The sequence below is a fragment of the Temnothorax curvispinosus genome, unplaced genomic scaffold, assembly GCF_003070985.1.
Source record: "Temnothorax curvispinosus isolate PA1 unplaced genomic scaffold, ASM307098v1 QBEX01014781.1, whole genome shotgun sequence".
Lineage (NCBI taxonomy): Eukaryota > Metazoa > Arthropoda > Insecta > Hymenoptera > Formicidae > Temnothorax > Temnothorax curvispinosus.
The window spans coordinates 442,102-514,190 of NW_020224561.1; the positions used below are offsets into that span (position 1 = coordinate 442,102).

At 40.3% G+C, this 72,089-nt stretch overlaps 2 protein-coding genes across 3 annotated transcripts; both read left to right on the forward strand.

Moving 5' to 3' along the window:
* Positions 1-6,941: 6,941 nt before the first annotated feature.
* On the forward strand, positions 6,942-10,799 carry LOC112464964 (histone-lysine N-methyltransferase, H3 lysine-79 specific-like). The gene is made up of 6 exons (XM_025032278.1): positions 6,942-7,380; positions 8,030-8,191; positions 8,887-9,519; positions 9,718-9,771; positions 9,889-10,183; positions 10,474-10,799. The coding sequence occupies exons 1-6, from the start codon at positions 6,942-6,944 to the stop codon at positions 10,772-10,774; spliced, it is 1,884 nt and encodes a 627-aa protein (XP_024888046.1). The 3' UTR covers positions 10,775-10,799.
* Positions 10,800-17,026: 6,227 nt separating this feature from the next.
* On the forward strand, positions 17,027-51,833 carry LOC112464963 (homeobox protein six1-like). 2 transcript variants are annotated; one of them, XM_025032275.1, is made up of 5 exons: positions 17,027-19,715; positions 25,799-26,081; positions 27,240-27,474; positions 46,699-47,158; positions 47,546-51,833. In XM_025032275.1, exons 1-5 carry the CDS (start codon positions 19,398-19,400, stop codon positions 47,828-47,830), a joined length of 1,581 nt encoding a protein of 526 aa, XP_024888043.1. In that variant the 5' UTR covers positions 17,027-19,397; the 3' UTR covers positions 47,831-51,833. The 2 variants fall into 2 exon arrangements, with proteins under 2 accessions (XP_024888043.1, XP_024888044.1); XM_025032276.1 differs by having other exon boundaries at positions 25,820-26,081.
* Positions 51,834-72,089: the final 20,256 nt, after the last annotated feature.

Sequence of the window (72,089 nt, forward strand, 5' to 3'; positions counted from 1 at the left end):
CCAACGAGTGGAAAAGAGGCACGTAGAGCCAACGTGTATACGACATGCCTACCGACAATAAACGTAGTCGGGTGATATGGGCGAACACGTGAGGATGCACCACGCGCGTGTTTCGTAGGGCGAGACATAAAATAGGTGGATATCGCTGTCCCGGTGCGTGCAGGCACCTCGTAGATAAGCAATTACGATGGAATCCGCAGATAAGACGACAAATTCGAATTCCGAGATTCGGGCCCCCCGATACCATCGACACGAAGCGTGCGTCCTTCACTCCTCTCTTTCTCCCCCTTTCATCGGATTCCCCGGGGACTCTCGACTGGTTGCGTTTCGCAAACGCGCAATTTACTAAACGATAAATTGAACAATAAACGGCTAATATCCCTTGAATCAAAGAAGATCTGAATGTGCATGATTGTCAAAAATTTCAACTATGAAATATACGGAATTCGAAGACTAGAAATATAGAAGAGACCCAAAGAATCGAACAGATTTATAATATACACTGAGAAAAAAAGCTGTTATTGCTTCAATTAAAGTGCTATCACGCATTGTACTTCCTATAGTTTTTATTATTGAATATATATTTTTTCTCAATATATAACAGTTTCTTTTTATTTCTTCGTTGAGAGTAAAAAATAACAATAAAAAGTAAATAAAAATTTGGCTTTTTACCGAATTTATACAAAAAGAAACGAAAGGACCGTAAAAGCGCAACAATTTGTCCTGAAAGCTGATGGCTTTTTACGCTTTTTACCGAATTTATACTAAAAAAAGAAAGGACCGTGAAACCGCAGCAATTTGCTCCGAAAAGTGACGGCTGCGCGGAAAATCGGTCTGCGTGATTTTCTGATCACACCGGGCACACGCGACGTTTATTTTCTAGCGTAAATCGAGTTGTTTCCGGTGATGCGATTTTCGTAAACTACGCAATGCGGCGCAGCGCGATGCGACGCGACATCCGGATGTCAATCACGTACACGCGGCGCGCGGGCGTTTGTCGTATTGCGCTGGTGCGTGTCAGTCGATTTCGCGTGCACGCTCTCTGCCATCCGAAACTGATAATGGGCGTTGCTCCGCGAGTAATGCGATACGTTTGTGCGTCGCGAGTACAATACGCAAATGCGTGTGCACACGTACACGCGCGCGCGTTGCACGTCAGTGCACGGCCTGCCGCGCATATTTAGCCGTAAGATCAAACTCAAACGACTTTGCCATTATTTTAACTCCAAACGATGCAAGCATCGTTTGTCCCGCGCGCGGACCACGAAAAACACGATGTTTTATCGCGTGCGACACGTATACGTATATATGTATACATATATGTGCGGTACGTAACGAGGATAATGATTGAGATGACAATAATTTATATGCCAAAATTATAATTGCACGCTATAAAGCGCAAAGGCATAGCGTGCATTATGTAATATTGCGATTTTACATAAAAAGCACTATATTAAAAGTTACAATCTTAATCTATACGTTTCTACAAACTCTATTGTATACTATAATGATATTTTATTTGTTGCACAAAAATAAGTTTCTGTTTAATTCTTTATATTACATTTATCGTTTCATTTATTATATGTAAAATTACATAAAATTACCGCGTGCTAAAAATGTACAAATTTATGTAAATTTTATGCAAACGTCAATGCGTTTGAAATCAGACAAGCTCGCTGAAATAGAATCGCGTTTTCAATTGGGCAAGGGTTAACTGTCGTTTCTTCCATCGATAAGCCCTCGAGGACAGGAAAGCCGGAAGTCATATCGAAAGATTTATACGCTTCCGAGTGTGGCTCTGGCTCTGGCTCTTGCTCCGATACTCACGCCCACGAGCGGCAGTAGATTACGTGGCATTTTTGCTCTGCAATCCGTGCCTATGCTTCATCTGGATTTATGAGTTATGCAAACAACAAGGAAGTCTCGTCGGGGCTAAGGGTGCGAGAAGTGGCTCCGCCCTCTTCCCTTTTTTCTACGCGTAAACTGGTTTAATATGGTCTGGTTTATCTCTCTTTTCAATTCTATTACGACGTAACATAATTTAACTTACGTGATGCAGTTTATATTTTAATAATTAATGTTGTTTATTAATTAATGTGTGGAAATTAATGTTATTAACTAATTGACGATAATAATTTTGCATGTTTTATGTAAAATATATATGTATATATGTATATGTATTACATATTATATATGTTTATAAGGTAGATATATATGTAGATATATAAATATATTTATTTATTGTTCTTTTAAATTTATCGCTTAACTGATATTTGACGAAACTAATATTTGAGAGATTATGTTTAATGAAATTCTGTTATTCAAATGCACTTTATAATATAAAACAACAATTAAATCAGAATAAAACAATAAAATAATAAAATGAAAGATATGTGATATTATGCAAAAGGTATAATCAAATTAAAGTAAAGCATATTTGGCACATTGGAAAAGTTACAGATAAATGAATAAATAAATAAATTATGATAGCATGGTCAGATCCGCGTGGGTGGAAAAGGCAGATGCGCCTGTCCAAAAAGGAGAATAGTCTCTTCGCATTGGTCCAACCGTGGTTTCCATGGACGCGAATAATCGATCTGTTCGCCGCTGACGTTTGTCTCTTCTACAGAGCATGCTCCAATGAAACCCGGCTCTTCTCGGCCGAGGCATTGCGTAATAATACATTATTATATGCATTATACAAGATATAAGACAAAGGATAATTTAAGCAACTTAAATTTTAAGTTACTTTAAAATTACCACTGGAACCAGCAAAATTATAAATTAAGATTCCAATCATTAAATATGAGGAGAAATATGTGTCGCGATTGATCGACAATATAATTCTTCATAACAACTAATAATATTTCTCCGTAATCCAGAATACGCTGGCGCAATTAATGCTATTTATAAAATTTTGTTAATTATAATTTCTCTTAATATATATGTAACAAAATATTAATTTACTGTCATATTATTTACGTTAATTAGTAATTTCGTTATTGATATACTCGTCCCAATAGTTTAATTGTGCGGGTGCGGGTGCTCTCTTGTGCATACCAGATTACATTATTATTCTTCAACCATATTTGTGTAACGCTTCGGCTCGGTGTGTTATGTGAAATTTATTCGTAATTTAATGTTGCCTCGTAAAACCCAGCTGTGCCGGACGATCGGATGCGCCGACCGATTTTATTCCGAGCTGTCAGATCGCTCAGGTAGTCTGACTCCGTATTACGTTACCCGGCTGCACTCGCTCGATTGCGCTCGCTCGCGCTGCCGGCTGGACGTCACCTGACTTTAACTTTGTTCCGAATTAATCGAACTCGAGGCGTCCGTGGAGAAATGCACTCGTTTCACGCGGGCGAGTGTTCATTAAGTAAAGTTGATTGCCGTCGTATCGCGAGCGCTGAATCAGTCGGACGTCGAAATACACTCAAATCGAGTAAATTCCGTTGGATGTTCCTGATAGGGCGATGTAATGTGTGTAAAGAGCATAATTTCGGTGATAAATTCTTCAATTAATTCGCCAGAGACTAATTCATCCAATTTGGACAAATTAATACCGATTATTATCAATATTACGAATCCTGTTAGTATAATGAATTCTGTTGTCTATTTCAATTTTACCGATTAATTTTGAAACGTCAATTTGAAAGGAATTTGGCTTTTAACGATCATATAATGACAACATTAACCCTTAAATGCCATCCGGGGTCCAGCGGACCCCAGACCCTTTACAATGATATATTTTCAAATGTTCCCCCCAAAAATGGAGCTCATGCCATGCTCCCATTGATGATAGTTGAGAGATTGACCTACCCGGTTGTACACTTAGCAGTACTCAGTTTACTTAATTTTTTATACTATGTTGAAATTGAAATTTTAACAATATAAGCATTTTATTCTCTTTTCTAAGCCTTGAACAACATTGAAAATAATTTTCATAACTAAATATCAAAAAATCAATGAGTAAGGAGACATTTTTCATGCTGGGGTCTTTTATAGACCCCATGTGTCATTTACGAGATTCTTGAGAGGTGTGGCATTTAAGGCATTTAATGAGGTATTGCAGAATACGTGTGAGCACGGCTAATTTTTTTTTTTTTTTTTTCAATTAGTCGCTGCTGCTTTTGATATGTACATAACTTGTCCGTGCAACTTCGTGCTTTCGTTCTAATGCTTTGGCGAACTGCTTCGCCGATTCTACTCATTAACTATGTTGCACCGCCTGCAACGAAGTGCGCGATTAAATTACTCCCTCGCGAGTATCAGCCGTCAACAACGGGAACTTGGCTCGTTAATGCGGTCGGAAACGACGTAGACCAAGTTCCAAGTTCTGCAACACTCTTATACGGATTAAGTAACGCTTCGTAGATCCACTCGACTTTGGACGGACGGTATTGTGCAACGCGATGATTATGACGCTCTTCATAAACGGCAGAAACATGCACGCGATGAATGCATAACGCGATATTTAATAAGGACGAATAGAAAACGCGGATAATTACAAGGAAATGATGTATTAAATCTTTCTGTCTTCTTTGCGTTTGAGGAATTGCGACTACGCTTTTATGGCACTTTCACGAATGCAAATATGCCTGCATATTCATGTTGTATTTTGCATTGGAAAGCGAATATAAATAATGAGTAATGACTTACGTCCCGGAATACCGATCGTAATCTGTTTCGTAATGTGAAACGTGATGACAAAATATCTTTTTGGTTACGAAAAACAGAAATTTCTCCGAGGAAATAATTCTTATGCAAATCATATATATTTAAAGTTGGCATGAACAAAAATGAACAGAATCTGCACTTCACAAAGATTACTTTCTGCTGTTAAGAGCTCAATAAGATCGCTTTCTACGTTCAAAAACGCTATTGCGGTAAGAACAATACTAATTCTACACTGCGCGTTAATAAATTTATTTAAATCGTGTTAAAAGTACAAAGAATCGAATAACTTTTATATATGCATCTCGAAGGTGCATGTCTGCGATAATAACGAAACAAAGTTGTGGGATCCGTTTCGCTCGATTCTCAATCAATGGAGAACGGCAAGGAGCGAATTTTGTTGGATAGAAGTTCGCGTACCGCGCAACCATCAAAACAGGATCCGAATCAATCAACTTCCACCTCTCAATGCCATCAGGTAAACATGAATACGCAAAGAGTAACCTTTTCTTACCGAGGTAAAAGAAAAGTTCTCCTACGATAATATATTATAGTAAATTTGTGAATACAAATTATAAATTGCAATTGTAATTTTTTAATTACAAGTTGTAATTAAAATTAAATGTTACTAATAAAAGTCATAATTCATTACAAATAAATTATAACTGCGTGTATCACACAGAGTGAATTTTGGAGTTCGTTGCAACAGACCGCGTCCGACGATAGCGCGAGAGACGGTGATGAGCTTTCAAAAGAGGAACCTAGTGAACATCTCGAGGCTTTGAAATTCGCGTTTCCGAAGAAGGTCAAGGCTCGTGGAAGAAGAAAAGCGAACGGCAGCGAGCGTAGAGTCACGTTCGCTGATCATTAAACTCGTTCGCGCGACGAGCGTTGCGTTACATTACATTAAAAACTGCAGCAAATGCAAATATTGTATTACATTCATTCTACCGACGTCCGATCAGATTTTTCTGCGTAATAAGATTTTTCGATTTCAAAGGCGCGAGTGTACGGATGATGCGGTTTTATCGTCAAAAAATTCTGTAACCGATATTTGTTAACGATACTCTGACTGCAGTAGATCATTAAAGAAACGATACGAAATCGTCACGCGCACACATCGTTCTTATTTATCATAATAATAATGTTTTTCTTTCTATTATTTATATTGGGTGTGTCCCAATGATGTCGTTAGAAAATACAATTTTACTTTCGATTTGCGATATTTTATCAGATGTTTTAATATTCACATATAGAGACTATCGATTGTCGATTTTAGTGCTGAAACTTCAGACCATTCTTGACATCTATAACTAAATTTTCTAATATATTCCGAACCCTCAAAATTCTAAGTAGATCAAATTTTATACTATTTTAATTAAATATTATACGAATAAGAACAAGCATGAATGTATTCAGGATATTGGCGTTGCAAGATTTATCGCATATTCTGCCTGCTAAATCTGTGCAGGTACTGCCACAAAACCAACCCAAGTAGATCAAATTTTAAATATTATTTTAATTAAATATTATATGAATATGAACAAGCATGAATGGATTCAGGATATGCGCGTTGCAAGATTTATCATATATTCTGCTTGCTAAATCTTTGCAGGTACTCCTCCACAAAATCAACTTCTTCCCAATTAGTAAAAAAAAATCAATATTTGTTGGTTATAAATACTATGATAGAATGTTAAGTCTTGCAATAATAACATCCCCAAAAAGAGAGAATTTTGATAATTTGTATTTATTTGTATTTCTTAAAATTATATTTTTTTATAAATTATATGTATTAAAAACAATACATAAAAATGATACATATGTCAAATTTAATATCAAAAGACTAACCTGTAGATAGGAATGTACGCAAATATAACAATTATATATAATATATAATATAATATATAACAATTATATGTAATATATGTAAATATACAAGAACTAAAAATATTTTAAATTAGATAAAAGTATTCAGTAAATGTGTTTATAGATTGGATAATATTTTTCTTTATTACGATGAATCACAGCATGAAACGCACGTGCCCATGATCGTATTTAAGCGTTGCCTTTCGAACTTCCTCAATTCCTCACGCAAACAAAAGCATGCCCACGAGAGTATAAGAAGAATTAATTTATCAACAGTCTCCATAAATTTGGAACCTATCTTCACCACATGGATGGCCTCACCTGAAATCACAACGACAACCTTCAATTCTCGATTTTCCGCATATTTTTTGTCTTTCAAAACAAATACGGAGAAAATGCATTTAGAGACATTAAAACCTCTCATTAAGTACGATGAGTTATTGGATGGAAATCCAGTATCTAGAAGCAAGTGCTGCAAAACGCTTCCAAATATCCAGGCTGGTGATTTCGGTTTTGTATATAATGACAGCACTGTAATAAAGTCTGATAAAGTCTACTACGATGACTGCGCTTCAAAAATAATTTTCGCACTTCAAGAAGATCAGCAACCCAGAATTGATCGCACAATCGAACAAGTATCAACTGATGATTTATCGACTTGCACCACTGTAAAAAATGTGGATTCTCCGTTTCTGGTGAAACCGGAATTAAAAACACCAGAACTCCAACATCAACAATCAGGAGATTTATTCGAAACATTGCAACAATTGAATACGATGACGAAACCGCGAGGAACGACAGATACAGCGAAACAACCCGCGTTTTCGAAAATAGGTAGAGAAATTCCACAAATTTGTACATAAATTGAAACACACTCGAACTCTTTACAAAACACTACGTCAGATTTACGTCTTGTAGAAATCCTGCGCAATATTCCGTTAAAATGGTCCTCTATGGAGCGGTCATATCCTCGTAGAGAGCATCACACATGGAAGTCTTCTAAGATCGAGAACGATGCAATAAGATGTGATGACCATCGTTTCTTCGCGTCTGACATTCGGACAATGCGACAAAAACAAAGTGCAGGCTACGAATCGTCTCGATTTCATCATTTAGCTTACTCCGGAAGTTTGGAGAATCAAAGCTTTCGAAAGTCTTCGTTGTGTCTACCTTCTGTACCACGTCGCGTCTTCTCCTCAAGAAGTTGCACCGTGATGCAGCAATCTATCCGAGAAATTAAAACCTTGAGAAAGGATCTGAGCGCGAATACATCAATCGTTCGTTTGAGAAGCACGCGATCACACCCAGGTGTTTTGAAATCCTAGATAATCATTTGTTTTTAACTTATAGTTTAAATAAGCCTCAATTTGAAATTATATGTATGTGCGTACAGTAATTTAATAAAAATAAGCGTTTTATATCTAGTCCGCAACTAATATTAGTGCATTAAACGATCGACATTTAATGAGATTGTCAATCGCAGATCGCGTTTCTTTGGCGAAACTGCAGTCATTTTCCTGTGACGCTTCGAAGTCGAAGAGATCCGCCGATTGCGAGGATGATAAGTCGCAACGATCGAAACGCAAAGACGAGACCAAAGACACGTGTTCTCAGGAGGTTGCGAAGAGTCGCTGCCGGATCGAGAGTAAAAAGATTTGCGGAAAAACGCGACGGAAAGACACTCGCGCCTCGTCCCAAGATGATACGTGTGAAAAACGACAACAGAAAAAATCCAAGTCGTGCAAAAATTACATGTGTCCCGAATTGAAACGACAAAAGCCATGCAGTTGGGACGCGGACCGATGTCCTGAGGCTCGTCGAAAATGCGATGCGAAAGGACGAGTCTCGTCGAGGGATCGCGCGCGACAATCGAGAGATTCTGATTGTTCGCAGGAACGGGGTATTGATACAAGATGTATAATAAGAGTAATATGGAGCGGCATAATCATTATTACAATAACATATAAAAATATAATTCTTATTAAGAAATATTCATATTTAATTTAATATTCATGCGATATCTCATGAAACATCTGAAACTGATTATCTCGAATGTTCAGAATTTTACAGATTAATAGAGACAGAAATTATTGCTGCTTTATTATCTTATAATAATTTAAAATTAGCTGTCATCATTATAATAATTTAGCATTTATTATTGTATATCTTGCTGGAATTCTATGTGTATCAATTTGTCCATTCTTCACGCTTCTAATTCATATTTTACCTATTGTGTGTTTTTATATCTTTTCTCCATTATTCTTTTAATTTGTTTACTTGTTACACTTGTTTTCTTTCATTTTTTATTATATACTTTTCTTTAACATCTTCATATGTTAGGACGGCAATCAAAGTCATATAAACGACGCGAAGATTGCGAGAAATCCGATGAGCCCCGTGCAGTTTGTAAAGATACAATAAAAGAAAGGAATGATTGTAAACCAAAATGCGAGAAACGACGCAAGAAACGTGACATCAGCGAGAAAGAGCGGCAAAAGTGCACTGGAAGCAGTCGAAAGCGATCCAACAGCTGTCGCAGAAGAAATTCTTCCCGAGCCGGTGATAAAAGCTGCAACAAAGTAGACGGAAAACGACGTTACTCGCAACAATCAATTTTCTCCGTCTCGCAAGATCGTAAATCTTTCTCCACTTTGATTCCCGATATCGCTCTCGGCACGAATATAAGCAAGACAACGCAGAGATTTTATGCTAGCTGCAGCAAAGATGAGAAAGATCGAAAACAGAGTCCGTCTTGCGAGAAACGAAGGAGAAAATGCGAGACTAAGGAAAAAGATGAAATCAAGAAAAGGTGCGTGAAAGGTCCAGCTAAATGTATATCGAGAAAGAAAACTATTCACAAGATGCGAACCTGTCAGTCTACACAAAAAGATAAACACAAGAAATCATGCAAATCCACGAAAAAATCCAATCGTGAAGAATTTTGTACTAGTAGAAAGAAAGAATTTATGAAAAGTAAGTTATATTTAATATTACTATATATACATGTGTATATATAAAATAATATGATAATAATAATAAATATATACATATAAAGATCAACAAGGTGTCTTTAATCTTTTCTTTGCATCTTGTCATTTTCTTTACGCAGAAATTCCTGTTTTATTATCATCTTTACTGAACTTTTAATTAATTTTTATTTTCTCGTTGCAGACGAGAAACTCAAAACAGACTCAGTGAAACCATGTACATCATCTATCATGAAAGGTGAGTTTTACGAATTCTTGAGCCCTTAATCTTTTTTTATGTTATGATTTATGCGGAAGAGGAACATTATTATATTAAATTTTTAATTAATTATATTTCTTTAATTGTTTGTTGAAGATAAAAAGCCCAAGGAACAATCAATGAAGGGACAAATAGGTCGCGAATACAAAGAGATAGATGAATGCAAGAAGGGCTTCAAGAAAGAGAAAGGGGGCAATAAAGCCAAAATGGTTTCCATAGAACACAAGCCGTCGGGCTTGGGCCGCATAATCAGTTCATATAAAGAACAGAAGAAGGATAGCGAAAAGTTTGCAAGTACGCCTAACGAATCAATCACTTCTACGGATACCATATTCAAGTGGTTCATCATTCAATCTCGGGTTATTAATAGCAAGATTCCAATTGTCGCCAAGTTAGTACTCTCCCTTGGATTTTACTTATGTCGTGTTAACTGCGTTCTCAAATCTTAAGAACTAAGTAGCTCAGAGAAAGAATAATATTCTTTAAAAATTCAATGTTTCTCAATATTTTTTATTTTGATCAGTGATTTATCTGGTTTTTCGTAATTTATATTATTATTTGGATCATTCATGGATTATTCACAATAATCGTTTCCATTTTATCGTAACTACATCACGTACTTGTGATCAATAATCATTTATTTGCTGCAACAACGAGTTATTTGATGCGATATAATTACAGGGATGTCAGACTGTTCAATGTAATGTTTGATCGATCATTTTCTACCGCGAAACTGGATTATCAGGATGATTTTGCTATCGAACGAACTATGAGCAATGGTGAAATGGCTCAGAATTATTCTGCCAATAGCGACGATTTTATTCACGATGATGAATTGCCGAATTATGTCGAAATAGAGTATGAGGACGAAGAGGATGACGTTTACGACATTCGGCCACTAGTCGATCGGTCTCCGGAATCGATTGAATCTTACGCAAAACTCGCAAAAGCCACAGTAAATAATAATTTATTATGCAAATAGTAAAAAACCAACTTTATTATAATTGTTTTACCACTTGGTCGCAATATGACGTGTATTTTTGAAGAATGCAATGGTGATCCAATAAAAAATGAACATAACTTGTAACGTGACCGCATTTGTGCTTTGCTTCTTTTCAAAGAATTCACTTAAAAATTAGCATTTGTTTCGTTCAAATATAGCGACGCCCGTATAAGTATGCAATTCTCTTATGATGATATATAAACTTTCCCCGCATATATGAACATACAACGTTAGTAAATATACGAACGTATTTCCTTTTCGTCCAAGAATATTACGATCCTTCTAGTTGTACGGTAATCAATTACTTCACGACATTGCTTCGCCATGGATGGATAGTCGATCATTCCCCGATATTACTTAACTAGGTTCTGTAGACTGTAAGATAAAATTACTCTCCGACATGACTTGGACGATCGTCGATTACTCCCCGAGGGACCGGATGCGACTCGTCCTACGAGTGAAACGCGAATGCGCGGGGCCTTACGGGGATTCCGCTCTCCTTCACGAGACGTCTTTGTAGCGCGACGGAGGCGTGAATGGCGGTGGGCCAGGAGGCCCAATTACGAGTTATTCAGTCCTCGCCACGGGGCACCGCGGTGCCGCTGCTCTACCGTCGGTGTATTCACCTACCTGGCGCCTTCCCCCTTCATCTCGCGTAAGAGCGAGAAGGAGCGCGCGCGAGCTGGGGACGCGAGGCGGAACGAGGGAGTTGAAACGCGCGGGACGTGGGGTAGAGGAACGTGAGGACGTCTCTGCGGGATTCCCCGCCGCCACTTATGGGAATGCGATACGAGCTTTTCGTCGGATGCTCTCTTGCGTTTTCGCATTGTTACGCAACCGTCCTTCTCGCGTCCGCGTCACCCTCGTGCACCCCGACAAAGGGAATCAATGTCAATGCGCACTGCGGTGCCGTGCCGTGTACACGACCAGGAGAGAACGCGGAGAGCGAGAACACTGGAATAATGATTGAGAGTACATAAACGCGAATGCGGATCAAAATCGTTATATTATGCTCCTCTGTAACTGATTGCACAACATATCTGAACCGAGCGGTCCTTTAAATTTGTCACTGGCAAAATTCCTTCGAATTTTTATTGTTTTGTTGTTTTATTACGCTAGTTTTTTGCGATTACTACAATATATTTGTTATTATCCTTCTAATAATTTAAAATTATTGGCTTTATTTTATCCTAATTATTTATTAATGAAGACTGTACCACTAATCTACTGCTTTTATCATAAGATATAGGTACTTAAAATAAGTGAAGAAAAATGTGCATACAAATCAGAGTTACATGATGCTTTTATGTTTTAATAAATATTATCATATGTTGTGTTAGCCTTCTTCCGATCTCCTAAGTTACCAGCACTAATAATACCATTAAACTCATTTAAAAAATCTAAAGTTACCTTTACTCTTCAATCTTCATTTCAATCTCAATTTCATTCATTTTAGCGAAACTGTTTACATCGTACTCGATCAGAGACACGCGAAGTAAAGTGACGGTAAGGGCATCGCGACGAATGCGGATCGGCGCGACTTGTCCCATCAGCAAGATCGAGCGGTCGATTTCGCGGCTCTTTAGGATGAACCTGGGAGGGTTTCTTGAACGTCATATTATGGTGTCAACGACTTCATCGTGGACCACAAACCGCTGGCATCCGCGTACACCGAGGATGAATGGCGACGCCACGGGTGGCAGGGAGGCGCATACAACTCGAATAAAATGTGTCAATTCCGTCTTCGTAACGCCGGGGTTCCTTTCCCCGAGGATCGATTGTGCGCACCGCGAAAGGAAGGAAGTTCCGCACAACGGACAACTATTATTACGCGATATTATTGAATTATACAAGTCACTCGACGGAACAGAGAGTTAACAAATACTGTGTATTGCATAACGCGCGAGTTTTGTTAAACGCTGCACGGAGAGAATTTTCTCTCAAAATTTACCCTGAAATCATGGTAGTTGTGGGACAACATGTACCACCAAGAATTTTATGCGAGCTATTCTGATTACTATCTACCATAATAAAAAATATTAATATCTATTACATTAAAATATAAAATATGTCTGATTAATTTTACTAAAATATATCTAGGAAATTTCAATAATTTTGGTTGGTGGCAATCAATGCTTGGTAATTTTTATTACGTTGTTTGTAAAATGTCTTTTGTATATTTTAAAAATTCCTTGGTTGCCAAGTTGTCCCAAGTTTGTAGTGAATTTAAGGGTAAAATATAACAAAAAAATCTCTCCGTATGTCTAAATAATATATATTTTTTACTAATTCTCTAAGTAATAGATTTATTTAAAATCTTTTATATATACTTATTAATAGTATTAATATATACACAGATGTAATACATACGCAGAAGGACGTAATTATGAAGATTATACTCGCCCATTTGATATTGCATCCGTCGGCGCCGCATTGCCGTCGGTACATCCAGACGGATGCGAAATTCTGAACATCATACGGTGCATTCGACCCTTCAATAACTCCAAGTTTTACTATTAGCTGCGCATCATCCAATGCGTCGTCACATAAGGTAACTCGATAGAGACGCATGAAAAAGATAGATCAATGCGTCTTCGAAACGCAACGCATGATTCATCCGCAACGGGAAATGTCAGAATTGGTGGACACAATTCAAAACGTAGAATCCTTCGTCCTTTTCTCAAGTTCTCCAATATCGTTCGGTAGAGCAGGAACCGTGTAAAGGGCAGAAGGGTTCCATACGCAGTTGCCGAACAGTTGAAGAACGTCAGTCCCACGTCAGTCAGATGCCCTCGCAGGCAGATCAATGCAAGCCACACGGAATCTTTCTCTCACGTACTCTGTTGGGATATAAGACGCATTATTTTAGGCAATATTTGTTCAAAACCCGTATTGAGAGAAACATTTGAAAAAACAACGTGTTGCAACGTTTTCCTGCTTGTGCACGCATGCTTGCGCATTATGTTAATTGTAATTTACACACGGGAAAAAAGGATTAGCTACTATAGCAAATCTAGTCGTAGAATATGGATAACTAACATTTTTTGCAGCGAGAGCTATAATTTAACAATAGTAGCAAAACTTTAACAAAAGGATTTGCTATTATTGCTAAATTATAACTCTTGCCGCAAAAATGTTAGTTACCCATATTTTACGATTTGCTATAGTAGCTAATCTAGTCTTCTAATCTTTTTTTCCGTGCACAGGTTCACAGTTTCAATAGATAAAGAACGATGGATAAAGTAATCTGATTTTTATCAAACCGATGGAATCTTTCTTATGCATGTTTTCTTATATTTTTTATGTGAATTATTATCAAACATTTATTTCAAGCTGATCTGATGGGAAAATAGCGAAAATCGCATTCAAAGTAGCAGATTTGTAGAAATCTGAATAGAGAGAAGGAAAAAGAAAGGATGGAAAGGGGAGGGGAAAGAGGAAAGGAAGTAAGAGAGAGAGGAGAGCAGATTAGTTTGGGGCAGTTTTGGGTTTTGGGTAGGTTTGGTTGTGTTGAGTTAGGTTAGGTTGGGTTGTTTTTTTTTTTATAGAATGGGTAATCTTTAGATTAAGGGTGCGATTTACTTGGCGCTCCAAACGCTCTTGGAAACATTTCATCCTTGTTGTTTATCAAATGTTAAACAAGGACAAAATGATGCTTTGAAGCGTCTAGTGGATCATACCCTAAGTGTAAGAGTAGAGGGGGTGAGGTGAGGAGGAAGAGAAAGAAAGGTTAAGAAAATATATATTCTTAATAAGTTTTTGTTCAGATACAATAAGATTATTTCTACTACTTTGAATGCGATTTTCGCTATTTTCCCATTAGATCAGCTTGAAATAAATATTTGACAATGAATGATTGACAGCACATCAAAAAATATATAAGAAAACATTCATGAGAAAGATTTCATCGCCTCGGCCAAAATCCAGGTTACTTCACTTATTGTCCTGTGCTGCAGTTTTAGATATACTTATTTCACGATTACTAGAGCCAAGATTCGCAAGCAAATCTATGTGAATAACGGCATCTTTCTATCATATGCTCCATTGGGATGCATATGTATACACCAGCAGAAATGGTGTCCCTTGGCGGCAAGGTTGTGTATGTAAGCACAAACATACCTAGCCGTCGCGCGGGATACCATTTATGCCGGTGCATGCATGTACCTATTATTTTAGACACATTTTTACAAAGCGCCCACATTAAAAAGAATATATTACGAAAACAACTTATTGCGATGTTTTCCTACTTGCGCATATATGAGTTTGTGCTTCGTGTCATATAATTTGCCCAGTTCTATTTTTAATAGAAAAGCTGCAAGCTTTGCAGTTTTATATACCTTGTACTTCATGATTACTATAGACCAATAATATATAATCCGAGTACCTTGATCTTTCAGAAAATTTCGTTATAATCCCACTTTACAGAAAATATTTATCTTAACATTTCTCTAGGAATTATTTTTATTTATTTCTATTTTCTTATTTTTAAGCTTATTTTTGTAAGCCATATATCACAATCTCTTCCTTTCTCTCTTACAAAGGAAATAATAAAGATAGTGTCAAGGGAATATAAAACACGTATATTTTGAAGTTAGAATAATAATGCAGAAAATGAAGAATACCTCAATCGAGAGAAACTCTCGTAGTTCATTTCGGCAAATCAGTTTATTTTTTAGAAAATTCGGGAATTATCATATATAGTGGTCTATCTCGCGTTTCGCATTTTCTTTGGCTCCTTCTCAAAAGACTCCGGCGATATCGCGAATTCTCAACATATAGCAACTCACCGTGCCGCCGACTTCGCCATCGCTGCTTTCTTTCGCTGTTAAATCGGACGGTCTGTCGGGGATTTCGCTATATAGCGGCAGACCGTGCGCGACGTGTGTTATTCTATATAGCCCGAGCGCGCGACGCGCGACGACGAAAGCGCGCGGTGCCTTAAGTAACGCAAAAAACGCGGGCGAACGCTCTATCCGTGAAACTTTATCCAACTTCTGTTGTAAGTAGCTTCTGAGCGACGTTACCTTTCTTCCGCGGGGGCGTTCATAAAACCCCGCGAGTACTATAAATCGATTTTTCCCCGGGGAAGAACAAGCCGTCGTTCCGCGCGCACGTCCCTCCCTCCCACCTCTTTTCGCCCACCTTTGCCGACCCCGCGAGCACCGCTAATAAGTCGACGCTAATAACGAGATCTTTAGTGCTTCCTTCATTTATTTTCCTACGCGTCGCTTTTCCTCGTAACTCACCCTCGCATAATGAATAATAATGCCACAGTGGCTCGTGGCTCGTTCGATTCTAACGCTTCATGGTAGCGCGATAGCGTTGCGACGCTAATCTCACAAGCGACTGCTTTATCGCGCCCCGACGCTGTTAACCTCACGAGCGGATATCGCGTAATTTCGCCAAACGGCGAATCTGAATTTTGAACGTGATGGACTCTCGCTCTGCCTTCCTCTAAGAATAAATCGCTGGTCTACGAAATGTTACCACTCTACATCCACGATGCTTTGCGTTTAATCTCAACTCTATGACAAATCTATAATAATAATCTCCAACCCCGACGCGAAGAATTTAACCGTCAACCTGCAGCGATAACAGCAATATGTGTCTTCTCATCCTTCTTTCGTCCTTCAATCGGGTACATTTTTAGCGTCCTTTTTATAGTCCGTCCGAGAACCGTCTGACAAAAAAGCAAATAATTGACGAAGGACTGTTCTATAAATGCGTGATTTCGAGATTTATATGTATACAGATAAACGTTCCACATGCATCGACGTAAAAATCGCGTCGCCCCGCTGTGCGTGCGTCATTAAGAGAACAGACATCCAGAAAAGGCCGGAATTTAACGAGCTCCTCGGAAGGATCCGTGGTCTGGATGCAATTCGCTCGCGTGTCTCATCTCTATCTCTCTTTTCTCTCTCTCGCTCTCTCGCTCTCTTCTCTCTTTTCTCTCTCTCTCTCTCTCTCTCTCTCTCGCTCTCTCGCTCTCTTCTCTCCTTCTCTCTTTCTGTTTCTCTCCGCTCGTGCCGGACGTTCGTAACGAGGCTCATTTGGTGGCGCGCACGCGACCAATGGCGCGGCGGTATGGTGGCTGCGGCCATGCCCAGCGGCCAATAGCGCCGCGCGTCACGCAGCTGTCAGCTTGGCCACGCCCCTCGCCAATCCGCACCGCGTCGCGCATGACGCACTCGGCTCGCCTGGCCGACACGCCGCGTCGCCAGTCTTTTCTGGTGCGCGCGTGAGGAGAGTGTATCTCTCTCGCGCGGCAGCGAGAGAGACAGAACGGCCCATTGATCCGTCACCTCGCGAGGCCCGCGCTCGTCCAGCCGTGGATCTAGATCACGATCGCCGAATCGGAATCACTCTGGGAGACTCCGGATCCGGAACGCGTGCGGGTGCGATCGCGCGTTCGTTCCCGAGTTCTCGCCGCGCCGGAGAGTCACGGTGCCCCTGGCTCTCCCGAGCGCAGTCGGTGTTGTTTCTTCGGTGATGAGTATCGGGGACGTATGCCTCTCGGAACGACGACGCGTTAACACAGTGAATTGACCAAAAAGATCAGCCGAGTGGAATTTTCCGAGCACACCCGTTCTACCCGAAGACGTGACACCGAAAGACTACGATCGTCGAACGTTCCTCGAGGATCAGATTCTTAGCTTGCATCGCACCAGCGATCATTTAAGTGAATCAGTGACGATTGTCATCTCTCTTGGACGCACAGTGTTTGGAATGAGAATGTGAAAATGCAACGACCAAGGAGGATTATCTCTATTGCCCTATTACTTCGTTAAGAAGAGCGAAGAGAGGCGTCGCGTTTATTATCCGTACAGATAGGCGTCGTTAAAATTGTCAAGTGGCGTTCGAGACGGTGGGGAATTCGAAGGTGGAAGCGGTTTGGTGGCATTTTCGTGAAGAGAGAGCATCCGCGACGAGAGGAGGCATCGATGGGGTTCAAGGAGAGCGAGGGAGACGCTCGTTAAGGCGCCTCTAATAATAGCGGCGCGCTCGCGAGTGTACCAAGCGGTCTATAAATACGATCGCTGGCCCCGTGGAAATACGAGCCCGTGGATTTCACGGTGCAACCTGTGTGTGCCGGCGCGGCAGTGAGAACGAGACGGGAAGAAAGAGCGGCGAGTCGGAAGAAACGGTGCGCGGGGAACGACTGCTCGGCGCGGATGGATGGACGGATCTCTCTTGATCGCGGATCAATTTGGCAGAAGTGTTCTCAACGGGAATGATGATCTAACGACTGTGCGAGTTCCACAAGTATTTCCAGGAATGGACGCGAGCCAAGACGGTAGGCGAGACTCGACGGAAGCGAATTGAGGATTATCGCCCGGTGTGTTGATTTGACTCTTTCCGCTTGAAATTATATTTTTACTTGCCAAGCAACGTCCTAGTGAAAACCCCCGAGAAAGACATCCAGCAACGTTGGAATCGCATTTTTTTTTGCCGATTTTTGAAGCGTGAATACACCAAATTGCAGAGATCAGCGAGCATGATCCAAAAAGAAGTAAGAATCCGTGAATCCGCTAACCGTCGGCTCGAAGCTGCTCACAAGACTGATTCTGGAGAGGATCTCATTGTTTCGTAGAATTTTTTCGACTGCGACATTTGCCGGTCAGCTGGCAATCCAAAAATATCGCTCGCTGATCGTCCGAATTTTCGCACAATCCTCGATCGAACGAGATCGATCTGTCGCGCGAACATTTCGAGCGCAACCGGTTGGTGGACCGATGAATACCGATGCCTTGGAGAGACGTACGATCATCCCGACACGATCATCGACGGTTCGTCAAACGGAATGTAAAAGAACTTCACAGTGCTTGCTTCGAAGCTTCATAGCATAGTGCAACATCTATGAATTCACACGTTCAATTGTTCAAATTAGTTGATTATGATTTAACCAATGATTATGACAAGTAACGTTACGCAAGTGTTTGAGGAACGTCGAGTGTACATAAAAGAGAAAAGATACATTTGAGGCGGTAACGGTAATTAAAAGCCAGCTCGTTAAACTGCAGGTGATCAGTTTTGACAAGCAGCGCAAGTGTGCCATCGGAGCACTATCAATTGTTAGATCAATTAGCGGCTCTAATTATTTGTCAGATTTCGTTGCTCGCCATCTTTCAACACGGTATACAAAAATCGCTATTTATAATAGGACTAACCTGAACTGGTCCAGTCTGAGTTGTGACGACTCGCCGCGTCTTTTTAAACAGTAGCTGTAGACCGTTTTTTTAAAAGGATTTAGTCAATTTAAGTTTGTGATAATCCACATCGAGTCAAGACATCGTTTCCCGTAAAAAATCTTGGATCGTCGATCGGCTCGTCGCGCGATGCCCTCGTTCGGACGTCCCAAGGACCCGCAGTGATCCCCGCGAAGGGTTCACCCCGCGGAAGATGAGCGGCGAGTGAAGGGGAGGGGGGCTCCCTTTCGCGCGTAGCGTCGGATCGGGGAACCCGTGAGCGGCGAACCCGACGCGGTCCGTCGCGGTCGCGGACGCGGTCGCGAACGCGAAGCGGGGAGGACGATCGCGTCACAACGGTGGAGGGCGGCGGTGCCGTGCGAGGGGTCGTCGTGGACCCCGGAGATGACGCAGCCATGATGGCCTACGGGGGCACCGCTGGTAACGGGGGCGCGATGGGCCCGTCAGCTGGCGGCGGCGGCGGCAGCGGCGGTGGCAGCGGCGCGGATGTCCTGGGTACCGCCGCCGGCGACTACAGCCCTCAGAGCACGCCCACTCCCTTGACCGGGCACTCGACGACGGGCAGCACGGTGGAGAACGCTTACACGCCCGGCGCGACCGGGGCGGCCAGCTACAGCCCGCAGGACAGCCCGGCGAGTTCCGCCGGGGGCAGCGGTAACGGCCAGCTGCCGAGTTTCGGCTTCACGCAGGAGCAAGTCGCGTGTGTCTGCGAGGTAAGTCGTGTGATTGCCCGTTTCGTGGCGCTCCTCCGACAAGAGACACGAAAATGTACCGAGTAACACCGAGCAAGTCCGGAAAGTCCGGGTCTGCTAGAAGATTGCCACGAAAAAGGTAATTAAGTAAATGAGTAGACAGAAGAGAGGACAGTTGAAAGGAGAAAAAGTGGAGAGGAGGAAGCGAAGAGCCGATTCCTTCGACATTGATAACCCTTTAGGTTCTGGGATTTGTAAGTGAGCGCCTATCTTTTATGCTCGGAATTTTGCTCAAATACTCAGGTAGTTCATTCCCAAATTGTCAACAGTACAGCCAACAGTCTATAACAATCTAAAATATAAATACATTGTAAATATAGTGCATTTATAGTTGAGGCTGTGCAAAAAAATTTCGGTGATAGAAGTGCTTTAATGATTGAATTGTAATTTAATTATTTGTTCCTATGTAACAATTAGATCACATTAAGATTCAAATTAATTTACATGGCGAAGGAATCGGTCTTCAAAAAAAAACCATTCAAAGAATCAAAGAACATCTGATAAATCAGGATGATTTCTAAGCATCATTCAAATGTCATTCGTCTTGTTTGATACTTACAATCTAAATTTGACGTTGTTTCGTGACTCTTATTAGAGGATCTTTAGCTGCATAACCCGCGCCTGCTGCTGCTCAATGCTGTGCGTCGCGTTTATAGAAAGCAGTCTATTCACATTCCAATTAAAAGTATAGATATAAACGTCCTTCACAATAACGTTGCGAGGTGAACGCTGATGTTACATCTAGATAATTATGTGGTACAATTGATCCTTAAGCCGGTTCTACAATACGTCGCAAACAATGGCAACTGCTAGTTGAAAAGTGTTATTTCCATGTTGTGCTTGTCAAAAGAGAGTTGGCGAACTTTTAACTTTTTTGGCGACAGTAACCGGCAATCAGCAATAAGAAATAACACTTTTCAATTAGCAGTTGCCATCGTTTGCTAAGTATTGTAGAACCGGCTTTGTGCGACTAGACAATTTATAAATGTTTTGCACCAAACTCTTTCGCGTTCCAAGAAAGAGAAAACAACTATTGCTCTCTTAACGTTATTGTGTGTGCGAACAAAAACAACGTACAAGGACTGCCAGAAATCTGCGCGCGATACTCGCGACGCACAGCTGACAATGAGCCGCTGATGGCGAGTTTGGCTAGCATTCGCGCTGCACTTTCCTCGGCGAATAATACCGGTCGATTTGCCGGCCTTTCGCTTTATTGAAACGCGACATCATTAAATTCCATCATTAATCGCGATAAACGTCATGAAAATCTCCATTTCGCGTATGCAAGTTGCTTTTTTAATGTTGCAAATTGGAATGAATTGCTTCTCCTCGATATGTTGAGTGCACACGCAAATCCCGCCGTCGTGTTGATTGCCGCTTTGAAGTGTGGAAACGGCGTGGATCTACGTCCCGATGATGAAATTGCCGCCGCGATGGTGCGGTCGTTACGTCGCCGACAATGTGCAGCGTTATGCGCCAAGATTCGCTTGCATGTCACACGCTTAATGGAATCTGCACGATTTTACTGTAACCGTAAATTGTTTTGCGCGCGACGTTTACGTCTCTCATATCGAACGTCCCACATGTTAACTCGTCCTGTTCGAGAGAAATATAGAGGGGAAGGAGAGAAAGAGAGAGAGAAAGGCGATTTCTTTCACGCTTGGCAAAATTTTCACCGATTCTTTACTGCACGCACTCGTCAAGCTACATCGGGATGCAAACAACGAACGATATATTTATTTGATTTATCATCAGGTTTATCAATAAAATTAAACATTTAAATACACACAAATCTTTACTAAAATAAATCTAGTAAATTAACTCTTAAATATATTTGAATTTTTCAAATCAAGAAATATAAGTTTGGATTGTAGATGAAAAAAAATAGATAAACTAATTATGAAAATGTGACATTGCAACAAAAGATTTATTGCGATATGCTTTTGAATCCAAGCGATATATAAACGCCCACATGTGTTTCAAATGTATCTTAATCTTTCGAATATTCCTTGGATATGCCTTTTAGATTTTTGTGTTGTTGCGTCGTCTATTTAATTTTCGACTTTTTTACTTATGCCGCGTAGGCGTACTCGCCACGTGAATATTAAGAGTTAATTTCTATTCTTCGTACACTATAGAAGATGAAAATATTCACGAACGATTGAAACGTGCGGCGATCATAGCACACACGTGAGATAACGAGCGTGCGAAGAGATGGGTTTTGCCAAACGCGGAAGTGATCGGCCGCAGATTGCATCGCTGCACGACGCGTTCTTGCACGTGCATATCCCTGTACTAGCGCTATAATTATGCGGCTAGACTTTAACTCCTTGCCCACGTCGCACAGATAATTATGGCGCTCAAATTCTGCGATTGGAACTTTTGAGAAATGCGAGGGCCCTTCGAGAAGGCCCGTGCATGAATCCTGACCCGTGATATTGGGGTCGCTATCGCGTATCGATTCGTTCAAAAATATTGCGATTGTTGCCATACGCTGTGACACGTGGGCGCTAGTTGTCTTGTATCATTCGAGGTGCCCATTCGATAGTTCCCTTTTCAAAGCATAAATGAAATCGAAACGTTTCACCGGGTGTCGGCCGATCCAATTCTTGTCGAATATCAACGGAATTGATTTTGCACATGAGAAAAAGAGAAATGATAGGACTGAATGATTCCCTCCCGAATCTGGAGGATAAATTATTCTAAGAACATCGACTTTCAATCCCAGTTTAGCAGCTTAATCCGATATATTGAATTATTATAATATCTAATTCAGGTTCAATCTTTTTTGATCCCAATAATTTTAATGTCTATATGCAGCAAGTATTATCGAATAAAAATTAGATAGTGTAATTATTTGTATATATTGCATTCAATCATATTCAAAATTCAGCGAGAAGATTTAAATATTTGTTCATCTATTAAATGAAAATAAAGCGGAAAGATTCTTTATTTCGGATTATTTTTTTTTTATACATTCAATTTTTAATGTATTATTTTCGCTCATAAAAAAGCCGTGTAAGAAATTTTATTGTTGACATTTTTCCACGATGCCGATTGGTTCTCTCGTTGCGCTGACTACGTGAGCATCTGTCATCGCATATTTTGACAGTTTTATGTATCAAGGGTTAATAGTGTAACAGTAATAGTATAATGTTAATCCTTCGTAGACACTTCTCTAGAATTCCGCGGTAGTCACACTGGGTCGTATTGACCCAGGCGATTTTTAATGGTTGCTATTTTAATGGTATCGGTCCGATCGGGTTCAAATAATTTTGGAACATACCTTGAACATTCTAGAATATAAAACAATTGCGGTTTTGTGAGAAATCAAGTGGCAAAAAAAAAATCGTGAACGAGTACCTACATGAGATTAACAGTCTCTACCTATAGAGGATACTTCAAACTATCACTCTTGTAGATGGTGGACCAAGTCTCATTTTAAGCTAGGCATTTAGCTGATATTTAGATTCAAATGAGTGTGGGTCATATTGACCCAAGAGTGACTACGAAGGGTTAAAGCTAAATAGCGCGCGCGTCTGTGATGTCTAGTACATAAAAAATTGTTATGCGTTACACAATTGTTTGCGTTGTCCAGTTCTAAAAGAGAGGGGGGGGGAATAAACTCGCGTAACAGCGGTTCTTCTAATCAGCATCAGCATCGTTGACAGTTAATCCAATCTTAAGATCTATGTCGTACATTTCTCTTCGTTCGGGTGACGTGATACTCATTCCTCATTATGCGCCACGCGGTGAGATTAATCGGCCGTATCGTGGAAAATTCGGCGACATCCGGCGACGACAGCGAGCAGACAAAGATGACAGGTGTACATAGAGCTCATATTGCTAATTGAGCGATCATAAGACACTCGTCTGCATAGGATCGATAACGTCTTAATTTCGTGACGGATTCTCGGCAATTAATTTCGTGCGCTGGAAGGAAATCTCGAGATTCTCGCGATATCAATTTTCTTCTCAAGAGATATTTATTAATTTGATTTAATATATGAAATTAAACTTAATGTTAATATATGATTATTCAAAAATATAGGGGAAAAAATATAAATGGATACAATGTGAAATTTTTGTGTTCGTGTCACTGAAAGAACCAATTATAGAGTCGAATGACTATTTACACGTGCATAGATTTTGTATTGCAATAAAGTTTACACGTACCAGTAACGTATCGATTTTATGATAATATCGCGCTTTTAACAAAGTTGTATAAATTAAAGATACGTAATACGGTGATATCTAGATTGGTAATATATAGTGCGCGCGTGATATCGAATAAACGTCATTGACGCAAAGCAGACATATATGCGGATACTGGCAAATAGATAGCTCATTTCTCAAACGGAATCCTCGGTGGTTAATTATGTCAACGGGAGAACGCGCGAAAGGGATAACATGATTCGTACCGATAAAACGAACTGAAGTATACGACGAAATAAAATTGATGTATAGTTCCACTTAGGATCGTGTTACGCGATCGTTTAAGTTCATTAATAGTCGTTTCGAGAAATTATACTGATGTTAAACGTCAAAGATATGTCGGGTGTAATTTTACACATAATTAGATTTTCTCTCTGTCAAATTATATTATTTTATTCAAACTATAGTTGTATGGCTTTCCGTGCTTCATAATTTTATTATTAAAGTTCCCGTCATTCCATAACTTCGCATTATTGTATTGCGTGATATATTTATATTTCTAATGGAAATATACGAACTAAATATACAGAATTTTTGCTTATGATTATATGAATTCTAACATCTTGACATAAGGAACCACCGACTATCCGAAAATATTTCATATATTCTGAAAATATCTAAGACTATTTTAATCGCTCCGAAACACGAAGACTCATTTCTGCTTGCTCGCAAAAATTTTATTAATTGAAAATCAACCGTTAATATATCGGCATAGAAGGTAGACATCCTGATTCAATTCTCCTCGAACTTCTGAAACCTTATCCCGATATTATATTGAAGTTCATTCAATTTTTTACAAAATTTATTTTATAATCCCAAAATTCTTCTAAATTGATCTTTTTGAGGAAGATTTAATAACTGTTTTAAGAAAGTGCTTTCAAGTCCTTTATTAGACCAATTTTTCAGCCTCTTTATTGATGCGCGCGATGATTTTAAACAGACACTAGTTTTGTTGAGAGAAAAAAAATAATCGGGCATGTAACAAATCTATCTTAGATCTCCAGATCTAACTAGTTTTTTTATCAAAAGTGCTATATCAATACATAAAACTATACCTAAGATAATCTGAATAGTCGTTATAATATCTTTGTTTCAAGGAAAAGATTAAAAATTCCAAATATACCAAATCAGTTCCATCTGAAGCTACGTCAGCTTTTTCTTTTTAAAGAAAGAGGAGTTTTAATAAAATAATTAACCAAGGCATTCTTGTACCCGTTCAAACTGGTTTTTGTTAAAATTGACGTTTACTTCAGTTTACAAATTGTATTTAATCAGGATTAATTCAAATTATTATTTAAATTTGTAAAGGCTTTAAAGTCTTTGTGTAATTTTACATTATTTTATAGTATTCCGATTTATGCCTCAGTTTTTATAATTTTTTAACTTGTATTGTGTAAATACGGTGAATAATTAAATTAAATATAACAATGACTTGTATACACTACTTTGTTCAAAACTAAAGAAATTAAATTTAAGTTAATTTTCTCGGCTTGAAAATTCTATGATATAAGAGGATTGATCTGAGTTTAATTCTCTCGTTTAAAGGTTAATTTTTCCTGGGATTAAAAATATATATAGATGTATAAACGTTTCAATTGCCAATTGCTGTAATCTTCCATTCTCATCCTAGTTCTCACCGTTCCCCTTTACACGAAATTGTCCCGACTGACCTGTTAGTCACCGGTAGTTGTCCGACTCATCTTCCTTGAACGAAACGATCAGTTGAAAGAGGTGAATATGAGACATATACAAGATACACTAGAATAAGAGGAGACCCGGGATGAGTTTTGCCGACTAACAGTGTGCCCCCCCTGTCTATCGTCTTCAAGGCGATGGTGTCGAATGTCCAGGTTCTTCAGCAGGCGGGCTCCGTGGAGAGGCTCAGCCGATTCCTATGGTCTCTGCCGGCGTGCACCAGGTTGCACCGGCACGAGAGCGTACTCAAGGCCAAGGCGATCGTCGCCTTCCATCGGGGCCAATTCAAGGAGCTCTACAGGATCCTGGAGAGCCACACCTTCAGCCCGAACAATCATCCGAAGCTGCAGGCTCTCTGGCTCAAGGCCCACTACATCGAAGCCGAGAGGCTGCGCGGAAGGCCCCTCGGCGCAGTTGGTTAGTAAGAATTTTTCAACGATTTTTTTCTTGCGTATATAAGTAGTAAGATCGGTAAAAATTATTCCGAGCAAATTCGACAATGTAACATTTTTCCTAGTAATTGTCAATTGCTAATTTCTCATCTTGATCATTTTTTAAAATAAGTATTTCCCGTTTTTATCAACGATTATTCGGGTTTAGCGAAATATCTTTATAGATCTTGAAAAAATATAACTTCAGTGACCACCCAATCTTCACTTGAAATGTTAGTAACGCCGATTAATGATTAAGTTTTTTTGTTAAAGATTAGAAAATACCTATATGTACGTCACATTTCTCATTAAATTAATGATTTTTAATTATTCTTATTATTTCTCGAAATATGTTACTATGTTACTATTAATGTAAATATGTTACTATTATTGTATAAATACTGCTAACATTTTATTATTGGTATATCCCATAAAGAAATGTCTGTAATTTTTAATACGCTGTGTGTGATAATTTATAAGCAGTTTATCCAACCTCTCGACATAAAATATTCCGCGGATAATACGATGCGTGCGCATCGCATTAATTTTCGCGCCTATAGGACATTGCGTGCCGGAATGCACGCCGCACGATTTCATCATCATTAACAGCCAAACGGACGAACAAAACGAACAAAGTTATTACCGTACGCACCAAGTACGAGCTCTAATGAGCGGTATAGACTTGGCCCTATTTTACCCGCTCGATCCTATTCGCAAACGTCGCGCGTCTCGCGCGCGTGAAGCTGACGACGTCGTTGCACTCGGCCCAGAAACCAAATCCGTCCCCCAAAAAAGAGAAGCTAGAAACAAAGCGTGCCTCTGTGAGCACGCTGAGAGAATCGGAGTGCATAACGCACTCCGCCGCTTCCTCTTCCGTTTTTCCCGGCGCGGCGTCGCGAATCCGCGTTCGCGATGAGAATTTCACTCGCCAGGCTTCACCCAAGAATATTTATCTTGGAGGCCTCAAAATGTGTATATTTAAAGATACAGGTATAGACTTGCGCGACGGTATTCTGACGGCACTGCAATCTTAAGACTAGCGTACCAGCGACGCTTTTAAAATTGCACTTCTATTCAATGTTTTCTCTGAAAGAGAGAATATAGTAGTCCTGACTTACAAAAGGATTCATCTTTCACTTTGCAGGAAAGTACCGGGTGCGCCGTAAGTTTCCCTTACCGCGCACGATCTGGGACGGCGAGGAGACGTCTTACTGCTTCAAGGAAAAGTCCAGGAGCGTCCTGAGGGATTGGTACGCCACCAATCCGTATCCGTCGCCGCGCGAGAAGCGAGAATTGGCGGAGAGCACCGGCCTTACCACCACGCAAGTCAGTAATTGGTTCAAAAACAGGAGACAGAGAGACCGTGCCGCCGAGCATAGGTGAGTTTTTGACGCCGGAGGCGACTCTTTCCGCTTAGTTAATTACGTAAATTGAATTGTCATTGGGATATCAGACACGCGCCTCGCTAGAACCGAAAGATGGAAAGGAATGCATTTTATTATAAAAAAAAAGTTCTCTGAAATAGACACAAGTATGCAAAAATCTAATTATCTAGAAATATAAATAAAGAAAAGTAAGGATTGTAATGCGCTAGAAAACGAATACTCTAAGAGAAAATATTGCGGCTGTCAAATTGGGTCAATGGGAGTTCCAGAGTTCTCTTTTTATTTAAACTAAAAAAATATTAAACTGTTACTGTTGAAGTATCTTATTAAACAGATTAAATAGAAATATGTTAAGCCCCATGTGTAATAGGAGATATTAACAGGGATGGCTCAAGGTAGCCACACGAAGATAACGCAATTAGTAAAATATATTAATAAATACGACGGATTGGAAGATCGCTTAACAAACCATCGTTTTATTAAATATTTTGTCAAGTAAATGATATCCGGCAATATATATTTTTACGCGTCCGACGGTACGCAGATGTACAATTGACGGACGCGCTAGCGTGGAATTTTCGTCTCTCGCGGATAGAAGCGCGCGGCCCGTAGGAGTCCCGTGTTGTTTGGAAGGTCGTTGCTCTACATCCGATTTTAGAAACGAGCGGAGGCCCCATAACTATGTACGTAACGCGATGCCTTCCACCGCGAGAGCATCGTGTCGCATGCATGCATGCATGCTCGTGCGCGCGGCCGTCCTTTTCTTCGCCGAGCGAGCGAGCGAGGGAATAATAAATAAATAAGTACCAGCTGGGCCATCTGGGCCACTGACAGAGCCAATCTCCTGCGAATTCTTCCGCGAAATTTAGCACTTTGACGGCTAGTCATCGATAATCGAAAGTATATGCCAGGCTTGTCAATCGGTTCATTAGCGGTTTTAGACCGAATATAAGTTTATTGCAAGAGAAACTCTTGAATATTGTATGTCGAACTACACACACACAGAGACACTTTTCTCTTAGAATTTACCTTGAAAATCATGGTACTTGTGGGATGACATGTATTTACGAAGAATTTTATGCGAGCTATTCTGATTAATATTTACCATAATAAAAAATGTATCTATTACAATAAAATAAAAAATGTTTGATTAATTTTACTAAAATATATAGTAAAATTTCAATAATTTTTTAAAAATTACCAATTTTCTTGGTAATTTTTATTACGTTATAAAATGTCTTTTGTATATTTTAAAAATTCCTTGGTTGCCAAGTTGTCCCAAGTGTAGTGAATTTAAACGGTAAAATATAACGAAAAATTATCTCTGTGTATACATTCAATCTTGTCTCAAAATGTAAAATTTTTTTGTTTATTAGCGTTCGCTTTCCGTTCTAATTAAAATTAAATTGTAAACTAAACAAATTATAATTATTGTAATGAATTAAGTTGAAGTATGATATTAAAACAATTATTAGTTGCCAAAAATTCTTTTGAGCTAAAGATGGATTTTTAAAGTACATGGATTTTTAAAGTAATTCTGACGAGTAAATGTTCGCGAAATCACGCGGATGGGAATAATTAAACGGATATTTATGCGATATTAAAGTGATTCAGGAGCATAGGTGCTTTGCGGGATTTCCTGTAATTAATATGCGGCAAATATGATGCCATACGCGCGTATCCGGAAAGCCATCAGATAGGTCTGTAAGACCTAACGTCATGAGTATGCCTAGGGTGACCATAAATTCTTGGATACGAACTTTACTCTGGAAATAATCAGTCTCGAACGATCAATTCGATCTGCGCAAACTTTTCGCGAGTTACACATACACACGTTTCTCTTATAGATTATATTTCCGCGAATCATTCGCGTTCAACAAAAATGATTTAATAAAATACGTCTCTTGTGTGAACTCGAGTTTGAAACTAAAAGAATCTTCATTTAATTCAAGTTTTCGTGATATACATAGATGCAAAGATGAATTTTACATTTTCTTGTAACGTTAAAAATTAAAATTGAACTCGACGAACGTTATGTAGGTACCGATGGTTCATCATTCTGCCATGATCCTTGAACGCTTTGGGACGGGTGCGTTAATTCGCGAACACTTCGTAGAACGTGCACGCATCTCTGACCCCCTGCCGTTGTCCATGGGAATACACAGAAGCCATAAGAAATTCGATACGTTCCCCGTGGCATGACGTGTGTACTGGTCCTGCCACGGTGGTGCTTCCCACTTCCTCCCTCGCGAGAAAACACCGTAACCACGATTCGCATGGATCGGCCGGATCCATATATCCTTCGATGAAGGCACTCCTCGCTGACACTTCTACTAATGTGCAGTCAGCAGAAAATATATTTTGTTTAAGGATGGATTTTATTTCCACGTTAGCCGGGAACAGTGATAACGACAGTTTTTGAAACATTAAGGAGATGTGAGACCTGTAAGCACGAAAAAATTATGGTGCGGTAAATTGCTTGCAAATTATACAATAAATATAATCGAAATTATTTTTATAATAGCTTTTTTATACATTTAGGAAGAAAATATGATGTCGATTATTGCAAGCGTTTATTTATTTAAAAATACAGTATGAAAAAAGTGACTTTTCTTGTTTTATCACAGTTTGACAAAATATTGAAACGTGACAAGCAGAATTTTTTTCTCGGTAAAATTTTTATTGATTTTTATGGATTAAACAAAAATTTTTTTACTCTGCTTTACAATTGTTTAAGAAAATTAACCATTTTTCTAACAATATTTGGGTTTAATTTGTAGAGAATTCAATTTACAAAATTTAAAAAAGAAACATTCTAATATTTATCTTATCCTTTTAGAGAAATAATGGTAAAACTACAGAAAAATATCGTTTCAAGAAAAACGCGTTTAACAATAGATTTTCAACGTAATAAAATGTTTTTACTCGGCTAAAAATTATTCTGGATGATAGAATATAAGGTGGAGAAGCTTTTTAATAACGAACAGACCTTTTTATCTGAAAACATAGAAGAGTAAATTTTGTTCCGGATTAACGCGCGCGCACGCTGTTCTTCGCGCACCGTATCTCATTTAATATCTTGCACATATGGCTCTTTCACCGGAATCAATATTTAAATTGTTTACTATGTTAAATATCAAAGCGATTAAAAATGTATTTATAAATAGATTTAGTAGAAGACAGATTTTACCAATTAATTTATTTTTTCAATTAATATAATTAGGTAAATAAGATTTATATAAAAGGGAATAAAAAGCCAGTCTCTTGAAATTATTAACATTTCAAATCTTTATACTTTAATCCGACGTTATACTATATAATATAACAATAAGATGAAGTACGATAAACTTCAGGTACTATGTATATTATTTTTTCACAACTACACTGTTTGTCATAATAAACAATTTTGTAATAATTTTGAATCATACCAATTTTATTGGTATAATTTAAGTCCAAGGACCAAGTAATAATTTAAAATATTTTAAAAAACTTATCTTAATGCGACTTAACTCTTTATAGATTAGCTTAAGTCTCATTTTAGTAATCGTGCTACATATTTTCTGAGTAACACTGGATTGAATGCATATGGACTTGATTCTAGTAAATAGATTATAAAAGGAACTTAATTCTATTTACAATAATGTTTATAATAACGAAAAAATAATAAACGAGGATTAAGACCATAATTGTTTAAGTGCTTAACGTATACATAGTCGGAAATTAAATGAATATCTCGCGTATGCAGGGGCGGCGTCCTGACGAGCCCCTCGGGACAGGGGCGTCTCGTGGGCGTCTGCAACAGACAAAAAACGTCAAATACGGGGACCATAGTCCTCTCCCGGGAGCTGTTATCGAGCGATTTAACTATCTCATTTCGATACGATATAACGCGCACGCTCAATAAAACGCAGACCACTCCAAAAAAGGGGGCTAAGTGAATTTTAAAAAATTATTTACGTAGTGTTTAACTTATTTACTATCAGATGATAGCTGATAGAAAATGATTAACGTTAGATGAGAATTCTACCACGTAATAGGAATTAAAAGGACAAATAATTTGTATATATAACAGTAATGATATACGATGTCTGATGATAATTACAATAATAACAATTATGAATTATACTATTAGATCATAATCCAGTTTTCTCTGACTTATCGGTTTTTTTTTTTTTTCACAAGCGCGATCACAACGATGGCTGCGTAGCAATTTATGTAGAAAGATAACGATTGCGTGCGCTCTTGAATAATTGATATCGGTCGACCATAATTATCGACACAGAGCGCGTATCCGAGCGGAAGTATATAAGCTCCAAATCGCGCGAAAGATAAGGCCGATCTAAACACGATGGATTCTCGAAACACCCACAATACCCGTACACGCTCAACCCGCAAGAGCAGGACCGCTCTCTCTCTCTTTCTCTTCCTGCCGTAACAAACTTTAAACAATGAGACGTCGATCGAGATAAAACCCCGCGCAGTATGCCACAACTGTTTTGCATACCGAAAAAATCGGGGCCGATAAGAGGGATGGTGGCAAAGGGAGAAGGAAGACTTCTCCGGCTGTAATCAGCGCTAGATTATTTGTGCCGGCCGATGCGCGGCGAGCGCACGGAGAATACAAAGTCGTCAGCATCCAACCGCGCCGAAGTGCATCCGCTGCACTTTGAGAAACGCACGAGACACGACGACGACGACGACGACAACGACGATGACGCGGTGCGTCAACGGCGACCCGTCGTTGCAGTTGCATCGTTGCCGACGATAACGGAACCGCTGTTCTCGGTACCCGGTGTCCGGTGACGACGGAACGTGCGTGTATCGCCCAAACGCGAGATAACGCGCGGTGATGCTGATTAAGATGATCGGCGACGGCGCCGCGTCGGATAATCCGCTCCTCGCTCCACGCGCGCGCGTCCCCGCCGCGCCGCGCAGGCCGCTTCTCGAAATTTTCCGACGGTGCGTGCGGACCGTGCGGTGTCGCGTTGCAGCGTGAGGGAGAGAAGAGCAGTCCGCGGCGCTACTTTAGTCCGCTGGATGCGATCGCTTCGGCCGTTAAAGCTAAAAATAATATAAATAATATCTGACAATGGAGAGCGATATGGCAGCGAGTAAGAGCGTTGTGTGGCGCGCGAATAGGAAAAGTCGCGGGTTGTGATCTGTAATTTAAGAAACGGTATGGACAAGACCCGTACAATAGAGCACATATTAGGAATAAAAATAAATTATAAATATTATAAATCAGAAATAATAATTAAACGTAACGCAACGTAATGGAAAAGAATAAAATGTAAGATTTAATATAAGAACATTTCTATATTTACATATCCTATAATATTTAATATTTATTACAGAAATGTTTTTATATTTATAGATCCTAATATTTAATATTTATTCTTATTCCTAATATGTGCTCTATTGTGCACTCTAACGTGTAAATAGTCGTCAGGTTTATAAATATTAACACGATATCATGCTTCCTTTAATAAAAATTACTCCACGAGTCTCTCTCGAGCGACGAGAGATTGACCAGCGGCGGTAACGACAAGCATAAAAAAAAAACGCGCCGTAGTTGCAACGTTTTCGGCAGCGCGCCGTGTTGCTCTCGAAGATTTGAAAAACATCGGTCAGTCGGCCCTTTTTTTCGAGTATCGATTCTATCGTTCGGCTTGAAAAATAAATGCTGCATGTTTCGCGCTGCAATCCTTTTTCGTCTTATACGTACCGTTGTACATGTATGACACTTAAAACGCGTCGATTTTGATCATAGTCAGAATGACAAACAACACACAATACAGTTAGAGAGAGCAGGAGGAAAAGAAACGGGGATATGGACGCCGGTGCATCCGCGAGTGCATTGTGCCTTCATTCTTCGCAGTCAAAAATAAACTCCCGACCGCACGCGCTGGTCGCGCTGTATATTTTTTTGTTTTGCTCTCACTTTCTCTGTGCGAGAGCGGCCGCGCGCTTGTACATGGCGCTTAAAAACGTCTTTATTATCGTCGCGCTAGGCCCGCAGTAGAAAGAGTCAGTCATCCCCGAAGGGACTCATCCGCTCCGCGAGCAATAAACCAAGAGAGCAACATCGTGGCGCCGGAAATAAATACAAGACCGAAGTACGGGCATCCCATCGCTCTCCAACCGACTTATCGTACTCCGAATTTATTATTCTTCGGCCGAATGATTTTTAAGCCGAGGATCTTATCGGTATTGAAACGATCGAGGAAGAAATCAGGATTTCTGAGAGTAACTTTATTTCCGTTTATTTTGATTTTTTTGAAATGAGAATTATAAATTGTTGGAGCCAATATATATTATCGTGATCCGTGCAATGCCGCAGTTTTTCATGGGTTTTGAAATATGTGATATACAAATCTCTCTCTAAATGTGAAAATTAAGAATGCAGAGATAACAATGTCAAGCGACGTCTTTATAATAGAAAGAGACCAACGCAGAGTCGCTTCTACAGCGCGAGTTTGCCGTTCCGCCGGCTTTCACGATGGATCGAAGGGCCATATCACGCTGTGGCAGAAGCCAGTAATGGCTTCGTCGTTGTTCTCCAGTGTCAACAAAACATTGCTAATGTACCAACCCTCGAACCCTCGCCCTCGTCTTCGTCCTTGCTCGCCCCTTTCATCCGACAGCGCGGAGAGAAAAATGGTGGGAGGACGACATGGAAGAGAGGGACGTTATTTCCAGCCGGCCGACAATCTTATCCCGTGCGATCGATTTGTTGTTAAAATTTAAGAAGTCTCTCCCAGACCGATCTAATCGATGGCTCTCGTCGGCGTTGACCTCGATTCGATCAGTCGATCGCGTTATAAAATATAGAAATTTCGTGAATATTTAGATATACGTTCCTACGTGCGTTGCTCGGAGGAATTAACATTGTCGCAATTAATTTCGTACAATTGTTCGTACAAATTAATATAACTTCTCAGCTACAGAGGTATTCTCATTCCGGCATTGCTCGATAACTTGTATTTTTTATGCGTATTATAAGATATCTATTTATTAAATTTTAAACTATTCCTCGAGCATTTTATTTTACACAACGATATGTCTGGCCAGGAGATTCTTAGGAGATGGTTTACATGAAAAGATATACGGACTTTACATTTATTCCGCATTAATGACTAAATTGTAAACGCGCTCCGTGCTCCATGATCGTCGCTCGGAAACTACTGGCAGCGGGATTAACGTCTCTCTCATTTGTCGGCCGTCAGAGATTGTCCACTTTAGATTAGATTAGATTAGGGACGGACGTTTTATTCGCGCCGCATAAGCGAAACACGCGCGCGCACGGCTGCTCACCGCGTTTGTTTGTGGCGACGTTTTTATCGGGCGACGTGTGCGGTTCTTCTGACGTTTTCTACGAACCGGACTCGATGATCCGCCGGTATCACCGTCGTAAAATTCTACGCGTGAACAAAGAAGAGCGGCACATTGAATCAAGCTGCGTATATTTCAGAAATGACCAATTATTGCGAAGCCTTTGTACAAAAGCTGTGTGCAAAGGACCAATCGGGATAATTGCGAATACTAAATGTGACGCTGACAATGAAATAGGTTTGAATAAATCTAATTATTCGAAATAAATTTAATTATACGAAATTTTATTACCTTTTTTCGGATGTTTTTATGAAAATTGACTCTCCCCCATATAAATGCATATAAAATGTCAGGTTTTGCAATTGTTTCTTTTTCCTGAATGAAATTGTATGAGTGTCGGTGTACGAAGATATAATAATAGTCATTATTTTTTAAGCACTTCTTTGCAGAAGCACTTCTGATGCAGAAATCTTTGATCATATTTCTATAGAAATATAAAAATTCCAGTATATTATAAAAAAAATATGTAGATATATAAAAATACATATATATTTTTTCTCAATATTGAATATATTTGGATATAAAACAGAGAAGGGCTAATAAGTAATGACTAACGATTATAGCTTCGAAAAATATTGAAATTTCACATTTATGATTACAATTATCTTGATAAATTCTATATAATAGACCGACTTTATCACGGTAAAAAGTTAGACGAATAAAAAAGTAAATTAAATTAAAAATTTCTGTGCGTAAAGATAATTTTAGCATAAAACTTTTAAAAACATTTTATGTTACTATAATGATAATAATCATAAAATTGGGGGGAAAAAGATTAAGTTTCAATAACTCCGATGCATTTACTGCGTAATGGTGTAAAAATACATATCTATAACGTCGAACTTTTTGCGAAGCTATACGCAGTAATATGGAATAAAAACGGAACGTGATATGCAATTACGATTTTATGTTTAATATTGCTAACATATTTTTCACCTGATTGAACAATACGTGTACCTTTTATTAAACCTTTTATGAATATTAAATATTAAATTTTTAATCATTATTTTATTACTCGTGCAACATTGCGCAGAATTAATAAAAAAAAATTTTGTATTTATTAATCTCGATTGATCCATCTTACTCGCACTTTAATAATATCTAGTAATACTTTAAAATGAGACTTTTGAGCATTACTCGTGGTCGCATATAGGTATTCTGGCTAAATATGCGATATTTATAACATATACGTATCTGCGTTCTCGATCTTTAAGACGAAAAGTAAGTTTGCGCTTAAATTTTCATATTTTATATTTTAGCGGGACAATTTTGCTTAATTGATTATTCGGCAGTTGATTAACCGCGAGTATCGATTCGCGGACACAGGGGGGGGGTTAAAAATAATCGAAGTGGTGGGTTTTCTGGAAGGGACAGTGTACTTTCGCCGGATGTGGAATGAGACAGATGGGGGAGTCAGCGTTGAGAGGGCGGTAACGGCCGCGCGGGGGTGGTCGGGTAAGGGTTAGAAACAGGGGTGGCTGCGCCAATATTGACTCCTTCTAAAAAGCAGAGACTCGTCAGTGACACAAGGAGGGTGGCGCTACTTTACCTCGCCCTTCGTACACCCGGTACGCCCTACGTAGGTACTTTCGACATGGCGTCCGACTGGCTAACTTCGACGATTGTCTGCCGCCGTTAATCACTCGAGATACTTTCAAAAGATTTCTCGTTTTAGATCGGCTAAATCAATGTATACATATATAACAGACAAGCAAACGGTACATATATTTCTTCAAGAAAAGTAAAACAAACTCAGATTATGTTAAGTAACTGCAGCTTTCCGCCGCGATTAATAGATAATGCGTAATTAAATTAAAGCTTTTGTTCTTATTCTGAAATTCATGAGTTATATAATTTAGACAATCGATCCTTCATTAGATTTTATAAGGCGCACGTAATATTGAATAGGGTATACATGATTTATTATATTAATGTGAATACCTTTTCTATTTCGCGCTAATTGTGCTACGTTAAGGCAATGTAGGATTTCAAACATTTAACCTGCGTTAAATATATTTTAATAAATCCATTTGCATTAAAATTTGTTCGTTTTTCTTTTTAATTTATTTACATTCGATAACATTTTCGTTCGCGTATCGTTGGCAAACACGTACCGATTTCGATGAAAGTAATTTTTATTATTAAATCCCGAAGTTATGAATTATTCGCGAAAATCCCGATGGCAGATTGATGGCACGATACACCTATGCGTGTGTCCGAAGATGCGTTCTCCGCATATTTAACTTTCTCGCGAACGGCGCGAGCCGTCACGCGAATTTCCGCGTGCGAATAAAGATGCTTTCGGGTCAAGCGGAAGGAGGAGACACTCGTTCAAATCGTAAGCGCCGACGTGGCCCCGAAATAGCCGCGAATACTGGTACCATTCCCTGGTTTACGGTTACAGCGGGCACGGTGTCTGGGCAGCGCGCTGCCCGTGTCTGTAACCAGAGAACTCGCTTCAACGCCGCGTACGTGTTTTACCCGCTACCGCCACGTATCCGCTTCCATGTTCTGGACTCTAAATGTCAAATCTTTCACATTAATTAATCCAATGTACGCACACTAAACACCGCGTCGTGTCGCAATTAGACGGATGAATTAGGCGATGGACTACCGTAAATCGCACCTAGGTTTCTGCAGCGCATCAGAGAAAAAAAGAGACTTTCGATTTTCATTTTTTAAATTTTGCTTAAAATTGCTAGATTTTCTATAGTAGAAAAAATTATTTTATTAATTATATTAGCGTCGTTAAAGACAATATTCGATGATGTTCTCGAAATCTCTGCATATACTTTCGTTGAGATTTTCTAGTCGCAATTATTGTCGATATGCTATACTCGGCCTAAATTCGCCACTGCTATGTGCAGTCCTGCATTCGTTTATATTTCTGCATCTAGTGCGCGTTCGGCCTCGTTGTGCAACCAGACAACGTCTCGAAAAGCTACGCGAGAGAGAGATAGAGAGAGAGAGAGAGAGAGAGAGAGGGGGTGGGACAGACACGCTCAAGGAAATCGCTCAGACGTTCGACGAGCGATTTTCCGCGACGCGGCGACGGTGCGTCACTTCCGTGTCACACTCGCACGCAGGAATTGGGCGCGGCTCAACCTCGTCAAGGCCGAAGCGACTCTTATGCAATTTTCACGAAAGCATATTAATTTTTCTGAAGGTGTGTCAACATTATTCTAAAGAAAAATATATACACATTCGCTACATTTTTAAATTGAGTCTCCAACTGATTGACGTGTTTTTATTTCTTATTTTTATACATTATTTCCGTCTTTTTTTACTTTCTTCGAATTGTAATAAGAACTTTCTTGTACTTTATTATTACTTATATAGCTCATATATTACCTACTATTTTCAACTTATACAGCTATAAATGTTTTATTTATTTATTTTTAAAAACACATTCTATAGTTTCTTGCAACATTTTTTTTCCAAAAGTTCTTTCAGTTTCAGAATAAAAAAACAAAGAAGTTTGTTATAAGAACAAATCTTATGATAATATAACTGGTATTTTTTACAAATTTCCTGCTACATCTGTAATATATTCTTAATATATTGTTACACTCCGCGTATTTTTTAATTTGACATTTTTCTGGTCCCGAAGATATTCATGATGGTACTCGCTTTATCTCGCCATGTCCCTTCGCGCGGGTCCCCTCCAGGGGCCCCGTGCGTGTACTGGACACACTCGCACGCGCGTTGCATTCTGGGAATGCGTGCATGAATGAATGCCCCTCTGTCCCCCACGATTCCGAACAAGAAGAGGAAAAAGACGGGGGATCACGGGGGGTGGTACGGAGAGGGGAGTTGAGCAGCTCGTTCTTTTTCAACGGCAGCGGGGAACGAGGCGGGCCCTTTCGGCCCTTGCGTGCCCATATGTGGACCCTTCCCGCGAGCTGTCAGATTTGACGTGGTCTTCTTCAAAGCGGTTTTCACGAAGCGGGCCCCTCTATCCCGCCTTTTTTTCGTCCCCAAAAATGGCTGAGAAGATCCAACATGGCCGTGTCCGCCTTTCTTCCGTCTCTTTCTTTCCCACTCTCGCGTGTTTTCCCCCTTCTTTTTTTTTTTCATCGAAAGAGCATTGCGCATTCAGTGGCGCCTTTCAATCTCAGACGAGTCCTTTGTGGCGGCTTGTGGTTGGGCGTTGATCCTCTTCGATCGACGCGCGAGCGTCTTTCCGTCTGTAAAAAGAACATACCGACCATATAATCGGCTAATTTGAGATACATATTCAATTTGAAGTGCATGTATAAAAATCAAGAATTTAGATAATTCTATGTGAATCACTTAAGAACTGAAAGATACCTATGGTTATGGATTGATGTTTCAGTTTTAATTTGACAGAACGTTTTAATATAATTGACAATTCCAAACTGCTATTTATCATGCAATTAATCCTAAGCGAAGGAAAAATTTATTTATCTTATTTCTACGTCTCTTACATTTTATATATAGCAGCACACATTACGAAAATCTTCAGCATTGCTGATTGTATCCCGAAACAGACATCCCGGCAAGAAACCCTTTCCTTCCGCGCGCATTACAAACCTCACGGGGATACTTTGAAGATCAAGGACTCACGCTGGGTGTCCCTCTGGCACTCCTTCCGGGATTAAATCCGTTTCACGCCTTTCGTCCCGGTAATGGGACGCGCGCGGCGCGCGACATACTGACGAAACGCTGACAGACGGGATCCGTTCGGTCGTGTGACACGGCCGCGGTATGCCGAAAACTACCGGCAGGCTCGACGTAATCCGGATTAAAGAATCCCCAAAACATCGAAAGCGTTTTAACGCCGCGGCGCGCGACCGCCGAGCGCGAGGGCGCCTCTCCTACCTGCGGGGATCTCGCCGATCCGCCGTAAATAACGACGCGCCTCTGATAGATCTATGGAAAACAGCGAGCTCGACCGGCCACCGAGACGACCACCACGATCGCTTCTCGGTGGCGTATCCAAATAGGGAAAAAGAAACAGGTTGCACACGGGGCTTTCATTTTTTATCGAGGTCTTCACACCGTGCGAAGATTGTTCTTTCTAACACGAACGCGAACACGTGAATTTGTATGGTAATTTGTGAGTTATGTGTGAATTTATAATATACATATATATTCTAATGCAATATAGGAAAGTTGAAGGCTAAATATGAGCAATAAAGGATGTTATCGTTAAATTAATTTAGATATATTTTATTGTTCAATGGTAGAACAAACATTGTGTTTCTTCTACACAATGTAGATTAATTTAACAGTACACCGCAAGTCCAAGTGTGTTATTTTTGCACTTTATTCACAGAAACGTCTAAAAGAGTGACACCTTTGGCTGAAGTTTTTTTTACATGTTTCTTCATATATACATATGTTAAATTACGTCATTTAACACGTCTAATCGTATTAAATTATAAGTTAATATGTTCAATCGTGTTAAATGATTTGAAACGAAGAAATGTGTAAGAAGAGCATCAAGAGTTTCAGCTAAAATAACACTCTTGGATGCAGTGTAATATCTGTTATTTACTTGTATTTTAACTTTTAATTTTCTTATATTTTACATGTAACGAGCGTGACTATGTTATTTTTACACATATTTAATATTATAATTGAAGAAATGTATGCAATATAAATACAGCATACAAATACATACAGAATATGTGAATTTTGTTTATATACTGTTAATGTTAGATTAAATTGATGATGGAACTTCATTCCTTATGTAAGACCCTCGCAGACTTTCTAACTTAAAGATTTAGTTGGAGAAATATTTGATGTAAAAAATTAAGAACACTTGTGAAAAAATTATTGATTTTCTTGATATTTTCGTTAAGGAAAAATCGATTTTAGGCGTTAATGAATTACACAGACCGACATCAATTTCGATCCTCAGATTTCAATCGTTTCCGAAGTATTTATGGCGTTCAGAAATCGAATCCGTTGCTCGAATTGCTCTATCACGTCAGGTTTCGGAGATATCTATACCTAAAAAGACCATTTTAGGTTGAAGTAATAAAACAATACGTGTCAGGCCCATTTTTTCGACGAATTCAAATTCTGCAGGAAAAAATATCTATAGAAACCATACATTATAGATTGATTAAAAAATACTATATCTACCTCTAGGTTAAAAATACTATACTCTACTCTCTACGCCGAGCTCTACGCTTTAACCCGCGCGCGAGTTACTGTCCCGCTACAGGTATAAGAAGCGTCATAGAGGTAGACAGTATTTTTTTATCAATCTTCAAGGTATAACGTATGGTTTCTTTTTTTTCCCTGCAGAACTCGAATTCGACGAGAAAATGGGCCTAACACGTATCGTTTTATAATTATTTCAACCTAAAAAATCCGAAAAATGGCTTTTTTGGCACTTTAGGTACAAATATTTCCGAAACCTAACGTGATAGAGCAATTTGGGCAGCGGATTTGGTTTCAGCACGCCAAAATCCTTCGGAAACGACTATTGAGATTTGAGGATAAAAAAAAAGTCGAAATTCGTTGGCCTGTGCTATTATTGTTTTGTTACTTAATATACATTCAATTTAAACGAATGCACTCTTTCTCTGTCACATAGAGATATAAATGACTATACAATATAAAAGAAACGTCTCTCTATTTCGATCAAAACAGTAAGTAAATAAATTATGGACATCGTTAAGCGTTATTATTCCTCGCTCACCAAGCAGGTGTCGATGCCAGAATCAAGCGCTTATTGCCGTCATTTACCAGAATTTATGAGTTATCTATTACCAGAAGATAAATATGTCGTGTTGCTGCTCTCATGTAAAACTGGCACAGTTTCTCGATACGCGTGTTTCTTGAATCGGATTTAGGACTCCGCGTACGACAATTGGCATGAAATCGCAGATTCTCTGGCACGTCGTTGATATGCATTCCACCGAATGCATTTGTCGAATTGTGTCAAATCGCGACAAATAAAATGGCGTGACGCGCCATTCATTATCGAAATGATTACCGGCGCGTCAGGAAGTACTATCTTAATTCCGTATTATACTCTATTTACTTTTCACTTGAGAATCTCCACTTTGAGGATAATCATTTTGACACTCTTTATGATTACAAATAAAACTTCAAAACGCACAAGTCAAGAATCTTTATTTGTTTATATTGCAGTTATAAATAATTATTAATTGTTATGAATTGGTGATACTCTCTGCAGGTCTTGCGTAATTCAGTAATCTTCCGACGTAACAATTTGTCGCGAAAAGAACGTTGAGTTTTTTTACTGTCAGCATAACTAAATTTTAGACCGACACATCTTGATTATTTTTTATCAAATCTAAAGTCAATTTTTGCTTAGAAAGGATCTTGAGTTTTGTATACACAATCGCAATAGAGACTCATTTAATATAGTTTAAAATACGTTTACGCGTTTATAGTACCGAAAACCGAGCAACAGCCAAAAATTGTATCGGCTGTATAAAATTGACGGATTCTCATGCGCTGGTGAATTTTCCGCGGATAATCCCGTATCCGTTGCACGGGCGCGCGAGAAATTCGCCCGGGCGTTTCACAGGGCCCCGAGAATATCCTGCAGGTAAAGAAGGCGAGAGCCGTAGTTTACAAACAGAGACTCGTACGATGTGTACACGGTACGCTGCCCCCCATTATTTTAGGCGGTGGAAACTCTTCTTTCCTATCTGTTTATGGAATCAGCTGCCAGTAACTTCCTCGACGGGCTCACCTGCCGGGAGCAGTGGACAGGCCTCGGAGATTCAGGAAAATCCGCCGTTTTTTTCCCTCTCGGGGCCCCCGGGGCCGACAAACGAGTCGGCCGATTTTCAATTTGCTCTGCGGGCCCCGAGTTTGCCTTTCTGCCTTCTTCAGTGAGTTAAGTAATCCCGGAGGCAAAAGTGGCGGTCTTTTCGAGAGCGAGACGGTTGCGTGGGATTTTTGGAATGCGAAAAATAAATTCAACAGTTACATAGAGGAATGCTATTTAAACTCGAGCGATTTCCTAGGAGGAGCTCTGTGTTTCTAGCCTTCAAAAATTTCTCTACTCGCGATATTCGCCATATATCGCGAGTTTCCCACTTACATGTTATAGCTCTTAAAATGTTTCTATTCGCCAGAATGCTTTTAACGGCGCGGAAAAGCGCAGGGAGGGAGGAAAACGCAAGAAAAAGGAGAATTCGTTAAGAGTCTTCGCACTCTGACCCCGCAAACTCGTTTCCCGAAGACGATATCGCACGCAGACCGAAATAAAGTGCGCGACATCGCAGGGGCGACAGAGCCGATATAATCCGATTTTACGAGGCGGCCCCGGCACGGAGAAAGAAAGAGTGAGACAGGGAGACAAGAGGGAGAGAGAGATGCTATCGGGCCCCGCGCGCCGAGGTCCCAGGCGATATAAACTTAGATGCGAATTAGTGGTGCCGCGATAGCATCTCATTTCGAGGCGAGCGTGCGATCGGGAATTTATCGAGAAATTAAATTAGGAATTATGCTAATACCGCCCATCGCCCTATATAGACGGGACACCTCACCGAGGTCCGACCGCCATGAATGAGCCGCGGCGGCGGCGGCGGGCGTCACGTTTCCCCGGTTATTTATGCGTTATTTGCGCCATCCAATTAAAAGGCCCCTTTCGTAAGACTGCTCTCGTACGGCGTGCAACGTAATTCGCCGGATCGACGTTGCGTGATCCTTGAATTCCGCTCCCAGAATTTATACGGAACATAGATTTAAAACGATTTCTTTTTCTTTAACTTGAATTCAACATTAAAATAACTTGGTTGTAATAAATCATACAATGGTTTGCGTCTACGAAAAATTTAAATAACAAAATAATAGTGATAAATGTCATCTAATTTATTTAATTCAAATTTGCTTAAAAAAAAAAACAATTGCTTGTATTTTCAATGAAGTAACTGAAGTCGTTGATCTCAATTTTATGGCACCCGCGGTCGGCGCGAGGAAGATAACGGCGAAGGCGCGGCTAGTTTTATTAATCGACCGGTCCGTAAATAAGATTTACTTCGAAATTCCGTGGCGCGGTTGCCGAGATCGATTCGTCTCCATTTTTCGTGAGACAACGGCGACTCACGTAGGACCATTCGCAGATAGAATCTCCTCGCATTCCTGGCATTTTTTATAATCCTTGACGTTGATCTCGACACGGACGACACGAGCACGAACAGAATGGCCAAAATAAAAAAATCCGGTCTATTGTTTTTATGGTTGTTATGTATGTTTTAAAGAGCGAGTGAATTGCGGCTGTGAAATGTTTTATAAAATATATTTATTATACCTATTTCATATATACAATACCGTACATATAATATAATAATAAAATTTATATGTAGCATAAACATTAGAGTTATAACATTATTTCCATTAATTATTTTATTAGGTAATATAAATGCAATGTTTTCAACGGAGCATCATTGAAACTGGTCAATGCTCATTCTTTATCTGATATTTCACCCATGCTTTTGCAATCTGTTACTTTTTACGGTGCCTGAAAAGATGCCTGATTGAATTTAGCATATTATCATTTACCGTCATAAAAAACTGAAAAAAATAACAGAAGTGAGAAGTGACTTAAGAGATTATCGCGAAGATAGTAAGATGACAAATTGTACGGAGATAATTATTAATTATTCCCATCGGGGGGTTAAACCGTTGAAGCTTCCAACATTTAAGAAATCTCTCTCTCTCTCTCTCTTCCTCTTCCTCCTCCTCGATTCCACGTGGTCGTCGAAGAAAGAAAAGAAGAGAGAAGCGTCGATCCCGGAGACGCGGAGTAAGTGTCATGGCGACGGGGCTTCGAAATAAATGTCTCCTACCCGCGATGAGTCACAAATCCTAATGAAAATAATAATACCCGAAAGATTCCGTTCTTTCGTGGTCGCGCGGTGCAACGAGGATAAATTTACTGCGCGATCTACGGACGGATAAGGCATACCTGGGGACACCTCCGTCCCCGGTTATAGGTTCCACCATGTAACGGGTGGTACGAAAAAGATCTTTACGATAGACTCGGCCCTCACATTGTCTCGATACGTCCAGATCTCGTCTTCACGAGACCTCTTAACCCTCTCTTTTCCGCGACGATACAGAAATGACGTACCCGTCTAACTATAAATCATATCTGTCGTAAAGAGACTAAGAAATTGATGTAATTACGATTATACTAATTGATAATATGAAAAAAATAGATATAATGAACGCCATTCTATATGTTATATATTGCCTCAATTTATGTAAAATCTTGCCCTTATATCGTATATATGACTAAAAAACTTCATTTTAGTTAGGAATTATGTCTTTATGTAGAGATTGATTCTAATATAATCTTCTTGTGTGTTTTCCACGCTGTATGAACTTTACACCAAATTATCTCGTCTTCAGTGCAGACAGAGATGATTCTTTTATATCCACATACCGAAATATTTGGACTTCTCAGATTAAACCTTTCCGCTTTTATATCTTGACAAACGCGTTTCTAGCATTAAATTAGAATAAATATTGTATTTAAGAACAAAATACGTATATTGAAAGGTATTATATAATATCTGAATTTTTTTGCTTTATCTTAATTTTACTCAATTAAAGTACACTAGAAATTTTACGGCGATATATTATATCGCAAACTAAACGGATCTTTTATCAGCTCTTCAAGGCTACACGATGTCGAGAGCTCAGGTATCCTTCCGTGCTCCCTTATCACTTCGGTAGTTTCTCTCTCGTACCAAAGACCGGTTCTCGGAAACACCCCGTAGACAAGTGTCGCAGCACTTGCCTTGAACGGCGCGGTATCACCAGTCTCACGTCTAAACGACTTGTAAAACAAGCGCTTAACGATTGCTGGTACCTGGTGGAGATAGACAAAGAGAGAGAGAGAGAGAGAGAGAGAGAGAGAGAGAAAGAAAAGAGAGGGGGGGGCAGAAGGAAAGGTAGGCGAAAGGGGGTTCGCTCGGGCCCGTAGGTCCCACGTGCTTCAAGGAGGTCCAAACCGCTAAATTGAGTTTACGAGACGCCGAGAGCGTCTCTCTCGCCTTCTCTTCTCTCATACCCTTTTTTCCCCTTCGATCTCTCCTCCCTTTCCGCCGTGTACCTCTTTAAGACCGTATCCTGCCTCCCTACGCGCTTAGTGCCCGCCCTTAATTCACAAGTACGAAAGACTCGAAAGAGGCAGGATATACCCTCTTCTCGGTACTTTACGCACCGGCACCGGTGTTATCTTAAGCGATATTATTTCGATTCCCCAGCCTCGCCGAATCGGCATCGCCGGTTTATCCGCGAGGAATTGCATTAAGCGCGGCACTCGCGCCTGCGAATGCAATTAAATCGGACCCCTGGGATGTCTTTATAATGGAATGATGAAGAACGTGTTTCTAATGGGGTTCGGTGACAAACGTGTATTAATACTATGCAATCTACATCATTTTTAATGACGCAACTTACAATTAGTATTGATATACATAAACTTATTTCTTTTAAAGTAATTACAAATTTTTGGACAGAGTTAATAATATCACTCTTAATTATTGGCATTTTAGTTCCTATAATAAAGGATTAATAATTTTTTAAATGTAGACGGATGTGAATAAAAGAAAAAGGAAATGAATGATTAGAGAGAGATGCATATTATTAAAGATTACATTTGATAATAGTGTAATTAGTGTAACAACTCTTAAACATGGGGTATAATAACGATATAATTAACATAACAATTTGTTTGAACCGAGTTGATTCGCCGTCTTTTACTTGCAATTTTTTTATGCATTACGCGAAACGTATATCTTCGCGAAGAAAGACCCGGCTGTCTCTTTTTGAAAGGCAAACGCCACTTTGCGGTTTCAGTGGCCAGAGGGAGGATAAGACCCACGGCGGGGGTCTCGGGGACTCCAGCAGCGAGAGTGGCGACGAGACGAAGCGGCAGTCCGGCCAGCAGCAACAGCAGCAACAGCCGTCCTCCTGCGCGGTTCAGCAGCAACAGCAGCAGCAGCAACAAATGGTGGACCATCAGCAAACCTCCGGCATGTACCAGCTTCCGCCGCCAGCTTCCGTCTCGGTTTCCAGCCCGCACTCGTATCACCAAGGCCACGGCACGTCCTTGAGCCACCCGCACATGCAGCACCACGACACGAGCAGCGAGAGCGGCGACGACAAGAGGAACCTCCATCATCAGTTGCAGCATCATCTCCAGGTCGGCACCCACGGCACCCATGGTTTGGTCCATCCCACCGCCACCTTGCCACCGCCACCGCCTAGCTGCGCTCAACAGAAGAGTCAGCTGGATTATATGCAATACTATCCGCAGGTAGGGGACTACGAAATAATCTTGAATGTTTATTTTTATATTTCGCATGCATTACTTCAACCTTTTGTAAAGCAAAACCACGAGGGATGGAAAAATGTACTCTTTTTATTTCTTTAATATCTTTTGCGTCTTTCTTGAGAACGAGGAAAATATTATGTGACATTGTTTCACATGCAACAACATCAGAAATGGAAAATTGTTATTCTAATAATATATAAAAAGTTAAAGATTTAAATAATTCCAGACTCTTCTTCAAAACTCATGAAAATGAGAGTATCTATGTATATAACATATGTAACATATATAAATATATGTTTTACATCCGAGCGTTAGTAATAATGTGGAAATGGATCGGAAAAATATGAGAATTGTCGTTGTCTGTGGCAGGACTATTTAATCGGCACGCCGACCTCCGCGGATCTGCAGAAGTCCTTACCGCACACGGCGACGTCGATGCAGATGGGGGCGATCGCCCCTTCCATGGGCGGGCTGAGCCCGATGGGCCCGTCGACGATGCTGTCCAACACCATGCAGAGCGTCAACACCATGAACACCATGTCGATGAACGGCATGGGCATGGGCGCTTATCAAGGCATGGGCTCCATGGGGATGTCCACGTCGCACGCGAGTTACCACAGCGGCCTCGTGCTGGGCGAGTACCATTCGTTGTGACCTTGGGCCCCAAGCACTCAGAGCAAGAGGAGCCAAGAGAAGACTTAATGCACATCGGCGGGGCGCGAGACTCCCGATCGATCAAGGTACTCGAGTGGCTTGCCGAAATTTGGATCGCCAATGAATTATTACCGCTGAAATTTATTTAACGGAACGTCGTTGATTAATAAAAGTTATCATTAACTCAAAGCGATATATAAATTTATCGGTAACTTTTAGTTAATGAATAACGTGAATTTTATTCGCGTCGGAAATATTTTTTTCATCGCGATGATAATTTCTTGACAATCCAAAAATGTCCAGATAAATAAGGAGAGAAAAGCCTTCTGCGGATATATCGTTGCATCCTCCTTGAGCTTTTCTCAGTGTATGTTTAGAGCGTATGAAGAGAGCGTCAAATAGTCTGTCAAATCGTCCTGTCCGCTCCGGCACTCAGAACAGTTTTTTAATTCTTTAATGAAATTTTGCCAGGATAAGAATATATATACAATTAATTAGTATGCAAGAAAGCAACTTGAAGTATACGGATTGCATAAATAACTTTATGTTCTTCAATATTAATTTTTTATTTTTCCAATTGAAGAATGCTAATCTAAACTTGAAAAAGAGATAAATACGTTTACAAGTAAAGTTATTCAATTAATTTCTAGCCAAGAGTGCTTGTTTATCTAACCCGTGAAAATTCTTCAAATATTTTCTCAGAAAAATAGTCTTACTCCACGAATATCCGTGAAAAATCAAAGGATGCCGAAGCGACGATGACGTTTCCGAACGAAATAGCAAAAGACATATTAGCATTTTACTTTCCCAGTATAGTCTCGCGGCAAGCCGGCTAGACCGGCTTGTGTTTACCACTATTTCCATAAGTAAACAACGGACGAAAAATCTCGTCAGCTTTTCTGTCCCATCATCGTACTTGGCGCCATACTTTTCTGGTTTTTGCCCGAGCGGAATAAATTGCACGATGAAGCAACGTTTCTTTTTTTTTGTTCGTTTGTTTTACGCGAGGTGCACGCGAAATACGAACGAATGCAACTTACCCCTTTACCCCCCCCCCTTTCCCTCACTTCGTATAGATTTGATCAGCTAATTAATTTACTGTAATCAACAATACGCTCCTTTCACACCATACGCTTTTGTGTTTGTCCTGTATGTACATATGTATAATACACACGGCATTCGGCATATTATTAAGTTAATCTCGTTCTTGTTCGCTGCCTACCGGGTGTTCCCGTATCACCGATTTGGGTTCCATGATCAGCCAATGATTTGAAATTTTAAGCTTTGATGTCTTAGCGATTAAAGTATAATTAAACATATTTTTCACGTTTTAGTTTTTCTTAGCTTTATTATATCCTTAAAGGATGTAATAAAATTCCTGGAAGAGACAGGACATAATAGATCATATAAGAGACAGGACATCCGAAACAGGCCAAATTTTATAAGATACTTTATTATTAATTCACATTCCACAAATGATTTATGCGTGTCAAAAAGCAGTTATCATTAAAGAAAAACCGTTATCACAAAAATGTCACATCAATTATTATTTAAGAAATGTGATACCGTGTGATGATTTAATTGATTAAAAGCAGCTGGATGGAAGCGAGGCTTTATAGGGGTACCCCCAGTAGACAGTGAATGTTATCGCAGGATAAGATAGTGAGTAAATTATCATTTATTCGCAGTTCGCAGTCTGTACATAAGTATATCTAAAGACAGTGAGAAAGAGAACGGGAAAACAAAGTAGGGGAGACCGGGGGCAAACTTGACACGATTTTTTCAAAGGCAATTTTCAACAATTAATTAAAATTTTCAAGCAAATTTAATGCGTGCCGACTAGATTTGTCAGACTTGAAACACAGCTCCGGTTGGAGTAGTAAAATCTTCCCCTAATTACATCGATTCGATTTAATTTTTGATGCTATATGCATCTAAATAACTGTAATGAAGTCTAGTGTCAAGTTTGCCCCGGTCTCCCCTATGTTATGTGCGCGAAAAAAGGGAATGCAAAGGAAGAAAGGAGTTATACGCAAGAGTGTGACGGAAGACGGAAAAGTCGAGATATCGAGATGAATTCTTGATTCGTTATTCAAGATAAGTATATATATTTAAACCGTTTTCTTGCCAAAGAACAGCTCAAAATTATCACGTTTACTCGCGATAATTTTTCTTATTTTTTTAACGATAGTTTTTATTTTTTTGTGACGAAAAAGTAGAATTGAAAATTTTGTGATGTGTTTAATACTTTGTTTTTTTTTTCCAATTTTATCGCGAAGAACGCGCGAAAGGAAGATTATTTACCGAGGCTTATAAAGTCGCTTTTCAAGTGATTCAGGGCTTCAGGGGCACTTACATTCATCTCCAATGTCGACTTTCCATTCGTGAGCCATCTCGCGCGCAGATGTCCTAAATATTCCGTTAGCTACGACATTGCCTTGTAGATTCTTATCTAGGATGTCGAGGAGAGAAAGGATTTCCCTTATGAAAGAGTCCTCGGGACGAAACAGGGTAGAGAATAGGATCGAGGTGGAGAGAAAGAGAGAGGCGACGTGGAAAATAATAATATCTTCGATCTATACGGCAGAAGCCGATCGGCGTTATTTTCATTTTGTATCTTTCACGCATTCGTCGTATTCTGTGTATTTGTTAATCCATACGGAAATAAATCGAAACTACTTGAACTATTTATTCGACAATTCATAAGTGCCACATTACGTGTTACAATAGTATTAACGGCTGATTAAAGAAGAAATCGACTGTACAATAGAACATAACATATTTCTCAATTAACGAAGGTACAACGGATGAATATACATAACGATAATACTATTTTCGTGACGCAATATCTTTTTTTTACTATCCAACAAAGTTAAGTGCGATAATTTTACATTCTACAATTTTTTTTTTTTAATTATTTCGAAACTTTTGTAATAAAATAATTTTCTATTTTTTTTTTATAAAAACAGTATCGCCAATCAGCCTTTGGAAGCTCAAGGTTAAAGCCAATTTCGTGTTAGGTCGTACGTTTTATTAAATTGTTATAAATATTAAGCATCGATCGAAACTCTGTTGATAAATTAACGAGCCATAAATACTTTTACAGTCTTGTCCACAGAATACTATACAACAGTTATAACCGCGTTTTATATTAATTTTTGCAGGTAATAAACAATTTTTTTATTAGACTCTTTTATTTGTAAAATTATGTAAACTGTTTTAAAATGCTTCGGCTAATGAACGCTACAACTGGAACTATTAATTACTAACAGGAATAACTATCATTTTACTGTCTCACATTTGAAGCGCTGTTTAAGAGCGTCTACATGACGCAAGTTGTGTTGCACAAACGCAGCTTCCGAACAATCGCACGATCTTCTTTTATTTTCTGTTTTTTTTTTCCGGAAGTTGCTTCTTTTATATATTCCGTCATTGTACGTTCCCGAGATATTCTTTTCAAACTTGTGTAACTTTAATTGTAATCGACAACTCGAGAAATTTTCTACGAAACGAACGCTGCGATTCGACCAAAGCTAAAGAATTAATTTTTGCGAATAGGATGTTAATCGTAATCGACTCTTGCACAAATTACGCACTCGCACGCAACTCGCGCATATGAGAAAGGAGGGCAGAAGGGCAATCGAAGGAGCGAATGAATGAAAGGAGAGCCGAGCGCGCGCCGCAAGGACGATAAAATTAATGACCATCGTCTCTGGTCCTCTCCAGTTCTCATTCGTGTATTTTAGCGGACAAATCTAACGTTGCACAACTAACTGAGACGAATTGCCGAGAGTGATCGTGAGTGCGATTATACATGAATGTGTGTATCAACGAGCGAGCTGTATGTGTGGGCGTATGTACGTATGTGTGTGTATGTGTGTGTATGTGTGCACGTGAAAGAGGATAGAAAGGGAGACGATGATGCGCAAGTAGATATAAGTAAGAGATCATAATGTACGATCGAATTGTAATCGAGTAAAGTTGATGTTATTTAAAGTAACAAGATGCCAGTGTTATCTGCGTGTTTCACGCGCACACATCCTTTTACTTTACAGCATCCTGCGTCTTCTGTCTTCATGCTTAGATGCTGCTGAGTACCGAAGCTGGTAAGTAGCGCGCATCGATATTTTTGAAGAAATAACTGACTGCAAAACGATAAGTTTTATCTTAATAAATAAAAGACTAGATAAATTGCGTTATCTTTTTTAAAAATGGCAATAGATGTTTTTTTTTTTATTGAGTACGAAATCGCGTACTGTAAAATAAATGTGTAAAAATTCCGTTATATTTAAATTCCGAGAATAAAACGTTTGGATTTAAACTTGTACGATTTCGCTAAATCTATTTCTTCGCGTTCGCCTCTCGCGGTCCGGACTCGGATCAAGATCGCACCGATTTCGATCCCCAACAAGAAGAGCTGTGCAAAAATATCGCGCGCGCGTGCGGCGCTGACGCTAAGCGGAACATCTTTTTCGAGATTATTTTTCAAAATCGACGAGGCAGTTAGGCCGTAACGATACGCAGAAGAGCGCGATGTGAAAAAGGCAAGTGTCTGGATCGTTTTTCCCCTCGCTGTTGGCGCGGCGCGCTAACAAGTAGCCATTGTGAGCCCCGTGTCAAGATGCTACTTGACAGTATACTCTCTCGACGGACCCTCTTCAGGGCCCACTCGCCCCCGTTCCACCACGCCGCGCAACCGGGCGTATGCCGCACGTACACACGCGCGCGCGCTCACGCACGCACGCACGCACCTCTGTGGGGTCCGTGCTTAACTTTACGATCTCCGAAAATCCCTAAGGGCCCCGTCGCGCGCGACTAATAGAACCGAAATTATAACAGGCCGATGAGCATGCGTCGACTGCTCTTATTCCGCCTCGCTGACGGATTCAGAAAAACCACAAGAGAAAGAGAATCGGGAATCAACGCAAGGAAACCGTGAAAAATCTCATTCTGATGGATGTCTTATTTACGAGCTTCCTAGGCGATAACTTAGGTTGTTAAGGAATTAACATAATTTATATATATCTACTTATAATTTTTATCTCGCTTTATTTCTAGAACTTTGATAAAACGGTAAATTTTTTCTATGCTTTCTTTTACATTACTATTTTCTTCGGTATGTATAGTGTGTTTATTTTTTTTTTTAATAATGTTTTAAAAAATTATATATTTTGTAAATATATTTGCATCCTGATGATTATTGCTTTTGTCAATAAAAAAACGTTATTACGATTCGAAAGTTAAGAATATTAATTAAATCTACAATTAAATTCGTAAAAAAGTTTAAACGGAGCGGCAACGCAGCCACGCTCTGTTACGTTCGATCGAATTTAGTTTGCGATCATCACGTTGATAAGAATAGAATTGAGTACAAAGGAGCCTCCGGTCACGTGGAGAAGCCAGATGCTCTTTTTCAGGATCGTAGAGGATATTATTCGAACTGCGCTGGTAAATATCGACAACAAAGGGGAGGTCGAAGATCTTATCCGTCATCGTGATCGTTGATGATAGGCCTAATAGCGTGCCGAAGGACGGTCGTTTTGAAATAATTACCAGTTTATATCCAGCGTCGATCTTTCCAGGTTCATCCGGATAAATCGGATCAAAGGACGACGCTCTCCTCGCCGCCTTTTTTCTCGCGAAATGCCGTTGTAAAAAGATAGAGATTGTCGTGTCGGACATCGGCGCTTGGATTTATCCTTTTTCTCGATGAGAAAAAAAAACCAAACCTCTTTCGAGGGATAATTCGAAGCCGTGAAAAGTATTCCAAACTACTTGGCCCGTCTGCTGCACGTTATATAACTGTCGAGTGCTCGGGCGAGAAACTTACGATCCAAGCCTCTCTTCACCTTCCGGGGCGCATCCCCGTTACGTGGCGAATAATAAGTTTGATACCGTTACAATGCGATCATTACACGCCGGTAATGACGGTGCATTCAGGCACGAGGCGAACTGCAACGCACCACCGGCCTTCCCTCGCATCTGCCCGGTCCTACAACAATGGACGCGCGATGCACCACCCCACGGAGTCTCGGGGTACGCAATAACGCTCCCGAGAATCGACGTTTGAATTGCGAAAAAAAGATATTTTTGCAACAACCTCTTTTTTTTTTTAATTCCATCATTACACGATAGGAATATTTTTATTCTCTCATATAGAGAATAAAATATATGATAGACTAATACTTAATTGTACAATATAAAGTACTATTGTAAAATAATATTGATTATATAACACATGTTTTAATAAAACAATGAAATTGTTTATGTGGGAGATGAACGCTTGGAAGGAACTCAAAATCAATTTCTACATACATTAAAATTAAAACGATCTACTGTTTACAAAGATATATTTACAACACGAATCTTGCTTGAGGGAGATGAATCCTCTTCTAGGCAAGTCTCTTATGTAAAAGATAAAGATTTCTCAACGACGTTCTTTCACGCGGTGCATCTTGATCGAGCGCGATCGAGATCGCGGCGAATTCACGGATAGATCGATATAAGACGCGTATATAAATCCATTAACGCGCCACTTACGGGCGAACGGGCGATCGATGTAAATTACGACGTTGGTAAGGCTTAGGCGAGCTTAGACGAGCGCGGAGAAGCGATTTCGAGGTGGGGAGGGGGGATATTTATAGGCAGACCGGCTGAAATTAATTTATGCAGCCGCATAGGCTGCCACGTAATTTATTCGCGGGACTCGCGACGATCACTCACTCTCCTCGCGGGCTTTTGTGTGCAAGGAAATCCCGGGCCATTAGAAACGGGCACGAAGGGCCGCCGCGCCGCGCCGGCCGCGTCGATTCCTCTTCGAGCTTTCTTCCGAGCTGTTGCCCGATCGAGCCCCGTTGTGTTTCGCGAGCACGACTCCACCGAGAGATCGGCCGGGCCGATGCCTCGGAAAACGAAGAGCCCCACCTGAACAGGGAAGTGAGAGATCTTCGTCTTAATGTCGTTCCGATAGATTGCAATCTTTGGTTGATAACAGGAAGCATTTGCATTATCTCGATAAGTGCGCCGTCTTAACTTTTATTTTATTGTCTATACCTTTATCATAATTATCGTTATCGGTACGATCTATACGGAGACTTCGTTATTTTTTATAGTCTTTTTATATCGTCTTGTAACGGGCAACTTGGAGATGAAGGGAACTGTATTTATATCCTTGCCATTAAGATTTATATCCTTGTATTTTCTACTATGAGTAGATGTTTAGATCCACGATTTTCGGATGCGTCGGCTTTCAGGGATTTTTCAAAATCAAGTTTCTCGGTATATATATATATGTATTATGTGGCGAGACGTCGCGACGTGGCGTGCATCCTCACGACGGCGCGCGGCCGCGTTTCCATCACCGGGGCGAGAGAGATCCAGGAAGGATCCGCGTATAGCGCGGCTGAAACAAGAGGGATTGTCTCGTGGAAGAGGCCCGGGGGCGAGGATCTCGCGGCGAGATCTGCGGTGCACCCGCGTTATGATTTGTGGGCGTCCAGATCGTGGATCCTGTCCGGCTGGCTGGTTGGCTGGCGGAGCAGAGAGGGCACCCACGCTTTCCAGGAACCGTCCGCCGCGTGGCGTCCGCGGCGAGGAAGGGAGAACGTTAAAGGTTCCCGGGAGAGAGAGTAGGAGAGAGAGAGAGATCAGCCGGCCCCGATTACGCCGAGGGTGTAATGGACGGACTAATTTGTGAAATTTAAATTCCGTCCCCGACGTTTTGCCGCGAGGCGAAGCGAGCTGGTGCCGCGGGAAGGCGGGGGAGAGATAAGGAAGAGGGCGAGATAAATCGCGGCTGCCCCCTTCCCCTCCTCCTCCCTCACCGGGGACCACGGTCCATGGCTGATCTTTCTGGAAAATCGTAGGTGGATAGGTGCTTCGCGTCGCGACGTTTCACGGGTGGCGTAGATGTGTGGATGCACGTGTATATCGCAAAAATAATTCTCGACGAGATTAGGATCCGGTTGATAAAGGCATTTCGGGGAGAGAAATACTGTTTTTCTCCGAAAACAAAGGTTTAAAGTGCAACGAGAGAGAAAACGAGCGATACGAAGATGGAGAAAAACATGTCTATAATTTTTCAAATAGCCGTATTTTTTTATTTCGCCAATAATGGCCATTCGTTGATTAGAGTATACAATTTTCATTATACACTTTACAAAAGTGAAGAAATTCATTCATAAACAGTTTATTTTTTCTAGAATTCTTACAGAATAGCAGATATTTCTGATGCATTCTTGATAAAACAATGTTTTTCGCTGAGAACACAGAGGCGCGACGAGAGAAAACGAGCGATACGAAGACAAAGAGAGAGGGAGACGAAGATAGGAAGATAATGAGGAAGATGTCTAAGCGGTGGCGGATTAGAGGCAGCTTCTCTCGCTATACAGCGAGAGCAGGCCCTATTGTCGGGCCGCATAATACGGTTATGATTTAGTTTGGGACGTGAGGATGCGAGCGAACAAATGAACGAACGGGCCGAGGGGGCCTGACTAGGTAGACGGGGGGGGAGGGCCATTGGTGTCAGATTACGCCGGGGTCCAGGCCCCGTCTGGAACATCCACACGTCCGCGTAAGGACTCACACGCGGTGTCGGGCCCTTTAAGCATACATGTGCGTGTACGCGCTTTGCTTTTTTTCCTCTCCGTAAAGATTGACCCTACTTTCTCCACTTTCTTCCTCTTTTCCTTGTTCTCTCGCACTTTTCCTCGCGCCGGATGCTCTCTTATTTAAAATGTAGATCTCGAGTGCGCTAATTGCAATTGTGTCGACAAGATTTAGTCATAAATTATAAGTAAGTAATAATAAATAAAGTTGTCAGAGAAAATTATCATTATCTAATTATTTAATATTTTATGTCCGCGATATATCTATATATATATATATATATATATATTAACTCTGTGCGATGAAGAAAATAGTTTTGAAGTATATTCCGGTTCATTCAGAAATTTTATTTAGTTATTCTTATTCTTTGACTATGATTTATTTCGCGATAAAATTACTGTTAGTAATACAGTACCAACTGTAATTTTATGATACTAATCGATAATTTTCTTATAGACTTACGATAAAAGAATAAAAAAGTAAAATATATCAGCACATTATGAAAAATTAAAGATATTGACTATATAATACGAATTATTACAGATATAAAGTATTTTTTTCAAAACTTTTCAAATTTATTTCATGTAATTTATAGGTAGAAATCGAAATAACAAGATAATAGCAAAATGAAGCAAACGTTCTATTCTCCAGTCTCTAAAGATGTTAATATCGATATGTTCTGAATAATTTATTGCGCGCTTAACCGGAACTCTGTTCCTCCGTTGAAGCGCTAACAATCGTCCGAATATCTCAGGTTTTTGTATCACAAAAGAGGTAATCCGCCATCTTGAAGCGGTCTTTTTTCTCTGTCTCTCGTGCAATTCGGGCGCAGGTTCTGCGAACTCGCGAATTATGAATATGATTATCTCGGACGTGCTCATGACGGGAAGCCAGACCTGTCCCGGAGGGGTGTCACCTTACACCCTTTCCCGCCCTCGCATCGGGTCCTGACTTGGCGCCCTGGCACTGCTCCCCGTAACCGAATCTCGCGAATAATTGGACCTCCTCCCAATCGCGAAGGTCGACGATAAATAAATAACTCTACTATCGATCTAGAGGAAACCTCAAGTGTCAAACGCCACGTAAATCAGAATTTCAAATACGATATAGTTTTTTTAAACTCAGATTTGGATGCTATCAATAGAAATCTTTTTTTTTTTCCTATCTAATTGTGAGATCAAACAACGGAGATCAGTTTAACAATTTCCGTTGTACTCGATACCTCCATTTTCACACAGCCGCTACATTTAGAATATGTAAAGTGTTCGATATTTAGCAATAGCAAAGTAATCAAAAATTCATATCAGAAGTTAGTTAGGCTATGTGAAAATGGAGGTATCGAGTGCAACGGAAATTGTTAAACTGATCTCCGTTGTTTGATCTCATTGTAAGAAAATGCGATAATAAATACAGTCTATATAAAAAATCCGTCTTTTTTATATTATTCGAAATTATTTAAAAGGAAGTTGTACCCGTTTCGCAATCCTCGATCGACAGCCGATTCGAGAACCAGTTCCACCCTCTTATTTTCTTGCAGCGGGATGAATGCCAGCCCACCAAACATATGTCGAACATCTCAGGGGGGGCTCTCCCTCCGTACAATGACACCCCGGATTTCTGTGCCCGGGGATTGGCCAGACGATTCGTCCAATCGAGTTCACCCGCAGACAGCTCTCAGGGATTGACAGCTAAATCTATGGGGTAGGACTTAGGGATTAGGCAACGCGGTGACGCAAACGTAACGTCATTACGACAAATTGCGATCCTGCTGTAGGATAAACGCCAAAACCAGTTGCAACGTCGGATGGGCTAATAAGATCTTACAGAGTGCGCGAAAATCGACACCCCGCACAAACATGGGGAAGACAGAGATCCCGAAACTCTTTGATTGTCAATAAGATCAATGGGGCTGTTCAAATTGAATAATTTGGGTAATTAATACAATATAATCTAAGAAAACTGTCTAAATCTTTTTACCATTGTTAATTCAATTCGTGCGAAATTAATTTACATGCAATAATATTAAACAAAATATTTAAACAAGATTCCTCTTTCCGTTCCCCTTCTTTTTCTTACGGATGTTATGTCATCACGCAGCACCGTCATCTCTATTGTACTCTGAATTTTGAATTATTTTTAAAAACTAAGAGTAATTCATCACATTGCGTATAATAAATAATCACTTCAAAACGTTGGTCGAGTTAAAACAATAATGAGTGAAATAACGAGCGCCAGATACATTCCTCTGTTCAAAAACAAACGGAAAGCTTTTGATGCTCTGTATAATAGATATTATTCCGAAAAATCCAATATCTGACATTGAAGCCGATAAAGTAATGAGAAGTGTATCGGGGAGTATTTCGATGCTCATCGATGCTCTCATTTTATCTAGGGGTTGCTAAGTGAATTGGCCTTATTGCGATATGGGGTACTCTTTCGTCCTTATCTGCGATCTGTACACAATGCCGCATACGGGATGTCGGAATTCGATTCATAAACGTCAAGCACGACTGTTTACGCTGTTCGCACCTCCATTGTCGCCTCTCGATTTCGGGACTCGACCTGTCGATCGTTCCGCACCCCCGGGACACAATAAATACATCCATCTCCACGGTACGGCGCAGTATAATGCGCGAAAGGGCCCGCAGCGGAGCGGTTCCCGTATCTCCGATACGATCGGTAGTTACTTAGCACTTCCACGACGCTCGATGCTTCGATGCTTATCGAATCGGCTCTGCTTCTCCCCACGTTGAATTTATTGCGGGCCTCTGCGGAAAAGAGGCTGACGGCCCATCTGCATCTCTCCTGCTCTCGGCCGGATCTAACTCTTTCGTTGGCAAACCAGTCGCTATTATATCTCTGTGATGCTCTCGCAGAAACGAATGCACCGATACGGATTGATAGTATCGCGTGAAGGATTGATTCGTTACTTCAGAAGAACAAAGCGATGGATAATCAATTTTTATTTTGAAAATGTCTTAAATTTTATTCGATGCACGAATGTAATAAATGTAACAGTTATGTGATAATTACTATTAGAGTAATATTTAATTACTATGATGTGAAGAAACATTAAAAGATATTTTTTCTTCTTCGCCTCTTAAAAACGTGAAATTTTTTTCTAAATGTTAATTAATTTTTTTTAATAACAAAACGATGTGAAATATTTAGGGGACAAGCTTGTTTTCCAACATTAAAATGTGAGGAATTATCTATTTCTGTAATTATCAAATCCTGCTGAATCGAATTCTTCGCGAGGACTTTAGATCGAAGGACTTGAAGAACGGAGAATTTTTTTTTCCAATGTCGAAAGTCGCTTTGTCGCAGAGATTGAACCCAACAGTTGTGACGTATATACGGTTCATTCAGAAGTCAAGGAACGTTGTACTCCTACAAGGAATTACACGCGTGTTGCACACGCACATGACACTCACGCGGCGTGACCTACCCCAGTGAGAATCGTGTTTCAATACAGAAACCGAAAACCATATCATTACGTAGAAGCTCCGTTTCGCGTCGCGCGCGAGACGCGCGCCGCGCCGGGCGTTGCATTGTCAAGAACCGCGTGTCGTTTCGGCGTGCGATTCGAGCGTTTCAATTCGCAAATTGTTTTCGTAGGGTGTAGGGAGCTATCGTTTTACATTCATTTTGAAGAGGATGGGCCGATCGGCTTTCGTTAAATCCTTTTCATTTGCGGGGTCGATAATGCGAGGTTCCATTAGCCGCTACACTTTGTGGAGGGGGGGAGGGCAAACGCGATTAATACTGACCCAACTTAAGATAATCAATTGATAATTGAATGATAAAGTATTCTATCTCTTGAATATCCTTTAAAAAATAATTATTGATTCAAAAGATTATGCCGCCCGAGGGCTCCTTCGGCGCCTCTTATATACACACGCATAAATAATATTTTTATACAAGAATTTTAATCTCCCTAAACGCATGATATGAATATTATAATGCTCCTTATTACATTCACGGTATGGAAGAAGACTCTAGAAATAGAAACACGTATAAATTATTCACAAGAAAGTATGTTAATCAACATAACTTCTTCCAAAATTGATGGCTAATGTCCATTTCCAACAATGCAGATTAACTTTAATCTCGGTTTAACTTACATTTTATCTTTTCCCAATTCCTAGAACTAGAAAAAGGTAAAAGTAAGTTAAACCGAGATAAAGTTAATCCACATTGGTAAAAATGGACATAAGATTGTTATCCAAAAACCATTTTTCTGGATTGCGAGTTTGGGATCGGGAATCATCGCTGTGGAGGAAATGTTCAAGATTAACTAGCAAATTTTAGAGCGAACATACGAGTGGCGATAATTTCGTGACGCGCGCGATTGCGACGGCGTGCGCGTGCACGACGGACAACGAAGTTCGGTCACGTCGCAAACGACGCGAACGACGCAAACGGTGACGGATGGAGGAAGTGAAGTCGCGCGGAGGGTTGGCGACAAGTTAAAGTATTAAGTAGCCCGTCGCTGCGTCCGCTGTCAGTCTCCGCTCTAATTAATCGTAATTGACGGCCGCGCGAAGCCTCGCACATTGCTCGCAGCGTGCCGCGTGCCTCCTCCTCGTCGCAGCTGCATAATCGTCCACGGCGGCTTCTTCCGTCGCCCGTATAGAAATCTGTCGACGGAACTTCCAGATCCGCATCTGGCACGTGGCCGACATCGGAAACACCATATAAAATCCCTAATTCACCAAAATTAATCGTCTCGTAATTTCTCTTCGAATTTCTCCCGATACACACGCACGCGTATAAGTTACTAATTTGCAAACAATACGAAACGATATTTTGGGTCAGCTTTCAAACATTTTCGAAATCCTTGTTTTTTTGAGGTAGATTTGCATGGATCTGTTTTCTGCCAAACTCGATATACACTCGCCTTCCATCGAAATTCTATACGTTCGAGTCGAATCCAATCCTCTCCAATTTTGTCAAAATGAGAACAGAATCCATTATTTGTCATATTACCGCATGTTTTCGCGCGTACGTGTTAACTTATTGCGACGATAATGAATAAAAAGCAATGATGAACATTATCCGGCTTATATACGTGACATATAACTAGATAATTATGGGTGTAAAGTATCGATTAATAACTGCGATCGTATTCGCCAATAATGCGTAGTCTGCACGAAACAAAATCAGTTAATAATAATAATAATAATAATAATAATAAAAACACGCGATGTCGCCCGAGGTGTCATTAATCGCGATTGTTGACCAGAAGAAGAGATCATGAATCAACTTACACAAATTAATGAAAAATACCGACTGAAAATTTATATATATGTAATATATTATATTGTATTTTGTATTTTTCGTTAAATTGACTCGTGGTTTCTTTGTGGCCAACGATCGCAATTAATGCGACAGCTCGAATGACATCGCGTGTTTTTATTACGATTATAATTCACGAATTATAAATATACAACTGATAAATAACGAAGATATAGTAATATAGTGAAGTGTACGAAGATGGGAAGGAGTTATGCAACTCGACGAGCAATTTGCATGATTAGTTCACCCATTTTTTCTCCCGCTTCAGCCTGTCCGCGCACCAGATACTGGATTCTCACGGTACGTACGCCAATTGGAGTCAACTCATCTAAATACCCGGGCTACCCGCTATTACAGACGCGTCAGAGGCGGCCCATTATGTAACTGACGTGGACAATGTTGCCCTGCATTCGCCAATTGGCCGAACGTCGCGAACCTTTTTCAGCGAATGCCCTACTTTAGAAATATGAATGGAGACTTCGTAAAGGCGGACGCTAAAAATATCGTGATGTCGTAGGCACCGTATAGTTAATCGTTATTACGGATAAAAGATACTACAGATGAACAGCAATAATTGAAACGTACCGCACGTCAATTCTCCATAGTTTTAATTATTATATTCTTCAGAATGATGCTTCTTTAGAAAATCTTTATATCAGATCTTTAGTTTGGCAATAAATTCTGTAACAAATAAACAATATCCGTAAAAAATTGCCAAATATTATTGCAAAAGCCACAATTAAGCCACATAAAAGATGTCAGTAGAAATGTACTGCATGATAAAAGGAGGAGAGACGCGAGAACCGCTTAGCAGGCACGCGGAAAATTTCGAGATTTAACGCAAAGCGGTAGTATTTAAATAATTATTCTTGTTATAAGTCTACCTCGCTAATAGAACCATTGTCTAGGTCTGGTTAGGCACGTCTAAAAGCATAATGGCTGTTTCCTAGAGACGCGCCAGTCCGAATACAGAGTGAATTAGAATAATTCGTTCCGTCTGGCTGCGTCACTATATTGCATCGCGTAAGATCGCCGTCGTCGTCTGTTAATTCCAGCTCCCTTTCACGGTAAACGTAATTTTTTTATCTGAGAATAATCCATAATGTCAAGTAACTTGTTTCACTATCCGAGAAAGAGGTGCTTTGCGTTATAAAATATTTTACGGGAAATTGTAAATTTCGCCAAATTACAAAAAGATATTATTCTACATTCTATGACTTTCTGGTACAGTTTACTGTAGAATTATTTTGTGATAATTAGAATAAAACAATAATTAATTTTACAACATATAAAAAAATTAACAGATATCGATAAAAAAATGCATATAAAAAGCCCCAGTTGTCTCAAAACTTTGACTTTGATCAATAAACTAATTTGTTTCGCGTTTCTTGACTTTTAATTTTATTTTAATAATTTATATACATATATTATTCAATAAATAATCCGCGATTATGTATTAGCGCATCCCATCGCTCGTAATATAATAACGTAACGATATGTATATAATACTTTATTATTATTAATGTATTTAATAATGCGACGTCAAATGAATTTACAGATATAGACAATAATATACCGAAACGATTACATCGCGAGAGTACCGCAGCCAGAAGGTGCATCCCGGTCAACAAAATATGAATTTTCGAGGGAAGCAGCTATCGCGTGGGTCCGGGGAGAACGGACACTGTCGTCCCGACAGAAAAATTTCCATCCGCTATCCGCGCCAGAAGGAAATTGTTTTTTCTACGTTAGCGCAATTTGCCATGTAAATTCGATCGTAACATGATTACACGCCTTAGCAAACTATAACCGGACTCGCCGCCGTCGGTCGCCGAAGCTAGACGTCCGTTCCATCCTGATCGATCTTGATCGATCTTTCGATATACGCATACAGATATAGATCCTACCGGAGATCGTGCCAGATGGCCTATGGGACGAGCCGAGACCATTATGCGGCCGTCCGAGAATCCGTAATGAAATTAGAAATTAAGAGAGAGAGAGAGAGAGAGAGAGAGAGAGAGAGAGAGAGAGAGAGAGAGAGAGAGGATAAGGTTTATGAGCTCGGCCTGAATTTTCCTGGAACTTCTCGATCGTCCTCGTAGTATTATATATACGAGGCATTCTGTGGTAATATTCTCTCACAAAATTGGCGATCACTAAAGAGAAACGCAGAAAATCGCATGGATGTTCAATTTCATGTCGTAGTTAACGATCGATATAACGAATAAAGTATACTTTCTATTTCTGCAAATGTATACGTGATTCAGAGAATTCTGTGCAGAATTGTTTCTACCAAGCCCTGCTTCTTCTTTACGTGAAATAATTTGAAATATAATGATGCAAAGAGAGAGGAGCGAAATTGGAATGGAAAATGAAATAAATCTCCTTTAATTTTAAGGGCCTCGCCGCCGCTAGAACGTTTAATAAGTTGCAGGTATACGCGTAATTTACGAAGCACATCGTAGATTACCGCGGCCGAGTGAAAAAATCGCTCGGTTACCGGTTGTCGTCGCATGCCGTAAACAAAAAGTGTTAGCCGCGAGAGAGAGAGAGAGAGAGAGAGAGAGAGAGAGAGAGAGAGGAGGAGGATGAAACGCCGTGCACAAAGCCCCCGGTGCACACAAAGTCGTCGTACAGGACACATCGCGTGTACGCGTAGCTCGTGTTCGATCACCCGTTAAGAAGGAAGCTCGAGGGGCCCCGATGTCGAAGATAAGGCGGGGTACGACGACGGGGTCCTCTCCTCCGCCCGCGCGCTCTCGTGGAGCCGAAATTTGGGGACCAACGCGCGCGAGGGCCTCCCTCACGTAATCCACGAGTACGTCGCGACGAATTTGTTCGCCTGCCCAATGAGCCGTAATACGCCCCCTTCCACACCCGGGGACCCCGCTGGGGCCCGTTCGCCACGTCGTTCCACGTCACGGTGAAGAAGCCGCGAAACTGGACCCCTTGCATCAAAATGGCTACCGTCCGCATCGGTGGTCATCGGGGGGACCCCGATCGCGATTACGCGCGGAATTGAGGGGAAATACGGAAAAATTGCGCGTCTCTCGCCATGTTGATCGCGTGTGGGATCTTTTGAAACGGGCAGTAGACAAACACGTATATATTTATATGTAATTATAGAAGCTTTGCAATTAATGAAAATCGAACAAACGCATAAACTGCACGTTGCCGCAATACTAATATAAATATTAATGATGTAATTTGTATTAAATCAGTTTTCCATATAAACCGATGCGATATTTATCGTTGAAAATTTACATGGCAAATATAACGGTGCAGGGATGGTACCCGACCCGCGCGCGCGTGCTATCCGTACTTATCGGAAAATGTATGCGGAGGCCGCGCCACGTTAATAATAACCGACGAAGAAAACATTAATAAAACGTACGTGCGCATTAATTTTTACACGCAATATGAAAACTCTGCGGATGCGGCCAATTAAGGGAGCGGGCAACAACATGCTTTTCAACAAAAATACACAACAAAATATCGTTTTCTAAACGAAGAAAATTTATTATTCGATATGTTTTCCACCGCTTCTCGAGCCATTATTGTTTGTTTTTTAAACGTGCATGTATTTATACTACCCATATGAAGAGATATATGATCATATAACATGAATTGAACGTACAATTTCGAAAAGGGCGCATTTTTTAGCTTATAGGCTTTTTCACTAATATGTACTCTAATTACACATCTTTTTGTGCGAAAAGAGCACTCTTCTATTGCGATTTGACCCTAAAATGCAAATTGTAAAGTTTTGTATCACTGCGGGTACAATAGTTTAAAATTAAATCAGTTTTTTTTATTCCTGAAAAATTTTAATTTTCAGGGATGTGCTCTTTTCGAAATTGCACATTCAATTTACATTTAAAGGAATTTATATTTACTGGACATCAATATTTTTTTTATTTGCAGGATGATCTTGTTTAAGATAGCAACTGCGTATCCCTGCTTGTCATGCACGCGTCCGGGTAATTGTGCGGGGTCATTTGTTAGACCGATAAAATAAAAAGTGTCGAATCCAGCCCGTAAGCGCGATCGTCGGTGTGTAATTTGTCGATCGAATAATGCGATGTTAATAGAATGGTGTATTGGGTACACCGACCCCATAAATGGCATAAATCATTGTTAATTTGGCAGAGCCATTCAATCGCCGGTGCTGCCAGGCCTCCTCTCTCTCTCTCTCTCTTTCTCCTCTTTTTTTTTCTTCTCTCGCCGGCGCGGCGATCCTTCGACTGCTCCTCTTCGCGCCGGCTCCTGTCGGTCGAACTGGTCGAAGGGATCCGAAACGGCCGTAAAACGAGGGCCCTTCCGATGACCGCTGGTGAATATAGTCTGCGAAATTGCCTCTCTATGCCGTATCCTCCCGCAACCGCTCCCGTTCGCCTTTTTGTTTCCGCGTATTTCATCGGCTGACCGACCTTCTTGTAAAATTCAGCCTTTTGGCCATCGATACCGCAAGCATTATCAATTGGCAAGTATTATCGCCGAATCGATGCTCCATTTGTGTGTCGCGTGTACGAGTATCCATTGGATACCTTTAAGATTTAAATTTTAAGTCAAATCTTTCAATATTTTATTATCGTTCTTTTTAGCGACGGTAAAAAGTGGCGTCTCGTGCTTAAATTAATGAACTAGTTGTGTTTGCAGATTCTGCGTCCTTAGGTAGCACATAGCCGGTCACTAATAAAAGTAATAAACGACCCTCGGCGACCCTCGGCCAACCGCGTTGATTTAGACAGATCTACCTGTCAAGTTAGAAGAAAAATTAGGTGCTAACAACGCAAATTAGATGCTCGACAAGCGGTTTCGGCCCCGTCTTTTGTTCCTTCCAGCCGGGAAGATTTTCCACTTCTTATAGAAATCTCTCCGTAAATCACGCATCGCGGGACCCGATGCGAGCTTCCGCCGATCGATAAGTCAGCGGACGAGACCGACACATTCAACATTGTGCGTCGACTCGCGGTTGAACATGGTGGAAACGGTTATCCCGAATTTTTGCACCATCGACCTGCGAACGTCGAGCGACACGATTGGCGGAATCATCGCGGTACTTTTGTACTGGAAAAAGCTACGGCGGGAGAGAGGGGACGTCGACGAGGAGGATACACGGATGGCGAATGCGAGGGGGAGAGAAGGAGAGGGAGAGAGGGAGAGAAAGAGAGACCGAGAAAGAGGGAGGAAAAGAGTGAGGACGAGGGAGATACGTAGATAGACGGAGACAGAGGTAGCGTAGATAGAGAGGGGAAAAGGAGAGTACGAGGCTCGTGTTTCCGGCCGGGTGAACAACAATGCCCGCAGACAAATGAGCATCCCGCCTCCATTGTTCGCCTGATCGGCACGGCGCAGCCTCTCCCCGGTTCCGCTTGCGCTGCTCCGGACCTCCCTATGTCGTCGTCACGGGTCCACGTCGTCGTCCTCGAACAACCGATTGGGGGGTCCCCGATCAACCTGATGCGGGCCAACACCGATTAAACATCGCTGCTTCGTCGAATCTCCGTCAACGGGACTCTTCGCTTTCCTCCTTTCCCTTCTCTCCACCCATCTTCTCCTTTTCCTCCCCCCCCCCCCCTCTCCCCCTCCCCCCCCCCTCCTTTCTCTATCTATCTCTCCCTTTTCGCCCTGGTTCCTCCTGCTCCTTTTGTACTACCTCTCGATCGCTCTCTTACCTCTCGTGCTTTTGTCTCTGTACGTTCGCCCCCTTCGTGCCCTACCTGTTCTTCCATCAGCGCGTCCATTATGCTCCAGGTGCGGTTCTATTCGCGGGAGAGGAACCAGAACGAGCGACGACTCTCTCGTGTGATATGTCAGGACTATGTGGATCAGAGATATGAACGTAGAGATATACTATTTATGCGATTAAGCTGTATGATGAACACGCGAAAGTATATATAAACTGTTAAATTGTACTTAATTTGAATCATTTTGAATCATTTATTTAGGTCATCACTGCTTCTATTCGATATGTCGTTTAACTGAAACGATGTTAATTTAACTAAACTAATGGGTTTAAATAATACTGTTTTGTGTTAAAATAATAAATTTCGACACACATGGTAGTTAAAAATAACAAAATGTTATTAAATTTCATCCTTTAATATTTTACCGTGCAAGAGCAACATCAAATAGACAAAAGAATTCATGCGATTTTTTAAATATTTAAAACAGAGTGCTTAAAAAAAATGTTCAGTATGTACTTATGAAGCTGGTATATGATCTAATCAATTGAATACAGAACTCAATAGACGTCGTCACTCGCGCTTTATCAATTATTACACATAAAACGGTTGTTATGAATGTATTCCTAACAAACATGCAAATGATAAAGGTCGATGCAGACACAGCCGTGCCATATCCGTATCGTGCACGAAACAAACATTAGACAAGGATACCTATTGTCTCCATCCTTGTTTAATATTGTCTCTATCCTTATAATGTTAACGATACGGATATGGTACGGGTACGGCACGGCTGTGTCTGAATCGACCCTAAACCTTGAAGCTCTTTTATATTAATTTTATATTGATACAAGGAGACTTCTCAAGAGAAGTTCTTCATTTGAGAGATACATTCTATTTTCATGTTTACCCTTCTTTTCATATTCCTGTCATCTTTTATGTTACCTTTAATTATAATTTATTTTTCACAGTTTGCGTAATTTAATTTTATGCTATCATGTTTCTTATTTTATTTATATATCCTATCATGTTTCTTGTTTTCCCATTTCCCTTCAAAAATGAAGTAATATGTAGCTAAGATCGTCTGCGAGTCATGCAATTTTGACGCGTAGCGTTCCAATAACTTCAAACTTAATTACCGCAAGATTCTCGACGCTATATTTGGATACCTCCCGTATAGGAATGATCGAGAATTAGATTCGCCCGTTTAGTATGTAACTTGGCTAAGCACATGTCCTATATAGTAGCTCTCGTAAATAATTAATCCAGATACCGACGATGTGCCAATTTTCCCTCATAATTTATATCCTATCATGTCCTATAAGAGTATTATTTACACGCGAACTCTGGTGATAAGGACTATTTCGGGGTATCGCCCGACCGAAATAGTTATCGGATCGCCTTTGCAGATACACGTCGCGCGATGTGTGTGCGCAATGTATACATACATATATGTGCGTGCAGGCGTACGGGCGCGGTTTCGATGGCCGATTTCCGGCGTGGTCCCCGATCGAGAAACTTACCGAGACAATGGACCGTTCGTCCACGGGAGACAAATGGTCCGCGCGTAATGGCACACGAGCAGGAAGAAAAAAAAAAGGAGAACGTAAGATCGAAGCGAAGCGGAAGTGCTCCCCCGCGACGCACAAACGATCGCTCGTGATTATTGTCCATGGAAGATAATGCTGACGGAGCCGATAACTGCGCTTGTCCGAGCTGGACTTCCGGTTGCGTTTTGCTCCAAGCTACAACGTGACTCCGATCGAATTTCCAAATACAGTGTCAAAATGATAACATATATTGTTTCTTCCTTTTTTTTTACAAAACATATACATGAAATTTTTCGTCTATCCACGATGCCAATTATAATTGTATACGCACGCGCGTACGAGTTATATAACGGAAAATAAAGTAAAATAGAGCAGAATATCACGCTTTTAATGCAGCTGCAACCTGGTCATCGTTATCGGAGTTTTTCAACGGCGACTCAACTTTTCAAGAACAGAAAAGGTATTATATTTTGTTAAATAATTTTAAAATATCAATACGTTAGATTTTTCTGCATTACTACTTAAAAAACAGCGCTGAGATGCGACGGTGAAAGGCTCTAGCGCAACACAGTGGTCCGATCAACTTCTTCGAGAGCTCATCGAGCAAATTCGATTTGAATCGATGTCCTTAAAATCCTGCGGAAGGCGGATCGCCGCGTCCTGCCTCCTCAATCGTGCCCTCGAATACATGGAGGAAATCGAGCGATGTTCTCGATTGGCGCAAAGTATATCCCGGCTTGCAAACGGGACGGCTGACAATAAGAAGACGATGTCGTCGGCCCAGGAGGCCAGATGTCGCGTAAGGATTCGGGATCCGTCGTGCCGAGCCGGTCCATTCATGGGTTAGCTCCCGTGGCGGCGCACCTTGCTCGAAACAACCGTCGACCTCCTGGACTAAGGAAATCCGATACACCGCCGCGCGTTACCTCGCGGGATGTGCGCTACCCTACTCATCCATATTCCGGCCCGTTCCAATTCCATTAAACGACCCGGCAACCTCTCCGCCGAGAGCCGGCCCCGTGCGTTGGCATTGTAAACGCTGTAATTCTCCTGCCATCGATTACGTCGATTGCTATCGCTGTCGACGCTGTCTTCGACGGCAGTTTGAGAGCGCGCGGTCGATGGCGGTCGCTGTGTGTCACCGAGGCATTCCTCGAGCTCGTATATCTTATGATATCGGACATCGAACTAAGTACGCATGGAAGATTGAGGATTGCAAATCGAAGATTAGAATTTGACTAGTCGGATCAATTTAATTTTAATCCATTTTGTTCTGACTGGTTGAATTCTAATAATTCTCAATTCGTAATCCTCGATGTTCAACACGTAGTCTGCACTAGCTAGGTTACTAATTAAAAGATATAAACCAAAACCTTTATAATATTTTGTTATTTTTAACTACCATGTGTGTCGAAATTTATTTTTACACAAAACAATGTTAGTTTAGTTAAATTAACGACATATATCGAGTAGGAGCAGTGGCGACCTATCTAGAAATGATTAAACTATGAGGAAGCAAAATGACTCAAATTAAGTATAATTAGACCAATTTAACAATGCGATACAGCATTACACGTCCGTTATATCCAGTGAACTACCGAATGTCAACTCTCTGAACTCCCATGCTAGCGCCCGATCACCAAGAAGAAAAAGGTGAGTTGCTTTAGTTTAGTATATATAGTTCACTGGTTATATCGACGCGTTTTGTTAACCCTTAGACCCTAGGTTATTAACTGTTAAGTCTGAGATCCAAACAAAAACATGATATTTTTTGGCTATATAAAAATTCTCCTTTGCTTTAAGCCTTTATAACTTTCTTCCTATAATCCTATAAGTCCCAAAATAAAATTTATGATAGTTCACTTGAGCAGGCTTTGATGTTTTGATTTAAAAAAAAAAAGAAGTAAAACAATAAAACTTAAAAAAAGAGGTAGTAACGATGTAGAAAAAAAAAATGATTGTAACCTAAGGTTAATTTAAGTTTCTTAGCGTTCTTCTGAGACAACTTAATTCTTTTTAATTTTTTTTAATATAACAGGATTTTTCGACAAAAATATTAAAAAATTTATCTATAACTTTCATATAAGCAGTTACATTGTTGAAGCGCTATTTAAACTATTAGAAATTGAGTGAAAAATTGGAATTTCGACGGAAACGTCGTTCCTCAAAACGCGAGTCGAAGAAAGACCACTCTGAGGCGCGGTCGATCATACGAGTGACGATTATTTATTCGTTTTTACACGATTGGAGTTGCACCGATTCGATTCATCGGCAGCGTGAGGAGGCGCTTCGCGCTGGCTCGAATGGTCGCGGCTCTTCTGGCGTTCCTCGAAGGCCTCCATGTCGGCGTTCAATTCCTCGTACGGCTGCGTCACCGTGTCGGCCAGATCCTCGCATCTGCGATTATCGGAAAAAGTGGTTTATCCTAATGCTTTACCGAATCGTTTCGCTAATCGTACTGAGTCGTTTTGTGCGCGAGGCAGAGCTTGCATCTGTCATCGGCTGCGAGAGCGGTCTTGTCCAGGCCGAGTCGCCGGAAGATTCTCAGTCCCTTGCGCCAAATATCCTTCTCCTTTATAATCTCCTCCACGCTCGATACTGACGCTTCCGTTTCCGGCGGCGACTCGCGCTCCGATATCCCTTTGCGTCGAAATATTATATATCTCAATCAATTTGGAATCTCGCTCAAAACCACTTTTATATATAATTCTACGTATAATTTCACGTGTAATGAAAATAAAATATATAATATTTCACGTATAATGAAAATAAAATAAGGGTGGATCATCTTTTACACAATTATATACACGTGACGGACATCGAGCGACTCGACACGCGTATGTGTGATATTTTATTAACACAATTAATTGCAAAATATAATAATTAATCTTCCTTCATTGCGTTACAATATTGTGCTTAATACATTAATATAATTAATTGTAAAATAAACTTCCCTCACATTATGTTACAATACAGCATGTAATTTAATTAATTTAACAAACACGCGTCTTATAAGACACGCAAGATTTCGCAGTAATTAAAGTAACCAAAAAATATTTTTAGCGAGTACATTTTTTAATTCGTAGTGTCAAATTATATTGAATCGTTTTTAACCAT

Bases quoted from the DNA above. Each gene is read 5' to 3' on its own strand.
- LOC112464963 (XM_025032275.1), top strand. From the start codon at position 19,398: ATGATGGCCTACGGGGGCACCGCTGGTAACGGGGGCGCGATGGGCCCG. The intron at 19,716-25,798 runs GTAAGTCGTGTG...ATCGTCTTCAAG, and splicing joins AAGTCGCGTGTGTCTGCGAG to GCGATGGTGTCGAATGTCCA. The intron at 27,475-46,698 runs GTGAGTTTTTGA...TTGCGGTTTCAG, and splicing joins GACCGTGCCGCCGAGCATAG to TGGCCAGAGGGAGGATAAGA.
- LOC112464964 (XM_025032278.1), top strand. From the start codon at position 6,942: ATGCATTTAGAGACATTAAAACCTCTCATTAAGTACGATGAGTTATTG. The intron at 7,381-8,029 runs GTAGAGAAATTC...TGTCAATCGCAG, and splicing joins ACCCGCGTTTTCGAAAATAG to ATCGCGTTTCTTTGGCGAAA. The intron at 9,772-9,888 runs GTGAGTTTTACG...TGTTTGTTGAAG, and splicing joins TACATCATCTATCATGAAAG to ATAAAAAGCCCAAGGAACAA.